Source organism: Leuciscus leuciscus (assembly GCF_965113295.1).
Source record: "Leuciscus leuciscus genome assembly, chromosome: 10".
Lineage (NCBI taxonomy): Eukaryota > Metazoa > Chordata > Actinopteri > Cypriniformes > Leuciscidae > Leuciscus > Leuciscus leuciscus.
This window is the reverse complement of record NC_138734.1, coordinates 28807337-28868284: the sequence shown is the minus strand read 5'-3', so window position 1 is coordinate 28868284 and position 60948 is coordinate 28807337. Positions and strand designations below refer to the sequence as shown.

The 60948-nt window shown below is 40.8% G+C and overlaps 3 protein-coding genes, 2 long non-coding RNA genes and 1 pseudogene across 12 annotated transcripts; 1 reads left to right on the top strand and 5 right to left on the bottom strand.

The window, feature by feature from the left end:
- Positions 1 to 14396: 14396 nt before the first annotated feature.
- On the bottom strand, positions 14397 to 20785 carry LOC309507539 (sperm-associated antigen 6-like). Of its 2 annotated transcripts, XM_082181817.1 has the most exons (11): positions 20606 to 20785; positions 20254 to 20349; positions 19798 to 19964; positions 18492 to 18675; positions 18193 to 18398; positions 16751 to 16924; positions 16274 to 16426; positions 15487 to 15678; positions 15237 to 15353; positions 14985 to 15130; positions 14397 to 14842 (listed from the first exon to the last, which is right to left on the bottom strand). In XM_082181817.1, the coding sequence occupies exons 1-11, from the start codon at positions 20628 to 20630 to the stop codon at positions 14794 to 14796; spliced, it is 1509 nt and encodes a 502-aa protein (XP_082037943.1). In that variant the 5' UTR covers positions 20631 to 20785; the 3' UTR covers positions 14397 to 14793. The 2 variants fall into 2 exon arrangements, with proteins under 2 accessions (XP_082037943.1, XP_082037942.1); XM_082181816.1 differs by lacking the exon at positions 14397 to 14842 and having other exon boundaries at positions 14853 to 15130.
- A 4496-nt stretch (positions 20786 to 25281) lies between these two features.
- LOC309507367 lies at positions 25282 to 27930 on the bottom strand. 2 transcript variants are annotated; one of them, XR_014209127.1, is made up of 5 exons: positions 27798 to 27930; positions 27605 to 27701; positions 26645 to 26793; positions 26313 to 26471; positions 25282 to 26221 (listed from the first exon to the last, which is right to left on the bottom strand). It is a non-coding gene; the product is annotated as an uncharacterized lncRNA (long non-coding RNA). The 2 variants fall into 2 exon arrangements; XR_014209128.1 differs by having other exon boundaries at positions 27605 to 27910.
- Positions 27931 to 28790: 860 nt separating this feature from the next.
- On the bottom strand, positions 28791 to 33155 carry LOC309507336 (transmembrane protein 243-like; annotated as a pseudogene). Its single transcript, XR_014211637.1, has 4 exons — positions 32969 to 33155; positions 30489 to 30539; positions 29709 to 29813; positions 28791 to 29567 (listed from the first exon to the last, which is right to left on the bottom strand). The product of XR_014211637.1 is annotated as a transmembrane protein 243-like (transcript).
- A 624-nt stretch (positions 33156 to 33779) lies between these two features.
- LOC309507552 (endosome/lysosome-associated apoptosis and autophagy regulator family member 2-like) lies at positions 33780 to 42206 on the bottom strand. Of its 3 annotated transcripts, XM_082181838.1 has the most exons (8): positions 41717 to 42206; positions 41471 to 41623; positions 40687 to 40775; positions 38900 to 39080; positions 38652 to 38780; positions 38380 to 38470; positions 38067 to 38169; positions 36908 to 37107 (listed from the first exon to the last, which is right to left on the bottom strand). In XM_082181838.1, exons 1-8 carry the CDS (start codon positions 41844 to 41846, stop codon positions 37042 to 37044), a joined length of 942 nt encoding a protein of 313 aa, XP_082037964.1. In that variant the 5' UTR covers positions 41847 to 42206; the 3' UTR covers positions 36908 to 37041. The 3 variants fall into 3 exon arrangements, with proteins under 3 accessions (XP_082037965.1, XP_082037963.1, XP_082037964.1); XM_082181839.1 differs by lacking the exons at positions 38652 to 38780; positions 38900 to 39080; positions 40687 to 40775; positions 41471 to 41623; positions 41717 to 42206 and adding an exon at positions 33780 to 35059 and having other exon boundaries at positions 36617 to 37107; positions 38380 to 38418; XM_082181837.1 differs by lacking the exons at positions 38067 to 38169; positions 38380 to 38470; positions 38652 to 38780; ... (2 more) ...; positions 41471 to 41623; positions 41717 to 42206 and adding exons at positions 33780 to 35059; positions 37178 to 37665 and having other exon boundaries at positions 36617 to 37083.
- Positions 37760 to 38038, top strand: LOC309507564. Its single transcript, XR_014209185.1, has 2 exons — positions 37760 to 37885; positions 37939 to 38038. It is a non-coding gene; the product is annotated as an uncharacterized lncRNA (long non-coding RNA).
- Positions 41711 to 55223, bottom strand: LOC309507551 (endosome/lysosome-associated apoptosis and autophagy regulator family member 2-like). Of its 3 annotated transcripts, XR_014209174.1 has the most exons (5): positions 54736 to 55217; positions 51609 to 51729; positions 50400 to 50589; positions 42231 to 42359; positions 41711 to 41822 (listed from the first exon to the last, which is right to left on the bottom strand). XR_014209174.1 is itself a non-coding variant. In XM_082181836.1 (4 exons), exons 1-4 carry the CDS (start codon positions 54901 to 54903, stop codon positions 42474 to 42476), a joined length of 549 nt encoding a protein of 182 aa, XP_082037962.1. In that variant the 5' UTR covers positions 54904 to 55216; the 3' UTR covers positions 42371 to 42473. The 3 variants fall into 3 exon arrangements, 2 of the variants coding, with proteins under 2 accessions (XP_082037962.1, XP_082037961.1); XM_082181836.1 differs by lacking the exons at positions 41711 to 41822; positions 42231 to 42359 and adding an exon at positions 42371 to 42543 and having other exon boundaries at positions 54736 to 55216; XM_082181835.1 differs by lacking the exons at positions 41711 to 41822; positions 42231 to 42359 and adding an exon at positions 48019 to 49762 and having other exon boundaries at positions 54736 to 55223.
- Between the last annotated feature and the right edge of the window lie 5725 nt (positions 55224 to 60948).

Genomic DNA, 60948 nt, shown 5'->3' with positions numbered 1-60948 from the left:
GGTGCGACTCAAGGGCCCCTCATTACTAATATGTAAAAGGCAGCTATATATTTTCATGTGTAAAAACCAAATTTATACTGTGAAAATGAATATTATATGTGAAACAGTGAAAAATATTTAGTTTGTTTTGTTACATTTGTAACATTCTTTCTACTTACAATATACGTGTGCTGTACTGTTATTTATTTTGTGTATTTTTTATTTTAATCAATGTTTTATTTATTTTATCCAATTTATTTATTCATATATATATATATATATATATATATAAATTTGGCCCCATGGGGGTCCCCGGACCCAAGTTTGAAAATCCCTGCTTAGATCTATGTGAATTTAAAGGTCTTCTCAAGTTACAATGCTTTTTGGGAAAGAGGCCATAATTCTAATTGGCTTTTTGTCTCTCCATTTAGTCTTACAATGCTTTTGGGAAACACAACCCTGCACAATGACACAGGCTCTTTTGCATGGATTAGACCTTATTAAAAAGCCTGAATCTAGGGTAATTCACGCAACACCTAAAAAAGTGTCTTAATAAGCAGGTAGCCTCAAATGGTTGCACAAAATATTACAAGCATTTAAATGACAATCAACTACTTTCAATACCCTGATAATTAAATGGAAGTGTATATACCTACTGGTTCATAATAAATCAATAGATTTTATTTTTGTATAAAACAACTACCCGGATTGATCAATGATTTTTATGAATCAAGAATACATAATAGTACATATAAAGTTAATATATAAATACTTAAAATATCTGAATTAATAATCACATCAAATAACAAACAAAATCGTGCATTTTAATGCATTTTCTTTTTATTGAAATAAGATGTTACTGTCACGGATTGGCCAGGTTCTTCCACCACAATCACCGCATCTTCCAGTCCCATGGCCCGACCAGCGTCCTACTCTGGCGGGGCGGAGGAGTGCAACGGATTTTTGCTTCAATGCTCTCTCATATTCACCATGCAGCCCACTTTATATCCAACCGACCAGTCAAAAATAGCATTCATAACATCTCTACTCACCGGTCCAACTCTCCAATGGGCCGAAACGATCTGGAAGCAAGCTGGCCCAGCCATTAGTTCCATACAAGCCTTCGTTTCCCACTTCAAAGAAGTATTCGGCCGAACGGATGGAGAGATAGCAGCCGGTGAGCAACTCTATCATTTGTCTCAAGGAAAGATGTCTACTCATGAATATGCCCTTCGCTTTCGCACTCTAGCTGCAGCCAGTGGATGGAACGAGCGGTCCTTACTGACCACCTACCGGCTTGGTCTCACACCTCAACTCCGTCTGCAGCTGGCCGCATTGGACGATAATATGGGGCTCGAAAATTTCATTCAACAATCCATCAGGTGCTCAGACCGTATACAATCTTATCAGTCCCATTCTAACTCTACTGCACTCCTCCGCCCATCTGAAACCGCCAGCCCTCCAGAACCAGAGCCCATGATAATAGAGTCTGGTAAACTTACCGCTGCTGAGCGACAGAGGAGGCTGACCCGGGGTCTTTGCATGTATTGTGGAGCCAGTGGGCATGTTCGGTTGAACTGCCCAATTCGTCCCATACGAACATCGGTGAGTGTATTCCATATTGATGAAGAAAAGATGCATCCACTCACTTCTTGTGTCCAGTTAACCACCCAAACATTCTCTGTTTCAGTTCACGCTCTCATCGACTCCGGGTCAGCAGGAAATTTCATCTCGGGAACCCTCTGTCGCCAGCTCCAGCCTGTACCGAAGCCTCGTCAAATGTTTACCAGATCCAACCCATAACCAAGTTCATCACTGCACGTCCACGTATTCACCAGAAATGTGAACCCATTACACTTCAAGTCGGAGCCCTACACAAAGAGGATATTCAGCTGCTGGTTCTGGAGGGAGCCAATGCGGATATCATACTGGGGCGTCCGTGGCTGTAGGTAATGGAGAAGCGCTCGGATAGCAGCGAGAGAGTGTTGTTGGCCCTGGGATGTCCAGTGCCCAGTGAGGTATGAATGGTGTGGATGAGATCTACCCGTTGTGTCCTAGGGATGAACTGACGATCAGGTGGACAGCCCGGCGGAGGTCGAGGATCAGGAGTGGCGACGGCTGGAGGAGCAGACCATTCGATGGGATTGATGATGATATTTTCAGGTATAATGTTGGTGGTTGTCTCGGGAGTCTCTGGAGAATCATGTAATCTGGACAAAGCATCGGCACAGACATTCTTAGGACCAGGACGGTAGGTAATGGAGAAATGGAATCTCGAGAAGAATAATGACCATCTGGCCTGACGGGGACAAAGTCGTTTAGCATCACGGAGGTACTGGAGATTTTTATGGTCAGTGATGACTTGGAATGGGTGGATGGCACCCTCCAGCCAATGTCGCCACTCCTCCAGGGCGAACTTGATGGCCAGGAGTTCACGATTGCCGATGTCGTAATTCCTCTCCGCCGGGCTGAGCTTCCGAGAGAAGTAGGCACATGGATGGAGTAATTCAGGTGTCCCATGAAGTTGAGAAAGGACGGCTCCAACTCCGGAGGTAGAGGCGTCCACCTCCACGACGAAAGGAAGCTCAGGATCTGGATGCGTCAGGAGAGGTGCTTGTGTGAAGGCAGACTTGAGGGATTGGAAGGCTGCGGCTGCTTCAGGAGTCCAGAGGAGACTTTTGGGTTTACCTTTGAGCAAGTTGGTGAGTGGAGTGGTGAATGTTGATGATGCTGTAACCTCGTATGAAACGTCTGTAAAAGTTGGCAAAACCAAGAAATCTCTGGAGTTCTTTGATCGTGGTGGGTTCTGGCCAGGTAGTTACAGCAGTGACCTTCCTCTCATCCATGCGGACCCCCTGACGGTCAATGAGGTAGCCTAAAAACTGGACTGATGGGAGATGAAAAGAACACTTCTCGGCCTTCAGGAAGAGATGATGAGCTCTGAGTGTAGACGACCACGAAGCGATGCAGGAACTCCCGGAGGACCTCATGAATGAAATTCTGAAACACGGAAGGGGCGTTGACCAGACCATAGGGCATAACCAGATATTCATAGTGGCCAGTAGGGGTCACAAAAGCGGTTTTCCATTCATCCCCTTCTCGTATTCTCACCAGGTTGTAAGCGCTGCGGAGGTCCAACTTCGTGAAGATGGTAGCTGAACGGAGTTGTTCGAGGGCCGCAGGGACGAGAGGAAGGGGATATTTGAATTTGACAGTACCTTGGTTTAGGGTCCGGTAATCAATGCATGGCCGCAGCCCTCCATCCTTTTTGGCCACAAAAAAGAAGCTGGATGCTGCGGGAGATGTAGAATGCCGAATGTACCCTTGATCGAGAGCTTCCTGAATATACTCCTCCATGGCCTTGGTCTCTGGAAGTGACAACGGGTAGATCTTACCTCTGGGCAAAGGAGCATCCGGAATCAGGTCAATGTCGCAATCCCATGGCCGATGAGGTGGTAGCTGGGAAGCTCTCTTGGGGCAGAAGATGTCTTGGAAAGAAGAGTGGATATCAGGAATCTTCGTGGACTGTTTTTCGAGTGGACTTTCGACTGATGTGACATAGACTGGAACAGGATTCAGAACAGGACGTGGAAGAACTGGAAAACATCTTGGTGAGCATTCCTTGCCCCACTTTATCACTTCCCCGGAGCCCCAAGAGATGATGGGATCATGCTTCACCAGCCACGGACGCCCCAGTATGATATCCGCATTGGCTCCCTCCAGAACCAGCAGCTGAATATCCTCTGTGTAGGGCTACGACTTGAAGTGTAATGGGTTCACATTTCCGGTGAATACGTGGACGTGCAGTGATGAACTTGGTTATGGGTTGGATCTGGTAAACATTTGACGAGGCTTCGGTACAGAGCTGGAGCTGGCGACAGAGGGTTCCCGAGATGAAATTTCCTGCTGACCCGGAGTCGATGAGAGCGTGAACTGAAACAGAGAATGTTTGGGTGGTTAACTGGACACAAGAAGTGAGTGGATGCATCTTTTCTTCATCAATATGGAATACACTCACCGATGTTCGTATGGGACAAATTGGGCAGTTCAACCGAACATGCCCACTGGCTCCACAATACATGCAAAGACCCCGGGTCAGCCTCCTGTCGCTCAGCAGCGGTAAGTTTACCAGACTCTATTATCATGGGCTCTGATTCTGGAGGGCTGGCGGTTTCAGATGGGCGGAGGACGCTGGTCGGGCCATGGGACTGGAAGATGCGGTGGTCGAAGAAGTGCTCGATGGTGATGGTGCTGGTGGTGCGGGAGGCGTGATGGTTGAAGGAGGCGTGATGGTAGGAGATAATGTTAATACCCTCTTCAGCGAATCCACCAGCTCTTGAAAGGGATCTGGAGCACTCATGCTGTCGCTGTCTCTTTTTGGTCCGGGCTAACTGTTACGGAAGCAGACGGACAACAAGGTAAGTAGTGATGTAGTGTTTATTTACAACAGCAGAGTATCAAGATGAATCAACGTGCAGTATTCGGTGAGTATCAGAGTTCAGAGGTGAAGAATTCTTGAGTGTAATTCGTGAGTGAATAATCAATGTATCTTTTGCAGGCACGGCGAGATGAGACTTCCAGAGTGGATATGATCTTCGTATGAAAAGGATGACAGGCTGACGGCACACACTCACGCACCACTTGGCAGATCAGAAGGCTTACGGCTCGCACACCACTCGAGATGAGATCTGGGCAGACTGGGACAGACTGGAAACGGCGTAGAGAACTGCTAAGTAAACACAGGTAAGTTTAGTTAGCGAAACTCGCAGAGAGAAGCACTATGAGTCGAGCCCGGACAATGAGAGGTGCGTGGTGTGTGCTTATGAAGCAGTGGTGATTGATGGGGTGCAGGTGTGTCTTGTCAGAACTCAGGTGACTGTGATCGCTGGGTGATTGTGGTGGAAGAACCTGGCCAATCCGTGACAGGTACATTCGGCATTCTACATCTCCCGCAGCATCCAGCTTCTTTTTTGTGGCCATAAAGGATGGAGGGCTGCGGCCATGCATTGATTACCGGACCCTAAACCAAGGTACTGTCAAATTCAAATATCCCCTTCCTCTCGTCCCTGCGGCCCTCGAACAACTCCGTTCAGCTACCATCTTCACGAAGTTGGACCTCTGCAGCGCTTACAACCTGGTGAGAATACGAGAAGGGGATGAATGGAAAACCGCTTTTGTGACCCCTACTGGCCACTATGAATATCTGGTTATGCCCTATGGTCTGGTCAACGCCCCTTCCGTGTTTCAGAATTTCATTCATGAGGTCCTCCAGGAGTTCCTGCATCGCTTCGTGGTCGTCTATATTGATGACATCCTCATCTATTCCCGGAGTGAAGTCGAACATCGTCATCACGTTGCGGAGGTCCTCCACACACTCAGAGCTCATCATCTCTTCCTGAAGGCCGAGAAGTGTTCTTTTCATCTCCCATCAGTCCAGTTTTTAGGCTACCTCATTGACCGTCAGGGGGTCCGCATGGATGAGAGGAAGGTCACTGCTGTAACTACCTGGCCAGAACCCACCACGATCAAAGAACTCCAGAGATTTCTTGGTTTTGCCAACTTTTACAGACGTTTCATACGAGGTTACAGCATCATCAACATTCACCACTCCACTCACCAACTTGCTCAAAGGTAAACCCAAAAGTCTCCTCTGGACTCCTGAAGCAGCCGCAGCCTTCCAATCCCTCAAGTCTGCCTTCACACAAGCACCTCTCCTGACGCATCCAGATCCTGAGCTTCCTTTCGTCGTGGAGGTGGACGCCTCTACCTCCGGAGTTGGAGCCGTCCTTTCTCAACTTCATGGGACACCTGAATTACTCCATCCATGTGCCTACTTCTCTCGGAAGCTCAGCCCGGCGGAGAGGAATTACGACATCGGCAATCGTGAACTCCTGGCCATCAAGCTCGCCCTGGAGGAGTGGCGACATTGGCTGGAGGGTGCCATCCACCCATTCCAAGTCATCACTGACCATAAAAATCTCCAGTACCTCCGTGATGCTAAACGACTTTGTCCCCGTCAGGCCAGATGGTCATTATTCTTCTCGAGATTCCATTTCTCCATTACCTACCGTCCTGGTCCTAAGAATGTCCGTGCCAATGCTTTGTCCATATTACATGATTCTCCAGAGACTCCCGAGACAACCACCAACATTATACCTGAAAATATCATCATCAATCCCATCGAATGGTCTGCTCCTCCAGCCGTCGCCACTCCCGATCCTCGACCTCCGCCGGGCTGTCCACCTGATCGTCAGTTCATCCCTAGGACACAACGGGTAGATCTCATCCACACCATTCATACCTCACTGGGCACTGGACATCCCGGGGCCAACAACACTCTCTCGCTGCTATCCGAGCGCCTCTGGTGGCCGGGTATGGCAAGGGATGTGAAAAGGTATGTACAAGGCTGTAAGGAGTATGCAATGTCCAAAAGTCCCCGCCATCTACCTGCAGGAAAGCTCCATCCCTTGCCAATTCCTAACCGCCCCTGGTCACACCTAGGAGTTGACTTCATGACCGATTTACCTTCATCGGATGGGAACACCTGCATCTTCGTCATAGTAGATCGATTCTCTAAGTTCTGCAGACTATTACCACTAAGAGGTCTTCCCACTGCCCTGAAAACCGCCGAACTTCTCTTCAATCATGTCTTTCGCTATTATGGGATCCCAGAAGACATTGTATCGGACAGGGGACCCCAATTCATTTCCCGAGTATGGAAATCGTTTTTCAAGCTCCTAGGTGTGACAGTCAGCCTCTCCTCTGGCTATCACCCTCAGACCAACGGCCAGACGGAGAGGAAGATCCAGGAAGTGGGGCGGTTTCTCAGGACCTTCTGCAACGGCCACCAGAACTCCTGGAACCAGTTTCTGGGCTGGGCGGAGTATGCCCAAAATTCACTGTGGCAACCCACGACAGGCCTCACACCATTCCAGTGTGTTCTCGGATTCCAACCTCCTCTATTTCCCTGAGATGGTGAACAATCTGAGGTCCCCGCAGTGGATTACTGGTTCCGGGAGAGCGATAGAGTCTGGGATGAAGCTCACCATCATCTGCAGAGGGCAGTTCGCAGATCCAAGACAGTCGCTGACCGGAGGAGGATTTCGGGTCCAGTCTACGTTCCAGGAGATAAGGTTTGGCTCTCCACTCGTGATATTCGTCTGCGACTGCCCTCCAAAAAACTTAGTCCCAAGTTTGTTGGCCCCTTTACCATCCTGGAACAGGTCAATCCCGTCACATACAAACTCCAGCTTCCACCACAATATAGAATTCATCCCACATTTCACATCTCACTACTCAAACCCTTTCACGAACCTCTTGTTCCCTCCACAGAACCTGGCCACGAAGAGGAACCTCCTCCCCCCTTGATGCTGGAAGAAGGGTCCATCTACTCTGTTCGTGAAATCCTGCAGTCCCGACGTCGTGGTGGTCAGTTGGAATATCTCGTCCATTGGAGAGGAGAGATCATGGATCCCAAGAGTCGACATCCTAGATCCCACGCTCATGGAAGAGTTCCATTCCAGCCATCCTCAGTACCCTGGACCTCGTGGACGAGGAAGACCACGAGGTCTCCGGCGCCGTGGTGGTCTTCCTCGTCCACGAGGTCCAGGGTACTGAGGATGGCTGGAATGGAACTCTTCCATGAGCGTGGGATCTAGGATGTCGACTCTTGGGATCCATGATCTCTCCTCTGGTCCGTATCCTTCCCAATCGACGAGATATTCCAACTGACCACCACGACGTCGGGACTGCAGGATTTCACAAACGGAGTAGATGGACCCTTCTTCCAGCATCAAGGGGGGAGGAGGTTCCTCTACGTGGCCAGGTTCTGTGGAGGGAACAAGAGGTTCGTGAAAGGGTTTGAGTAGTGAGACGTGAAATGTGGGATGAATTCTATATTGTGGTGGAAGCTGGAGTTTGTATGTGACGGGATTGACCTGTTCCAGGATGGTAAAGGGGCCAACAAACCTGGGACTAAGTTTTTGGAGGGCAGTCGCAGACGAATATCACGAGTGGAGAGCCAAACCTTATCTCCTGGAACGTAGACTGGACCCGAAATCCTCCTCCGGTCAGCGACTGTCTTGGATCTGCGAACTGCCCTCTGCAGATGATGGTGAGCTTCGTCCCAGACTCTATCGCTCTCCCGGAACCAGTAATCCACTGCGGGGACCTCAGATTGTTCACCATCTCAGGGAAATAGAGGAGGTTGGAATCCGAGAACACACTGGAATGGTGTGAGGCCTGTCGTGGGTTGCCACAGTGAATTTTGGGCATACTCCGCCCAGCCCAGAAACTGGTTCCAGGAGTTCTGGTGGCCGTTGCAGAAGGTCCTGAGAAACCGCCCCACTTCCTGGATCTTCCTCTCCGTCTGGCCGTTGGTCTGAGGGTGATAGCCAGAGGAGAGGCTGACTGTCACACCTAGGAGCTTGAAAAAACGATTTCCATACTCGGGAAATGAATTGGGGTCCCCTGTCCGATACAATGTCTTCTGGGATCCCATAATAGCGAAAGACATGATTGAAGAGAAGTTCGGCGGTTTCCAGGGCAGTGGGAAGACCTCTTAGTGGTAATAGTCTGCAGAACTTAGAGAATCGATCTACTATGACGAAGATGCAGGTGTTCCCATCCGATGAAGGTAAATCGGTCATGAAGTCAACTCCTAGGTGTGACCAGGGGCGGTTAGGAATTGGCAAGGGATGGAGCTTTCCTGCAGGTAGATGTCGGGGACTTTTGGACATTGCACACTCCTTACAGCCTTGTACATACCTTTTCACATCCCTTGCCATACCCGGCCACCAGAAGCGCTCGGATAGCAGCGAGAGAGTGTTGTTGGCCCCGGGATGTCCAGTGCCCAGTGAGGTATGAATGGTGTGGATGAGATCTACCCGTTGTGTCCTAGGGATGAACTGACGATCAGGTGGACAGCCCGGCGGAGGTCGAGGATCGGGAGTGGCGACGGCTGGAGGAGCAGACCATTCGATGGGATTGATGATGATATTTTCAGGTATAATGTTGGTGGTTGTCTCGGGAGTCTCTGGAGAATCATGTAATATGGACAAAGCATCGGCACGGACATTCTTAGGACCAGGACGGTAGGTAATGGAGAAATGGAATCTCGAGAAGAATAATGACCATCTGGCCTGACGGGGACAAAGTCGTTTAGCATCACGGAGGTACTGGAGATTTTTATGGTCAGTGATGACTTGGAATGGGTGGATGGCACCCTCCAGCCAATGTCGCCACTCCTCCAGGGCGAGCTTGATGGCCAGGAGTTCACGATTGCCGATGTCGTAATTCCTCTCCGCCGGGCTGAGCTTCCGAGAGAAGTAGGCACATGGATGGAGTAATTCAGGTGTCCCATGAAGTTGAGAAAGGACGGCTCCAACTCCGGAGGTAGAGGCGTCCACCTCCACGACGAAAGGAAGCTCAGGATCTGGATGCGTCAGGAGAGGTGCTTGTGTGAAGGCAGACTTGAGGGATTGGAAGGCTGCGGCTGCTTCAGGAGTCCAGAGGAGACTTTTGGGTTTACCTTTGAGCAAGTTGGTGAGTGGAGTGGTGATGATGCTGTAACCTCGTATGAAATGTCTGTAAAAGTTGGCAAAACCAAGAAATCTCTGGAGTTCTTTGATCGTGGTGGGTTCTGGCCAGGTAGTTACAGCAGTGACCTTCCTCTCATCCATGCGGACCCCCTGACGGTCAATGAGGTAGCCTAAAAACTGGACTGATGGGAGATGAAAAGAACACTTCTCGGCCTTCAGGAAGAGATGATGAGCTCTGAGTGTGTGGAGGACCTCCGCAACGTGATGACGATGTTCGACTTCACTCCGGGAATAGATGAGGATGTCATCAATATAGACGACCACGAAGCGATGCAGGAACTCCCGGAGGACCTCATGAATGAAATTCTGAAACACGGAAGGGGCGTTGACCAGACCATAGGGCATAACCAGATATTCATAGTGGCCAGTAGGGGTCACAAAAGCGGTTTTCCATTCATCCCCTTCTCGTATTCTCACCAGGTTGTAAGCGCTGCGGAGGTCCAACTTCGTGAAGATGGTAGCTGAACGGAGTTGTTCGAGGGCCGCAGGGACGAGAGGAAGGGGATATTTGAATTTGACAGTACCTTGGTTTAGGGTCCGGTAATCAATGCATGGCCGCAGCCCTCCATCCTTTTTGGCCACAAAAAAGAAGCTGGATGCTGCGGGAGATGTAGAATGCCGAATGTACCTGTCACGGATTGGCCAGGTTCTTCCACCACAATCACCCAGCGATCACAGTCACCTGAGTTCTGACAAGACACACCTGCACCCCATCAATCACCACTGCTTCATAAGCACACACCAAGCACCTCTCATTGTCCGGGCTCGACTCATAGTCCTTCTCTCTGCGAGTTTTGCTAACTAAACTTACCTGTGTTTACTTAGCAGTTCTCTACGCCGTTTCCAGTCTGTCCCAGTCTGCCCAGATCTCATCTCGAGTGGTGTGCGAGCCGTAAGCCTTCTGATCTGCCAAGTGGTGCGTGAGTGTGTGCCGTCAGCCTGTCATCCTTTTCATACGAAGATCATATCCACTCTGGAAGTCTCATCTCGCCGTGCCTGCAAAAGATACATTGATTATTCACTCACGAATTACACTCAAGAATTCTTCACCTCTGAACTCTGATACTCACCGAATACTGCACGTTGATTCATCTTGATACTCTGCTGTTGTAAATAAACACTACATCACTACTTACCTTGTTGTCCGTCTGCTTCCGTAACAGTTAGCCCGGACCAAAAAGAGACAGCGACAGCATGAGTGCTCCAGATCCCTTTCAAGAGCTGGTGGATTCGCTGAAGAGGGTATTAACATTATCTCCTACCATCACGCCTCCTTCAACCATCACGCCTCCCGCACCACCAGCACCATCACCATCGAGCACTTCTTCGACCACCGCATCTTCCAGTCCCATGGCCCGACCAGCGTCCTCCGCCCATCTGAAACCGCCAGCCCTCCAGAATCAGAGCCCATGATAATAGAGTCTGGTAAACTTACCGCTGCTGAGCGACAGGAGGCTGACCCGGGGTCTTTGCATTTATTGTGGAGCCAGTGGGCATGTTCGGTTGAACTGCCCAATTCGTCCCATACGAACATCGGTGAGTGTATTCCATATTGATGAAGAAAAGATGCATCCACTCACTTCTTGTGTCCAGTTAACCACCCAAACATTCTCTGTTTCAGTTCACGCTCTCATCGACTCCGGGTCAGCAAGAAATTTCATCTCGGGAACCCTCTGTCGCCAGCTCCAGCTCCGTACCGAAGCCTCGTCAAATGTTTACCAGATCCAACCCATAACCAAGTTCATCACTGCACGTCCACGTATTCACCGGAAATGTGAACCCATTACACTTCAAGTCGGAGCCCTACACAAAGAGGATATTCAGCTGCTGGTTCTGGAGGGAGCCAATGCGGATATCATACTGGGGCATCCGTGGCTGGTGAAGCATGATCCCATCATCTCTTGGGGCTCCGGGGAAGTGATAAAGTGGGGCAAGGAATGTTCACCAAGATGTTTTCCAGTTCTTCCACGTCCTGTTCTGAATCCTGTTCCAGTCTATGTCACATCAGTCGAAAGTCCACTCGAAAAACAGTCCACGAAGATTCCTGATATCTACTCTTCTTTCCAAGACATCTTCTGCCCCAAGAGAGCTTCCCAGCTACCACCTCATCGGCCATGGGACTGCGCCATTGACCTGATTCCGGATGCTCCTTTGTCCAGAGGTAAGATCTACCCGTTGTCACTTCCAGAGACCAAGGCCATGGAGGAGTATATTCAGGAAGCTCTCGATCAAGGGTACATTCGGCATTCTACATCTCCCGCAGCATCCAGCTTCTTTTTTGTGGCCAAAAAGGATGGAGGGCTGCGGCCATGCATTGATTACCGGACCCTAAACCAAGGTACTGTCAAATTCAAATATCCCCTTCCTCTCGTCCCTGCGGCCCTCGAACAACTCCGTTCAGCTACCATCTTCACGAAGTTGGACCTCCGCGGCGCTTACAACCTGGTGAGAATACGAGAAGGGGATGAATGGAAAACCAACTTTTTGCCAACTTTTACAGACGTTTCATACGAGGTTACAGCATCATCACCACTCCACTCACCAACTTGCTCAAAGGTAAACCCAAAAGTCTCCTCTGGACTCCTGAAGCAGCCGCAGCCTTCCAATCCCTCAAGTCTGCCTTCACACAAGCACCTCTCCTGACGCATCCAGATCCTGAGCTTCCTTTCGTCGTGGAGGTGGACGCCTCTACCTCCAGAGTTGGAGCCGTCCTTTCTCAACTTCATGGGACACCTGAATTACTCCATCCATGTGCCTACTTCTCTCGGAAGCTCAGCCCGGCGGAGAGGAATTACGACATCGGCAATCGTGAACAATGTCCAAAAGTCCCCGACATTTACCTGCAGGAAAGCTCCATCCCTTGCCAATTCCTAACCGCCCCTGGTCACACCTAGGAGTTGACTTCATGACCGATTTACCTTCATCGGATGGGAACACCTGCATCTTCGTCATAGTAGATCGATTCTCTAAGTTCTGCAGACTATTACCACCAAGAGGTCTTCCCACTGCCCTGGAAACCACCGAACTTCTCTTCAATCATATCTTTCGCTATTATGGGATCCCAGAAGACATTGTATCGGACAGGGGACCCCAATTCATTTCCCGAGTATGGAAATCGTTTTTCAAGCTCCTAGGTGTGACAGTCAGACCAGCAGCCAGACGGAGAGGAAGATCCAGGAAGTGGGGCGGTTTCTCAGGACCTTCTGCAACGGCCACCAGAACTCCTGGAACCAGTTTCTGGGCTGGGCGGAGTATGCCCAAAATTCACTGCGGCAACCCACGACAGGCCTCACACCATTCCAGTGTGTTCTCGGATTCCAACCTCCTCTATTTCCCTGAGATGGTGAACAATCTGAGGTCCCCGCAGTGGATTACTGGTTCCGGGAGAGCGAGAGAGTCTGGGATGAAGCTCACCATCATCTGCAGAGGGCAGTTCGCAGATCCAAGACAGTCGCTGACTGGAGGAGGATTTCGGGTCCAGTCTATGTTCCAGGAGATAAGGTTTGGCTCTCCACTCGCGATATTCGTCTGCGACTGCCCTCCAAAAAACTTAGTCCCAGGTTTGTTGGCACCTTTACCATCCTGGAACAGGTCAATCCCGTCACATACAAACTCCAGCTTCCACCACAATATAGAATTCATCCCACATTTCACGTCTCACTACTCAAACCCTTTCACGAACCTCTTGTTCCCTCCACAGAACCTGGCCACGAAGAGGAACCTCCTCCCCCCTTGATGCTGGAAGAAGGGTCCATCTACTCCGTTCGTGAAATCCTGCAGTCCCGACGTCGTGGTGGTCAGTTGGAATATCTCGTCGATTGGAGAGGAGAGATCATGGATCCCAAGAGTCGACATCCTAGATCCCACGCTCATGGAAGAGTTCCATTCCAGCCATCCTCAGTACCCTGGACCTCGTGGACGAGGAAGACCACCACGGCGCCGGAGACCTCGGCCCTCAGGAGCGGGGCCTGGGGAGGGGGGTAGTGTCACGGATTGGTCTCCGGCGCCGTGGTGGTCTTCCTTGTCCACGAGGTCCAGGGTACTGAGGATGGCTGGAATGGAACTCTTCCATGAGCGTGGGATCTAGGATGTCGACTCTTGGGATCCATGATCTCTCCTCTGATCCGTATCCTTCCCAATCGACGAGATATTCCAACTGACCACCACGATGTCGGGACTGCAGGATTTCACGAACGGAGTAGATGGACCCTTCTTCCAGCATCAAGGGGGGAGGAGGTTCCTCTTCGTGGCCAGGTTCTGTGGAGGGAACAAGAGGTTCGTGAAAGGGTTTGAGTAGTGAGACGTGAAATGTGGGATGAATTCTATATTGTGGTGGAAGCTGGAGTTTGTATGTGACGGGATTGACCTGTTCCAGGATGGTAAAGGGGCCAACAAACCTGGGACTAAGTTTTTTGGAGGGCAGTCGCAGATGAATATCGCGAGTGGAGAGCCAAACCTTATCTCCTGGAACGTAGACTGGACCCGAAATCCTCCTCCGGTCAGCGACTGTCTTGGATCTGCGAACTGCCCTCTGCAGATGATGGTGAGCTTCGTCCCAGACTCTCTCGCTCTCCCTGAACCAGTAATCCACTGCGGGGACCTCAGATTGTTCACCATCTCAGGGAAATAGAGGAGGTTGGAATCCGAGAACACACTGGAATGGTGTGAGGCCTGTCGTGGGTTGCCGCAGTGAATTTTGGGCATACTCCGCCCAGCCAAGAAACTGGTTCCAGGAGTTCTGGTGGCTGTTGCAGAAGGTCCTGAGAAACCGCCCCACTTCCTGGATCTTCCTCTCCGTCTGGCCGTTGGTCTGACTGTCACACCTAGGAGCTTGAAAAACGATTTCCATACTCGGGAAATGAATTGGGGTCCCCTGTCCGATACAATGTCTTCTGGGATCCCATAATAGCGAAAGACATGATTGAAGAGAAGTTCGGCGGTTTCCAGGGCAGTGGGAAGACCTCTTAGTGGTAATAGTCTGCAGAACTTAGAGAATCGATCTACTATGACGAAGATGCAGGTGTTCCCATCCGATGAAGGTAAATCGGTCATGAAGTCAACTCCTAGGTGTGACCAGGGGCGGTTAGGAATTGGCAAGGGATGGAGCTCTCCTGCAGGTAGATGTCAGGGACTTTTGGACATTGCACACTCCTTACAGCCTAGATGTGATCATCGCCACTTTTCACTTTTTAAAAAGTAAAACATCCATAGTGTTTCAGTTAAGAAGGTCCAGCAAGGTCTCAGAGTAACCAGGGGAATAATATCTGTGAAAGAAAGGAAGATCAGTGGAACACCAAAAACCATACAGAATATTCAATCTAAGGGTTTACAGCATTATAAAAGCATGTTTAGTGTAAAAACATTTTATCATGGTGCTGTTTATTATTCGCATAAATATTCATGAACCTGACAATCTCCTCAGGGTAGCAGCTGTTGATTGCATTGATATATTCCTGAATTGCAGAACCAGGTTCTGCTTTGATCTCCTGCACTTTCTTCAGACCACCGCCGGTAACAAGCAAGCGCCTTGCTTTACTGTCATGAGGAAGAACCTTTAAGATGGGGAGGAAATCGAAAAGCTCCTTAAACAGTTCTCAATGTCATTAACAAATGCAGCTTTCAGAAAATGTGTTAATGAAAACAGTAAGTTCCCGGTACCTTACTGAACTGGCAGATGACATGTTCAAGAATGTTGCTGGGAGCTTCATAGAGAAGAGGCTCCAGTGCTGGTAGATAAGTGCACTTTTGAAGGATGCTCTCCAATGCCTCCTTGGCCTTTTTTGAGTATGTGAACAAAGCAAAGAAGAGGCAAGAGTTACTAAAAAATTTATGATATTGGTAAAAAATTTAAAAAAATAAAAGAAAATCACAAAAGTTCCTCCACAGTTACTAATGGACCATTGGTCACCTTGACCTGCAGGTCTTCAGAACTTTCAGTGTCCAAATAGAGTTTTAGGAGTTTAGGGAACACGTTGGCCACAGCAACAACTAGTGCATGTTCGGGTGTGTGTCGGCCAATCTGGCCAAACGCCCAAGCTGTGGCTGCTTTGAGGTGGTCGTCTTGCTCCTCTTCCAGACAGATAGACAACTGTGGCACTCCCTACAGGAGTGGAGAATCAAATGTGATCATAATCAGTATTATGAGAGAAATCCACTAATGTTCAAAAGATTATGATCGGTACGATTTTTTTATATTTTTGAAAGAAGTCTCTTATGTTCACCAAGCATTTATTTGATCAAAAATACAGTGAAACATTAATATTGTGAAATATTAGTGCAATTTAAAATAACGGATTTCTATTTTAATATATTTTAAAATGTAATTTATTCATGTGATGGCAAAGCTGTATTTTCAGCATCATTACTGCAGTTTTCAGTGCCACATGATCATTCAGAAATCATTCTAATATGCTAATTTGCTGCTCAAGAAACAATTCTTCTTATTATGACAGTAACATGTTTGTGGAAACTTCATGAATTATTATTTGATGAATAGAAGATTCAAAAGAACAGCATCTACTTGAAATATATATTTTTGTAACAATGTAAAAGTCTTAATGGTCCCCTTTGATAAAAGTATTAATTTCTTTTTTCTTTTTCTTTTTTTAAATCTTACTGACCCCAAACTTTTGAACAGTATATGTAGTCAAATTTAAGTTTTACATTTAATCTTAAGGAAGGATGTTATAACTGACTTTAGATACAATAACAGCCATGGCTAAGATCTCGGAGTGTGCAGCCACATAGCCCAGCATCATGATCCCAGGCAGGCGAACATTCCCTTTGGCGTCCCCGAGGTAGTCAATCACAGCTGGTACGCCCCCCATATTCACTATTATCTGAGACAGCTGAGTAGGAAACAAACAATGCACACAAGCAAACACACAAGTCAGTGTGACATAATGATACATAATAAATAAAAGCAAAACCGTTTTGGGCAGGTGAAAAAAAAGTGGTGATGCAATGACTATGTGGTGACCAATTGTCTGTTTTCTGTGTTGCACTGGTGATAAATAACAGACCCACATTCTCCAAGGTTTACAGACTAGCTGCCTCACACCATATTATTTAAACAGGGGGTGTCAAAGAGCTGACAAAGTAGAGATTCCAAAGTTACCCAAGCATCTTGAAATCATTTAGTGGGTATGTTATGTATGTGGTACAGTACGTACTTCTGGGGTATGTTTTGTGATTTCTCGAATAAGAGTGGCGACATTCTTCCGAACAAATTCATCAGGGTCCTTTAGGCAAACCAGCGCAGCGGGGAATATCTCGGCCTCCACCACCATCTCAGCTACGTCCACGGAATGCTTGGCGATTTGACTGAGAGCTGAAAAAACCTGCCTCTGTAAAGAGTAAAAATGTAGTCTACTGTCAAATTAAATCATTAGGGCTTTTCACACTGTGCTTAACCCTGGGGTTGGCGTTGTTCTAAACTCCAGTTTTAACACCAGGTAGAGGAAAGTTACCCACTTGCAATTAGAAGCGGGGTTAACACTGCTTTTTAGGGATATAAAACCCTGCTCTGGAGCCGGGATAGCACCAGTTTAACCCTGCATTGCGGTGCCCAAGCATGTAAAGTGTTAAATTGTGATTGAATGTTTATGGCTAGATAGTTAGCAACAGACAACCAATCAGATGCATCATATTCACAAGCTTTTGATGATCATATAAACAGTGCGTGTTGTAAACAGTAGTTTCAGCATTTGAGGGGAAAATGGAGTTATTGTTGGTGTATAAACTGGAATTAAGAAGAGTTATATTGAATTGATAGTCGGCAATGTATAATATGAGGTAGCACAACGCTAGTTATGTAAACAGGTTGTGTACCGACTCATCCAATCAATGTCACTGACACCACAAATGTGCAATTACAGTAAGAACATTAACATATGGTTTAGGAATGTAAAGTGTGAACCATCAGTTTATAAATGCCCAGGATTAATTGTTAACCCCGGCTAAAACATGAGTAGTGTGAAATCCGAAACAAGATAAGGATTCTAGGATTCTGTTTTTCCTGGGTTAAGAATTACCCAGGGTTAACTATTTCAAGTGTAAAAAGCCCTATTGAGTCTGCATGTCATTGATTTCAATATCTGTACACTCTTAAAAAAATAAAGAACCTTTATTGGCATTAATGGTTCCATGAGGAACCTTTAACATCCATAGAACCTTTCAATTAGACAAAAGGTTCTGTATAGTGGAAAAAGGTTCTTTAGATTATTCAAATATTCTCTGGTCACACTTTAGATTAGGGTCTAATTCTCACTATTAACTAACTATTAACTATGACTTTTGCTTCAGTAAACTCCTAATTACTGCTTATTAATAGTTATAGGTAGTTGCTAAATTTAGGTTTTGGGTGATATTAAGTGATGTAAAATATGGTCATGCAGAACAAGGCATTAGTATGTGCTTTATAAGTACTAAAACACAGCCAATATCCAAGTAATATGCATGCTAATGAGGATCTTAACTAAAGTGTTACTTGTTCTTCACAATAAGATGGTTCTTTTAAAAAGATACTTTGAGGAACCCCAAATAGTTATTCTATGGCATTGCTGCGAAACCCCCCTTTCAGAACCTTTATTTTAAAGAGTGTAGACTGTGTCACCTTTAATTTGGCATCTGGGTTTAGGATCATCTGTGCTAGGTGGGCGATTGCCCCTGTGTCCGCCACGGTTTGAGCCAGCTCTGGGGAGTGCTTGGCTATGTCGCTCAAAGCGGAAGCAGCAGCCCTCTTCAGGGAAATTTCAGGCTCTTGGATGCATAACACAAGCAGAGGCACCACTCCGGCATCAACCACTGCCTGAGACAGCTCTGCACACCAGGAGTGAAGATGAACAAAAAAAGGAACATTGACAAATTGTAAGAAATAAATATAAAAGCAAACCCTTTTGGAAGCTAACTCACGTGCATTGGGCCTGGCAATGTAGCTAATTGCCCACGCCGCATCCTCTTTGACCCCAGGGTCAAACTCCTCCAAGGAGACCACAAGAGCGTCCAGTCCTCCACAGTCCACCACGGCCTGGGCCAGCTCAGGGGAGTGCTTAGCAACAGCCCGAAGAACGAATGCAGCTGCTTTCTTATAGAATCGCTGTGTCATTCATATCCCAGTAATCCAGAGGGAAAGGACAAAGCAATTGAACAATAAATACACTAGAATGTTCATGAATCACCAGCAAAACTGCCTTTAAAGGGATAGTTCACCCAAAAATGAAAATTCTGTCATAATTTACTCTCCCTGAAGTTGATCCAAACCTGTTAGAGTTTTTTTGTTCTGCTGAAAACAAAGAAGATATTTTGAAGAATATCGAAAACCAAACAGTTGATGGGCACCATTGACTTTCATATTATGGGGAAAAAAATACTATGGAAGTCAATGGTGCCTCACAACTGTTTGGTTACAAACATTCTTCAAAATATATTCTGAATGTTCTGATCCAATCTGACTTCTGACCTGAAATGCTGCTTGAATCATAATCATACACTGTTCGTTCGTAGGCCAGAGGAGAACTACATTAATCATTTTTTTAGAACAAAAATGAACCATCACTGAACTGACTTCAGCTGGACTATGACACTATTTTCTTCTAGATCTGCTGTACAGCCGAAACAAACTTTGTTGCATTATTTTCCTGTTATCACTGTAAAGCTGCTTTGAAAAAATCTCTATTGTAAAAAGCACTATATAAATAAAGGGGACTTGACTTGACTTTGTGTTCAGCAGAAGAAAGACATTTATACAGGTTTGGAACAACTTGAGGGTGAGTTTTCATTTCTTGGGTGAACTATCCCTTTAACAAACAGTAAGTCCATATATCACATTCTATACGATTCAATTAGATAAAAAATAACTTTGGTGGAGTGTATACTCTACTCCTAATGAAGCCTCTCTGACAGTGTAACAGTAGTCTAACCGAAAGTTTTGGAGTAAAAGCTTTGGGTCACCACTTTTTAGTTTTTTTTTTTTTTTTTTTGCTGGGTTATTATTTGCTTTGCCTTTATGCTTATCACAACACATTTAAAAGCAAGTATTAAATGAGAATAGCGCAAAAATATATTAATTAAACTGGAAATTGCAAAAACATGGTTTGCCTGGCTGACATTGCCAAGTTTTTGCATTGTGCAAAAGCAAATTTAATCATGAAAGTCTGACGCCTTAAGGCAAACCTATTTATTTCAATGAAAGCTGAACGGCTCAACTAAAGAAACTCACGTTTTGCTCAGCCAGGGAGTGCACAAGCTGAGGAAGAATGTCTCCCTTTACTACAGCCTCAGCCAGGTCTTCGTTATAGTTGGCAAGCCTTCCGAGAGCCAGGGCTGCTGTCTGCTGAATAGTTGGGACTGCATCCAAAAGGAGAGGCCTCAAAAAGGACATTACACCTAAGCCAGAGAGAGTGAGCACATTTGTGCAGGGGAGAAAACAGGAGTGAAAAGACACTTAAGAGCAGATGAGGGGAGGATATACTTTCAAAGGTTCAAATCATATAATAAAATATATCTATAAAATGATGAGCTACTGTATGCGTTCCTTATTAGTTAAAAATGTAACTTGTTAACTATTTTGTAAGATATTTCACCCAGAAACATTCATTGTACTGTGCAGTGTTTTGGTGAAACATATTGATTTAGATCCTGTTTTTTTCACAAAATAAATATTTCAGACACTCACCAGCATTTTGAAGTGTTTCAGTATTGTGTGGTCTTGATGCAAGATCTGCTACAGTTTGCACAAATTGTGTTCTTGCCTTCTGGTACTGCTCAAACACTGCATAATAATAATAATAATTCATATTATTATAATAATCTCGTTTTACAACTTTGGGTTTGCTGATAGGGCAAATTACTGACAGTAGTTTAAGTTAAACATAGACCGGCATAATAAGACGAGTCAGTGCCAAAAATTATGTCAACAAACTGCGAAAGTAAGAAAAGTAAGAAACCCCAGTGGTTTTAATGATCTGAGTGAGTTTATCATTGCATTAACATTTTTAATCATCATTCAACGGATCTGACTTCCTCACCTTGTAAAACCTGCCGTTGACTCATTGTTTTATCAGTAAGTTATCCCAAATCGGAGTAAAAACGACAAAAAGCTGCGTGGATGCGACAAACTGTGCGTTTAAACTTCGGAAACAGCGTTTGTTGTGACTTTGAGAGCAGGCGTGCAACTGTTGTCTTGGCAACAAACCGGAAGTGATGGGCATCTCGTTCGTTCGGTGAGCTTGCTGTCAATGTTCTTCTAATGTTTCGAGCTGACATCTTTTCAATTCAGGATAAGTGCCGAATTCAGGTGATGTCCAGATGTAATAGCAGGTTAATTAATCTGTAAATAGTTTGGGGTATTAAACAGGATTCAAGAACGGTGTCAAATCGGCACAGAGCAGCTGCGAGGGCGAACAGCTGCCCTCACATTCGTGAGCCCTATTCGCACGGGATAAGTATTACCTGGTGACCTCTAGTAATTTGTAATAATCGCGGAGATTGTCTGTGATCTTAATCCCGTGCGAATCGGCCATGTCTGTAATTTGTAAAGTAAAAATTCCCCCGCAAATGACCTACCATATTTCGCCGAACACCGAGGTCCTGTGATAATATTAGTCCCGTGCGAATCGGCATCTCTGTGATTTGGCGAGTCATTTATAATTTTGTCAATGTTTTTTTTTTTTTTTGTCCGCTTTTTTATCCATCTTTCGCGAAGAATGGAGATTGCGTTGGAGTGTTTTGATAGTATTTGGGTGCGGGGTCATGGCTAGCCTACACTAGGGCTGCACGATATTGAAAAAAAAAAAACATTGCAATATTTAGAACATATTTCTGTAAGAATTTGGTGAACGTTCTACGCAATACAACGTGGCGGCGCTCTTAATATATTTGTTTGTTCATTAGGCTATAATTCCTAAAAATAAGTAAATGAAATCTCTCTCTCTCTCTCTCTCTCTCTCTCTCTCTCTGGTGCTGATGCAGTGACGCGTTCATGTAAACGGCACCTAAAAGCTGTCACTAAGAACCAGCAAAAGTAATGATTCTGAATATGTAAACTATTGCAATGAAACATTTTAATTGTTTATTAATAAACAAGTGTTTTCTGTGTCGGCTGCAAAGATGACGATAGGCTACTGACTCACGATCTTCGCAGTATCCTAGTGAACGCGCTGGAGAGAAATGCAGAGATGGAGAGATTTCTGTAGATAATATATATATATAGGCCTATATATATATATATATATATATTTTTTACACGTGTGTGAGGAGAGTAGGCTATACGCTGAGTTTCGGTTCATGGATGATAGCGCTGTTCAGTTGAGGCGCTGGCGCCCTCCGTGTCTTGAATGGCTACTTACCACTAGCGGCGCCAGGATTTTGATTGTAGGTGGGCCTCCAGAAAACTGGATGGGCCAGTTAAAACAAGGGCAAAAAAAAATAAAAAAAATAAACGGGTTCCCCTTCATCTCCGTTTCAGCGCTTTTCTGGGCACTGAGGACAGCGACTCAGTAGCCTAACAGTTACCTGAATTTAATGCGTAATTATCATAGGTAAAAAAAAGAAAAGAAAACTTAAACAGGAATTTTTTGTTGCTTTTTTAATACAATTACAATTTCATTTAATTCATTGTTTAGTAAAATTATAGGCCTATTATTTTTAGTTTATTAACAGCAACAACAGCTGTAAAGATGAAGTTGACGATCGCCATATCTCCGTAGTGAACGCGCCTATAGAGAGAAATGCACATCATGGATTACATCTCTGATTATGTAGCATTTCTTTTCGTTTTAAATTGTTAAAAAGACATTTCAAGCTTTCTTAAGATATATTTCATGTCTGTGAGGCCTACGCTGAGTTTCGTTAAGTTAGGATGAGAATGAGATGCGCTCCAGTTCACAAGCGGACGCCTCCATGATTAGGCCTATATCGTCTAATTTGCTTCTTGGTTCCAGGAAATTGGTTGATAATTTTTTTAATTAAAATTAAGATACAATTTATACAAAACGAAATTCACTTAAAAAAAAGTCTTTCTACAAAACAAAACTTTAAGTGGTCAAAATCATGTCTGACCCACGCCATGTCTCTCGATATATTGCGCATCCTATCTTACTCGTGCGGTTCACTTTTCATAATCAACATAGATGAAAAAATAACATTATAATATTTTAACAAATATGAAACTAAATGAGCTTATTTAATGGCTACAACACGTATAGTAGACCTGCAGACTCTCTATTTGTACAAATTGCTGCATTCATTTTATTCTGAATTTTGCACACATAAGTTGAAAGTCATTTGTTTGTGCATAGCAAAACATATCTGCAACATTTATCAAGTTCACTGATAATTATGCGTGCATTTATTAATTATTATCTTAATGAATAATGAAACAAGGACGAAGCATGTAAACTGCGTTGTTTGTTTAGAATGGAATGGATCGCAAATAGATCCGAACGAAGAAACGTACAAAACCATAGTAGAAAATGGGTGGGCCCAGACCTAAAATGGGTGGGCCCAGGCCCACCCGGGCCCAATGGTAGCGCCGCGGCTGCTACTTACTTATTAAATCCAGGAAATTGGATAATAAAACACTGATTAAAATTAAGATACAATTAGTACAAAACGAAATTCGTTTTGAAGAAAGGCTTTGTGCTTTCTGTTTTAGGTATCTGTGAAAGTTTTAATAAAGCAGTCTTTTAGTGCTGCGTTCAGAGCGGTCGCGAGTCCGTTATGAAGAACGGTCACGTTTTCCTCATAAATGCGAACACGAAAAATAAAAGACAAAATACTTTTTAAAAAAGACAACCATCCACAACTTTATAACACTGCAGTTAAAGTAGGCTACCTCTTTTTGTAGCCGAAATAGCTATAGGCTATCGTAGCTATAGGATTGCCAGTGAATGTTGGCTGTGAGCGGTGAGCAGCGGCACTGTTCCATGTTCCTTACAGACATGTATAGCAGCATGCGGTAAGGAACATTCTTCTGTTTATGTTATATCATACAGCTAGACCTATAATAACGACAAGATATTTCCAAGCAATAGCCAGTTGACATCATATCCGGGAGATATGTCAGTAATTTCGAGTAAAATCACAGGCTTCGTTTATCCCGTGCGAATGCGCCACACGAAATTCAGATGTGGGTGGGTAATTTCTCGAATGCCTTTAATAATTGCTTGTTGTCGACTGTATAGCTGTAGCCTATCTGCTGCATTTCACGCACTCTGTGCCCTGTAACATGGCTGCATTAAACAAAAAAATGTCCAACCCTTTTTAAGTAGCCTATAGGCTACACATTGCATAGCCTATTAGAAAATATTTTGTATATAGTTAGCCTATATAGGCCTAAAATAGTAAAAAAATCTAAGCTTGTCATTTAGGTTGTTATCTGGACCATTAGTGGAGAAAGGCTATCTGCCTTTATGAAAAACCCTGACAAATCGGGCCTTTATACGCCAGCTCAAGGCTGAAGAGTTTATGCATTAACTTTAATGTAATTTCTGACACAGATATGCTCTCATAAAGCAATACTTAGATACTTTTGAATTTAAAATAACAAGTAGGCTAGGCCTATATTTATTTTTTACGGGTTCACCATGACATCAGCCAAGGCAAGGCAAAGCGAGCACAGATGATTATAGCCTATTGAATAAACTTTTTTTAAACAATGACAGCTTATTTGGAAGGTCCACTTGGCTTTGCTCATGTCCACCTCTAAATTCACTCCTAACAAATAATTTCAGTCAACAACATCATTTGTAGGGATTTTTTAAAGGTGTCTTGATTTTTCGACTTCATCAATGTATTGCCTTGTTACGTCAAAAGTACAAGTTTTAGGGGTTACACTTTATTTTAAGGTGTCCGTCCGTGTTACAGTGTAATTATACATTTAAGTGTAATAATAATTAAGATTGTACTTACTATAGGGTTGGCTGCATGTAATTAAACACTATTTATAGTAATTACTAACTATGTATCGTGTGTGTGACAAAGACTGAAACATTTTTTTTTTTACCTATGAAAAAAGTTGTAACTGTGGATTGGCCAAAATTAAAATTAAAAGCCATAATCCTGTTCCAAACGTTAACCTTGACAGAATTAAATCTCTTAGAAGTCCTAACATGCACGGAATAAGACCAGACCGACCAGATTATAACTGACCTGTCAACTAAAATATAAATCTGTAATAGATGAACCACATACCCCGTTAAAATATATAGCTTTCATTACCTCAGTGTAAGTGCAAATAATTCAGTGCAAACTGTCGAGACAGTGTTTCCCTCACGTCACGGAGAGATTCACCGACAGACTTTCCGTTTCTAACGACTAGGTATGACTATAGGTAAATACACAGGCTATTATAAGCTGTTTAAGCCACAACTGGAGAAGTTTGTAGCACCTGCCTCTCAATACCTTCGTCACAACAGACTTTGAAACCGGTGAAATGGATTTAGTCATAAGTTTACCAGATGTATATCGCACGAGCATTTAATAGTGTTCATCATTTGCTCTATGCAAAAAAGAAATAAACGGCTGTTCTGTAGGCCTACTACACCACCATTATCACCACTTTGATAGTTATTTCTTGAAGCTTATTGTCAACTTTAAAAGTTTAGCACCATAATAGGCCTAGGTTGTTAAAGTAATGCATGAATACTTTTGGTATTTGTAGATTTCTCTTTATTTCAAAGCAGCATTAAAACACAAGGCGATGTGAAAGTGTAAAATGTTTATTTAGATGTTTTATACTGTGCAACAGTCACAATACAATAGCTGTCAATAGTCTACAATCGACCAATAAGACAATGAACACTGAAGACATCAAAATCTTGTCCAGAAGGAGAAGTTGGGGGTAGGCTATAACAGTGGCTGTTTGTCTAATGACAAATTCATGTATGTAATAGCTTGAAAAGCAGTCTGAAAGATATGTGTGCATGCTTTACAGGACTTGAGCATGACCTCGAGACCAACCTGACGGCCCGAACCGGCACAGTGGAGCATATCGTACAATAACTGCAGAAAACTAAACTTGAAGAACTTCTAATAAAAATGATTAAGCCAAGTAGAACTTAAAAGTTTCATTTCTTTATCCCTTTGAACACGCAGTTCTAATATAGTCTTTTGTCATTTAAATTTGAACTATATAGGCCTATGCCTTTCTTTGATATATTAAAGGCAAGAATATAACAGGAATGTTCAGTAGCCTAACTACCCCAGAAAAGGCAAACTAAAATCAAAAGTAAATGTTTTTTTGTTTTTTAATCATGCTTTTAAAGAACATTATAATACACATGTAAAATACAAGCAACAGATAACGCAATTTGTTTAGGGAAAATGTAGTGTCCGAAAAAATCCAAACAGCTGGAAAAAACATAACACATTCAAAGCAGAAAAATATAAAATAGTGTTGATAGGTTTGTATAACGGAGTAGCTTTTCTTTATGAATGGACCTCGCTTGTGACTGTCTGTGGGTTTGGTTGAGGCTTTATCCTGCTGCTTGTCCTCTGTGTCTGTGGGCAGAGGGGCACAGGACGGGATATCCCGACCTCTCTCGGACAACATGAGATTCAAGTAGCCTACTCAGTCCCAGAGGGACATGCTCTAATCTGCCAGCTGGTAGAATGAGTATAGATACTGTTCGTTATGGTCACATCTAAAAACACAAAGACATATGGTGATCACAAAATCTTATTCTGTTTCATTCTTCCCATATTTGTAGCTATAGTACTGTCCAGTAAACATACTTAAATGGTACACTCCAGCAGCAGGTAATATTGCATCTATGTAGCAGGTGAAGTATCCATTGGCCATAAGAGACATATTATGCAAGCCCTGAGGACCAGGGTTCCCACTAAATGTAATGAAAACCATGGAAATGTTTTCTTTGCTCAGATCTGGTATGACTGGAAATATAATCAAATATACAAGGGATTACATTGCATTGCTTAGATGATTTTTGAGAAAATAATATTGTATCTTGTGTCCAATTCAATTTAAATCAATTTAATTAAAAGCACAATTGAATTACAAGCAACTTAAATTGCACAAGGGTTGCTATGACAAGGCTGACAATAACCTGAGACTTCCATGAGGAGGGGCTTTCCAATCTGCACCCTGTCAATCAAAGCAGCTACAGTGGCATCACGAACAGAAGGCCCTCTGCTGCTGTACACTGCCAACCAGCCCGTCTCATTCCCATAAGGGACAAACTCAGAGGAGAAGCATCTGTAGGCAAATCAAAGCCAGACATGCTTCTCAATACAAAACACTGAAACTCACAATCAAAATAATGTATATCTAGATGCTGACTTTTTTCTTGGATGGTCTGAACTAGACACATTGTGTAAGTGAGGGGCTCTGAAAACTGATACAATACAGTGAAAGAATACAGCATCACAGAGATTACAGACTTCTGATTATAGTTTTGTCTTATTGTTTTGCCCACATGTTATTTCACTGTTGTTTAACAATAAAAGACACATTGCTCAACACAACATTTCAAGCAAGTATCTTTACAATAAATACAAGTGAATAAAATCCAATCAAAATGCAACTTTGCATATACTTTTTTTTTATTGTTGCATAAAGCAGAACATTTTAGGCTAATTCTTAAAATCTTTCCTATATTCCTAAATCTTTCAAATTAATTTAATAATGCATTGTATTTTAAGGAGTATAACATTGTAGATTTTTTTTGTTTAGTTTTTTTTAATATATATTTGCATTTTATTATATTTTTATGTTGTAACTGTTTGTGTTAATTAATTGAATAAAAAAATTAATTGTATTGTGCTGTTATATTGCCTACACTTCCATTTTTGTCAAGCGTTCATGTAGGCTATGTAACTTAATATGTTTTTATAGCCTTGTTCAATTTTTTTTTAGTTAAATAAAATCAATGTGGATATTATCATATTTAGATTTATACTAGTTCATTATTCATATTTTAAGTTACCTGACAAAACATTTTACAGTGCAATTCACTTAGTGAATAATGTAGGCTAGATAAAGTGTAGTTTTAAAAAAGGACTCTTACCCTTCACTGAAACATGGCTTGGAACATAGTGGACGCTTCGATTCTTGATGGTTTTCCAATGAGCTACAGTTGTTAAATCCAAGGTACAATTGAACAGCTGTAAAAAGTGTCATTTGATATTATAAACAAATCTTCGTGTAAGAGTTTCATCAAGGCCTTATTTGTCACGTGCAATTTCAGAGTTGCTACATACCATATCCCGAGTTTCCCTTAACATGCATGAGAGCAAAAATAAGTAAACAAAATACGGTCCTACAGAACAGAAACATCTTATCAAATGAAATGTCTCTCGCCGCTATCGCGAACGATTTCTTTGTCTCGTTTAACGGATGATGTGAATCAGTGGCGTCATGCCCATTCAAAGTGAGCTGGCACGTGCCCCCTCAGATTTTTCCTCCCTGATAATTTTTTTGTCACAACTTTATTCCTATTATGCTCCATAATATACCAGAGCCTATAACGACTCAAATGTATTCTTCTGGATGTGTAATAAATCGGTCAGCAATGCATCAGCCCGCCCCTTTTTCCTAATATGGTGTCTGTGTATATCAAATTTAGAGCGCTACGCGCATAGCGCTCTAGAATCTTTGCTGTGTATGTTCAAGCAACTCACTCGTCTCGCACGTTGAGCTGGCAATGTTTTACAGATGGTCTTGAAGTGGTAAGTGGGCAAAGCAACAAATCGGCATCGAATTAGTTATCGGATGATATTAAAAGGTAGTGGGATTATTTGTGGTTGACCTGGAAATTTTAACTTGATCAAAAAGTTATGGATTTGATATTAGCTGCGAATTCAGAGCATTAGGCCTAACTTAAGTTGTGTCAGTGTAACGTTATCGATAGCTAGCCTAGTCTAACCGTAAACTAGTTGGCTAACGTTACTGCCATACAAAGCCATAGTAACGTTATCTGATCGGTTTTGATTACTTTTTTACATTTCTGTCAAATATTAACCATTTTCAAATAAACGGGGTAGTGTTAACCTTATTCAGCACTGAAATCTGTCAAACTTCTTTCAAAGTCCTTCATCACATATTAATATTAAAATAACTTAATTTCAGAGCACCACAAAGTCAGACCTCAGCACCTTTATGTAGCCTACCTTTAATGTAAGATCGTTCTTAGGGCACATACCAATTATCATAACATAAAAACTGCAATTTAAAATCATGTGTAGTAGGCCTAAGTGTACAGTAAGTGTGTGTGTAAACATGCTTTAATGAAGTAGACTTCAAAAGCTTTTGAATTTGAGCTTACAGTTCTTTTATCAACCTGTCTTTTACATAAACTTACAAAATAGATACTTTAACTTAGTCCTCAGATAGAGGAGGGTTGCTGCTAGCTCCGTTAAGGTATTTCTGTCCCTCCCAAACTGCATTGAAATGGTATGTTTAGCAGCCAGAATTAAAAAAATTTCAGGGGGAGAAACCCCCTGACCCCTCCTAACATGATCCATATCACCCGTCAGAAAACAATTGCAACGTCTCAGATTGTGCAGTATTTTATTCATTGTCAGGGCTCCGTCCTTTAGTACCAGCATTGTTCACAGAACAAAACAAAAAAATCACAATATTTTATACAAGTAACTCTACTGAAATACTGCAGCCTTAAGCATGACTCTTGACAGCAATAGAAAATAATGAACACAAATATTCAGCATAAAAAACACAAGTTACACTGTTCAAATAAACTGATATGTTTGAACAATCATCTGATCACCGATGTACACAATCAAAACTATCCCTTCTGACAGATAAACTACCTTTTATATTCATTTTACAACTTTTGTGCTTGAGAGAATTAAGAAGGTGCTCAGTATGAGTGGTGTGCCTGAATCATGTCATCTTCCAACATCATGGAAGTACAGATTGGCACACAGACAGAGGATGATAACGAGACCAATGGAATAATAAATCAGACCACGGAACTTTGCATCCAGATCACCTTGACGATACCAGAAAATCTGCAACAAACAGAAACTTATTTTTAAGAAATGATATACACATTCATTTGTACTACAGTATGTGCTGTAGTGTGTGTATACACACACACACACACACACACACACACACACACACATACATACATACATGTATAAACTTACCAGCACCAATACAGAGGAACAGATCATGAGGATGCAGACAACAAAAAATATATTTAATGCTGTTGGAGGAGGAGTAGGGAAGACAAATGAACTGATGACAGTTACCTGAAAAAGAGGATAAAATAGAGTACAGCTTGCAGTTTGCGGTTGGATGCAGTGATCAGTAATCAGTCATTGCAGATATATGTAGGGCCAACACCATAAAAACTTCTTTTTTTATTTTTATAAAAGGATCCTTCAATTCATTATGTAAGATTTAGATAGCCAAAACACTACTGCAAATACTTTGTGTGTGTGTGTGTGTGTGTGTGTGTGTGTGTGTGTGTGTGTGTGTGTGTGTGTGTGTGTGTGTGTGTGTGTGTGTGTGTGTGTGTGTGTGTGTGTGTGTGTGTGTGTGTGTGTGTGTGTGTGTGTGTGTGTGTGTGTGTGTTAAACCCTACGTTGTGGAGACAAAATGTACTGGACATTTTTTGGTCCCCACAAAGAAAACAGCTTATAAAAATGCAGAACGTTTTCTGTGATGGGGCAGGGATATGGTTAGGAGATTGAATACAGTTTGTATAAAAACCATTAAGTCTATGGAAAGTCCACATAAAAGAGTGTGAGTGTTTGGCCGGTCTGACACCACTTTAAAGCGCTAGTTTTAGGGTTAAGGATAGAATTAGGGTTAGGCACTAGTTGTTAAGGTTAAGGCTAGGGATTGCATGAATGTCCTCACAAAGATAGCCATACAAACGCATGTGCATGTGTGTGTGTCTGTGTGTAGTCACCAATACTCACTAGGAGTAAGAGAGATGCGAGTCCACCTAAAGCCAGGTTAAGAACTGTGTGCTTAAAGAAAACAGAAGTTGGCATGAACAAATACAGGCGCTTAAGTTGTCAATTTAACTAGTTATTTTTACTAGTCAAGTCAAGTCAAGTTTATTTGTATAGCGCTTTTCACAATACAGATTGTATCAAAGCAGCTTCACAGTATTAAATTTAAATAATACAACAAAGTTTACTTCAAGAGGAATTCACTGACCGACAAAATCAAATCAAATATCCCCAAAATATCCCCAACTGAGCAAGCCAAAGGCAACAGTGGCAAGGAACCGAAAAACTCCATCAAGTGACCTAATGGTGTCCTAAAACTCCATCAGGTGACCTAATGGAGAAAAAAAAAACCTTGGGAGAACCCAGGCTCAGTCGGGGGCCAGTTCTCCTCTGGCATTTATGAGCTAGAGGCCGGATTGTAGTTTGAACTGTGGGATTATATGAATGCCTGGCTGAAGAGATGCGACTTTAATCTAGTTTTAAACTGGGAGAGCGAGTCTGAGCAACGAACAGTATCAGGAAGACTATTCCAGAGTTTTGGAGCCAAATGTGAAAATGCTCTCCCTCCTTTGGTGGTTCTGAATATCCTAGGTATGACCAAAAGCCTTGAATTTAGTGATCTTAAAGAGCGCGATGGATTATAGGGCGATAGAAGATCCGTTAAATAGACTGGAGCTAAGCCGTTTAGGGCTTTATAAGTCAGTAGCAATACCTTGTAATTAATACGGAACTTTATAGGTAACCAATGCAGTGATGATAAAATCGGTGTTATATGATCATATTTTCTTGATCTCGTAAGAACTCTAGCGGCGGCATTTTGGACTAACTGTAGCTTGTTTATTGAGGATGCAGGACAACCAGCTAATAAGGCATTACAGTAATCCAGTCTCGAGGTCATGAATGCATGAACTAACTTTTCTGCATCAGAAACTGATAGCATATTACGTAGCTTAGCAATGTTTCTAAGGTGGAAAAAGGCTGTTTTTGTAACATATGAAATATGATTTTCAAAAGACAGGTTGCAATCGAGTATAACACCCAGGTCTTTTACTGTAGCGGATAAAGTAACAGGACATCCTATGATGTTAAAGTTGTATTGTGCGAGGTTTTGTGGGCGGTTTTTTGAACCGATAAGTATTACCCCTGTCTTGTCTGGATCTAATAAAAGAAAATTACGCGTCATCCAATCTTTTATATCTTTAACACACTCTGTCAATTTGGAAAATTTAGCGTTTTCATCCGGCCTTGATGAAATATATATTTGAGTGTCATCAGCATAACAATGGAAACTAATTCCATGTTTCCTTATAATATTTCCAAGTGGCATCATATATATTAAAAATAACAGAGGGCCTAATACAGATCCCTGCGGCACTCCATAGTTTACTGGAGTTATGATCGATTTTTCTCCATTTAAATAGACAAAATGGTAGCGGTCAGATAGGTATGATTTGAACCAGCTTAGTGCTTGTCCTTGAACACCAGTATAATTTTGTAGTCGATCTAAGAGTATTGTGTGATCTATAGTATCGAACGCAGCACTAAGATCAAGTAAAACTAGTATTGAGATACAGCCTTGGTCAGAAGCTAAAAGTAAATCATTTGTGATTTTAACGAGCGCAGTTTCAGTGCTATGATGCGGTCTGAATCCAGACTGAAACTTTTCATAGATATCATTTTGTTGCAAGAAAGAGCCCAGTTGAGCGGACACCACTTTTTCTAATATTTTAGACATAAATGGAAGATTTGAAATGGGTCTATAATTTGCTAGATTATTATGATCTAATTGCGGTTTCTTAATGAGAGGTTTTATAACTGCCAGTTTAAATGTTCTTGGAACATGACCTAGAGATAAAGACGAGTTAATAATATTGAGGAGAGGCTCTTCCACTACAGGTAACACTTCTTTCAGTAGTTTAGTTGGTATAGGATCTAATAAACATGTTGTTGTTTTAGATGAAGTGATAAGTTTCCACATCTTTCCGCCAGCAACATGGAGGACTTCAGCACACGCACCGATGGTGCGGACAACACGCTGTTTGGAGAGACTTTAACGCGGGTGAGAGAGGCAGCTTTACAATATTTAAAGTTCTGGTTGGCATGTTTTATTTGCATGCTGAAGTCCTCCATGTTGCTGGCGGGACTGAGAGGGATTCTGGTCATGAGGAGCGGATCATCTCCACATCTTACTACATCTTTCCATATAGGCCTATCCAAGTTCAGATTGTGCATACTCATTTATCCCTTTAATTCTGCTTCATAATGTAACACCTGCTCATGTGATTGTCTGACTTAAGCAAGTAAGCAATTAAAACCTATCTTTAAAAAAAATCATGTTTCTTCACCGCTGCTACTTAAACACTTAAAACTACTTTCTTTACTGGAATATAAAAAATAAAACATGCCAACCAGAACTTTAAATATTGTAAAGCTGCCTCTCTCACCCGCGTTAAAGTCTCTCCAAACAGCGTGTTGTCCGCACCATCGGTGCGTGTGCTGAAGTCCTCCATGTTGCTGGCGGGACTGAGAGGGATTCTGGTCATGAGGAGCGGATCATCTCTGAACCACACAACCTTCTGCACTCATGATCAGGCCTGAAAGGCCTTTCTCATTTCTCCACAAGCATAACATTCACTCATGCCTCTGGCCGAAGCAGCACAAAGGGAGTTATTTTATATTTGATCTTTTAATGGGACATAGGAAAACATTGTTAGAGGAAATGGTCATGAGGTTATTTTGTTATGGGAAATTACAGGAAATAATTTGATGGGTAACTTGCAAATCTTACATTTCAATTTATAAAGTGAAAATGGCAATTATTATGAATGAAACGGACGGGGCTTAGTGGCCCAGATGGGTTCTCTGATTTATGAGTGTCCAAACTTGGTCCTGGAGGGTCACTGTCCTGCAGAGTTTAGCTCCAACATGCCTCAACACACCTGAGACCTTGATTAAGGTTCAGGTGTGTTTAATTGGGGTTGGAGCTGAATTCCAGGAGCAGGATTGGACACCCCTGCTCTAACTCAGGTTAGATGGGTCGAAATTATCATAATAATCATCGCTTCAATGCCATTCATAAATCCTCTCCCATTGAGTCATGGGATAGTAGAGTCTCCATCATATGCACACTTCATGAACTCCCCGGATTGAGTACTGTGAATTACTGTGTAACTCTTGTCACATCCTGTTTTTCAGCTATACTGTAACCTTTTGTGAGACTTCTACACTAAACAAACAAACAAACAAAAAAACACATTATTAATCAGAATGATTTATTTATTTGATTTTAAACCAAAAAGTAAAAACCTTCATTATTGCACTGATAAACAAGGTGAATACAGGTAAGTAGGACATTTTGACATGGACATTGCTTTAAAATATGCCAAATGGCTAAGGCCTGCGCACAATATAATTTTAAATAGATACATATCTCCATTACATAATACAGTGTAAAAGTACAGAAATATGTAACACAAAAACCTAAGTGTCCGACTTTACTTGTATTCACCGTATTTCCAGTTTAGGTACCTGAACACAACCTTTATATTATTCACGTGTCTTTGCTAGAAAAACAACAATGCATAGGTTTACCAGGATTGTGTCAAATGGTATATTATACATTTAATTCAGATTTGTTATAGCTAGTAGCAAATTGTATATAGCTAGGTCATTTCTTCATTTGAAAACAAATAATTAGTCAAAGAAAACTGAAAGCAATCCCTTTGAAGCAAACAGATCAATGGTCCAAGATGGACAGTCAGTGCATTCAAATGAACATACTATAGATGTTAAAAGTTAAGTCAAGTTGTCATATAAGCTACGACTCATTACATGCAAAAGGTCTCTTAAACCTTTTACTGTAAATCTCAAATATCTACAGCAAAATAATGATATACAGTTGTGTATTTCAAGATAGCCATTTTGAGGTCCGAAGTACAGGAGCTTCACATTGTATTGCAACAAACCAAATCGGTTACATATCAACAGATTGTATGTAGTATTACACATCCTCAACACGCCAGTGGTATGGTCTTCATTAAATGTAGTCACATAAATATTTCAACAGACTAAAGAGGTTTGAGAAACAATCAAATTTTGCGACCTAGAACAGTCAAACCAGGCACTTCAGGCAATTTCTAATGTTTGATGAGACAGGTGATGGCCGTTCAGAGTTCACATTTTGGCCTTTAGAGGCACCATGTTGAGAGACATCACAAAGTTCTCTAGGGTGGCCAGGTATTCCTGAGGATGTGTGCGCAGATGACCTGCATGAACAGACTCTTTCCACTTCTTGATCTCGACAGATAGGCCTCGATTCCTCCATAACTCCACCATCTTCTCCACGCTCTTGTAATCGCACATTGCATCGTTCTCAGAGTAAAAGAAGAGAGCAGGTGCCATCACAGGAGTGTTCCAGAAAATGTTGATCGCCGAGTTAAAGTAGTCAACCGTCTGGTGTTTAAAGACACGGAAGTACAGAAGGCCAGCCGTTCTCACAAGACCCTCCATCCGGGGAAATATGGTTTTACCCAGACCTGGAAAACAAACCCAAAATAATCAAAGCAAAAGATTTCAGGGACAACTAATTCTAGTTCATCAGGATAAATTTATCTCTGAAGTTTTTTAGGCCTTGTGTAGTTTGAATACTTGAGGCGTTTGAAAAGAAATTGGATGTTTGAAAGCTACATGGTTGCAAGTGTTGCTATGTGGTAGGCAGATAAATATACAGACACAGACATACAAATACCGTTCAAAAGTTTGGGGTCACATTAAATTGATCAAAAGTGACAGTAAAGACATTTATTTTGTTAAAAAAGATTTATATTTCAAATAAATGCTGTTCTCTCTACTCATCATAGAATCCTGAAAAAAAATGTATCACCATTTCCACAGCAAAATGTTTTTTCAACATTGATAATAGTAACAAATGTTTTAATCAGCATATTAGAATGATTTCTGAAGGATCATGTGACACTGAAGACTGGAGTAATGCTATAATAAAACTAATATTATAATAAAATATTTATTTTAAATTGTAAGAATTTTTCACAATATTACAGGTTTTTTTTACCAAAGTTTTGTAGCCTTGGTGAGTATAAGAGGCTTCTTTCAATCAAATTAAAAAATTCGTACCAACTTTACATTTTTAAAAAGTAGTATTAATCTCCAGATTGAGTCAAAATGTTTTAAGGTTTTTACAAGCAGAAGTGTTATGCACTGCAATTTACATAAACAATTATGTACATTGTATTTTATTTTTGATGAGGTAGTACCAAACTTTTATTTTACAAGCATGATATTTCTACATCCTAACTTTAGGGATATATAAAGTTTTATTTATATGAGAAGGTATATTGCTTTTAATTAAGTTTGAAATCAAACCTGACAATAAAACATGATACTGTCTGAGTAATCATGTACCCTATAATTACTAGCAGAGGCTGACTGATTTATATAGTCCATGACCCCACATTTGGTCATAGTGCCAACTTCAAGTCTCCAGTACGTTAGTTAACCATCTGTTATGGGGGTTGCTCTACTACAGGAACAACACTCCTACACAGACATATTAAATCACAAACACATTTACAGTGTGAATTTACTTTAATCAGCTTATTTGAATGCAGTATTAGAATGATTTTTGAAGGATCATGTGACACTGAAGACTGGAGTAATGATGCTGAAAATTCAGCTTTACAATCACAGAAATAAATTACATTTTAAAATGAATTAAAATAGAAAATAGTTATTTTAATTTGTAATACATTTGTAATATTGTAGTAGATACCATGAATTTATGTAGCTATTATGTCATTTATTATACATGAAAAAAAATGTGTAATGTGAATGTGAAAATGCAGATCAGGATGTAAGCCAAAACAAGTCAAAAAGTGAAAGATTTGTTTGTACAACTGTAGAGTTTGAATGTTTAACATTATCACTTGAATTTACAGCACAAATAATATACATAATATAAAAATAGTCATAACATGATGCAAGATTCTGATCACACCATCCACCCCAAAGTGTTAGCAGTGCAGACTGAAAGGATTATATATGAACATACTTTACATTGCAATCTCTGTACATACCGTTGGCCATATGGTCCAGTGATCCCATGACCAGGCTGTCGTAGATATGACCCCTGATCCTGTTTGTCAGGCCTTGGTAACGCTGGGTATCTTTGGCCACATGAACAAGCACCTGAGTAAACGTATATCCCCCTATGGAGAAAGCATGGACCAGTAGGGGGCGCTGTGAGAAGCGCTCGCTTTCTAATAATTCCAGCACACGGCCACCGTACTCCAACCCCCAACGGGGCCACAAGAACTCGCTCACTTCGCTTTCCTCTACGAGCACATCAAAGCCTGTGCGAAAGTAAATCTCACAGTACTTGGCAATGGCTTGCGGTCTGGAGCCCAGCCACGGCAGTAACAGCAATATAGGTTTAGGGGGACCAGGTGAAAAGCTAGCCGTAGGAGTCCCATCGACGTCACTGGCGAAGAAGGTGATGCGTTTACTGATCTTGTGCGCAGTGACCCCAGCCATGGGGACCGCTCTGGAACACATGACACCAGGTGAGCTAAAGAAAGAGCACAGTGGAAACAACAGCAGTTAATTTTTACAAAACTTCACAGCTGGCTCCAACTTACTCACGTATCCTCGGCCGCCACAGAAATCTGCCCAAAGACACCTGAATTCTAGAAATCTGCCGCTTCAGGAAAAATCTAATCTTCTGGATGAACGACATGCTGTATTGCCTGAATCCTTGCATTTGTCTGAATCAGTTAAAACAGTGCGTTTCAAAGCCCCGCTCCTCTTAATAAATGCTGTAGAAGTATTGTTCATTGTTTGTTAATGTATTGTAGACTAATGTAGTTAAGTAATGTTAACAAAAGTATTTTTTTATCCTTTTTTTGCATACACTTTAAACATATTCTAGCCAGATTCGTGAGAAATTGTAATCAATTGTACATAATTATTTATAGCAAAATAGCAATAATTCATCTATGCTGATACAATTTGAACCTAAACCTAATTTTATGTATATTTTACCTACTTATTTTGGCAAAAAGGGGAAATGTGTGAGGGGAAATACAATTTTGTTACAGATTAAGCTTTTTGTAAGCTTTCCTTGTTCTAGCTTGTACTATTCAGGGCAATTTTTTAAACTTTGTATTATTAGCACTTCTCGTGATTATTGCCCCTTTAAGATCACTTGTTGCAATTCTCGTTTGTAAGTCACCTTAGGATAAAAATGTATGCTAAATAAATAAATTAAATGTAAGTGTAATAGGCAATAATACATTTAAATGCAATAAAAATTAAATAAAAATAAATTAAGGTTTTGTTTGATTCAGGTTGTACAACATCATTTGACTTCATTTCATACCAAGTATTACAAAACACCAAGAAAGTGTGTAGATGTCAAAATTACCATTCTTTAGATGTAAATTGTTTTAAATGCACATTTAAAAGCAGATTAAAATGGTCTATCAAAAAAAAAAAAAAAAGATCACAAACACATATTAACACACTTACCGTCATAAAGTAAAACTCACAGTCAGCTGAACAGCTAGTTTCAAACTCAAAAGTGATCCGTCCGTACTCACTGCCAGATGTTCCTTGAACAGACATGGGCAACCTGATAGGAACAATACAGACTCATTATTACACAGAGAGCAGAGGTTATGTAAGGAAATACTTGTAATATCAACTCACACAGCAGAGGTACACTGTTTAACCATGCTAGCCACAAGTTTTTAATGAGCTATAATGAACGTAACATGCTGTGGGCGGCACTTGAATAGTGTGGCTACGAGTAGGAGGACAAGTAGCCTACTTGAAGACTCACTTGAATCCAGGCACTCTGAGAGTTAATATGAGATAATCATTATCCGAACGACCTGATCCTGATTGTAAGTGATCACCCGCTACCTCCCAACCTAAAAGACACAAAATGTAGAAAAAAAGATATGAAGGTATCATGCACAAATGTGAAGAACATGTAGAATGTACAGAAAAGTCCATTTGTAATTAGTGACGCAACAGCGACATCTAGCAGCAAAAATAAGCATTACAACCATATGCTGTAAAATACCACAGCATTCTTGTGTAATCTCTCACCATTCAAGCCATCGCAATTGTTGTTGGCCACGTTGAAGCATGATGACTTCATGTTGGCAGGCAGCACGTTCCACCACTTGTACTCAAACCCGAGGACAGGCTCCGTGCCAGCTGGACAAGACTGGCATGCTACAGATGCCACACAATCCATGTTTAATATCTTTGGCTATGTAATTAAAATGATGTGCATGCTTCTGAAATGATCATGTTTCATATGCCCTTCTTAAGATGTTTGGACGATTTATCACCTTTGACTCCATCAGAGTAAGTCCCGGGTGGGCAGGGAGAACAGGTGGCAGTGTGGTTGTTATAGAAACCGGGATTACAGGGTGGACACGGCTTAAGCTGACCAGAAGGTGGCAGTTTTACTGCACCTGCAGCATCCTCCAAACAAATCCGAGGCTCTAGCCACTTATACACGACCCGAGTCTATGAGAGAGACAGCAGCATTTATCTATTCAATTAGTTACTTAAAATATTAATAAAAGAATCATTTCAATTTATTACACTGATAGTTGTTTTGTGCGTGTATATATATATATGGTACAACGAGGCTAAAGGCACACCTTAAGGAAAATAATAGTGTAAGATTGCAGGAAAAAAAAAAAAAGGAAGAAAAAAATTGAAATAACATCAAATGTGTGAGGTGGGCCTTTTACCCCACACACGGGGTAAAAGACACACCTGCATGGGGCAAAAGGCAAAGTATATTTACACATATGCTTTAGCTAAAATAATGTGTTTTTAATAATGTCTTAGTTAACACTTGTTCAAAAACAATCACTTTAGCAAAGTTTGTACTATTTTCGGTTTATTTAGATAAATAAATGAATTCATTTAATAAAGCTTTACAGTAGTAACAATAAATATTATATTTTATTATATGATATGATTAATATCATATTTTTAATGATGGCTTCATCATAAATGGTGATTATCTCTAAGGTGGACACCCAACTTGATATGATATTTTCCATTTGCCGACATGAGTTAGACGGTTAGATTCAGATGATAAAGAGCTATTTATTATCATGTTAATTATTGTGCCTTTCACCCCAACAGCAGGGGTGCCTTTTACCCCAAAAACCATACTTTTACATATTCTTCTGTTATTGAAAAACTGTTGCTTTAAAGGGATAGTTCACTTTGAAATTAAATTTTGGTATGTTTTAGCTTACCTCAAGGGCATCCAAGATGTAGGTGTCTTTTTTTCCGCAGTAGTTTCAATTTTGATATTTTTAGGTCAAACCGTTCTTGTCTGTCAGTCATATAATGCGACATCTAGTGTATATATCTATACCCGCCCGCGCTCTCAGATCATTTGGACGCAGCTGTGTTCAAGAGGTAAAAACGATATAAATACTGTTCGTTTTCTCACACAAACCGCTCGTTTCGGGTGTTTGGTGTTTTATGCCCCCAATGGTGCCTTCCAGGCAGCGAGGGGATGGGAAGGTTTAAGGTTGAGGGTAGGGTTAGCTGCCTCTAAGGAGCCATTGGGGGCTTAAAACACCATCGAGCCTCGTTTCGTGTCTTGGGCCATCAATGTGTACTTACGATGGGGAATTGTTTAATTTGGACGATGGGGAATTGTTTTAATTTGGACTCTGTGCATGCTCTTTGAGACAGTGACCATCGACCTGCATTATATGACTGACAGACAGGAACGGTTTTACCTAAAAATATCAAAATTGAAACTACTGCGGAAAAAAAGACACCTACATCTTGGATGCCCTTGAGGTAAGCTAAAACATACCAAAATTTTATTTCAAAGTGAACTATCCCTTTAATCACCTTGAACAAAACTGAAAATCATTAACAAGACCTTAGTCTCAAAATAGTCAATTTTATCGATTCTCATTTGCTACATAAAAAAACCCCATTAAATATTAGATCAAATTAGCGCACAATCAACTTTGCATTGCTATCCGCGATCAAGGCAAGGATCAGCCAAATTCCCAAAAGCATCATCAAAAACGGTTGAGAGTCAAATGCGCCTTTTACCCCAGTACGCCTGTGTGTGTGTGTGTACGTGTACCTTTCCATCCTTATCACAGGTACTGTAGGTCTGGATGTAGTCTTTCTTTGAGCATGGAGGTTTACTTTTGCACATGGCAGAACCTTCTACTGTTAAAATTACAGAAGAATCATATCTCACATTACACCAAGGACAATAACTATAAAGATAATAAATATATAGTTCTAGACATAAAAGAATAGTCCAAACCACAACTATAATGATAACGGCACAGAGAAACAATATCGTTGGCACAACTTTCAGAAGGTTTTTTTTTTTTTTTTTTTTTAGCTCGAGCATTTAAAGCGGCAGACAACAAAGCTGCAATGCACGCTTAGAATAAACATAATATTGCCCGCTGGTGTGGATACTAGTTATCCTTATTAGTGTGAATGGGCAAAACCATTCAAAGTTAATATGATGTGTGAGAGAGAGCATGTTTGAGGATGCCATAAGTGTGGAGGAAGATGTTATACTGGACTGATTATGTTTAAGAGTTTTTCCTAATTGCGGGGTTATTATTACTCAGTCCACATTAGCTATGTGAATCTTTGGGTTGATAGCTAACATATTCGATTTACAATTCATTTAGGTTCAATTCAAAAGTGATTTTTGGAAATTCAGAATTTAAATTAAAAAAAGAATTTAAAAAACAAATTAAAATAAATAATAATTATTTGAATATACAGTGTATAACACACACACTCATATATATACACGTGTTTTTTTTAAAGTCCTACTACAACCACATCTGCATTTTTTAGAAAACAGCCTATATGGTATTTAAATGCCTGTATGAACTTACAGGCGTAGTGCGTTTTTGTGTTGCAAGTTGTGCAGGAGCTGGCCCCTCGGCCAGAGTATGTGTCCCGTGGACAGGGTGCACAGGAGGAGGAGCCTGGGGTGCGACTGAAAGTCCCAGGCTTACATGGAAAACACTCTGAGGTGTACGCCACACCTGAGAAAGAAAAATTACGTCATAATCTTTCAATGAGGAGCATTTTTTTTATTAAAATGGAAAAACATGCACTCCTAGGAAGCGCACCCTCACCTTCTATCTGTATGTTCTTCAGGAGAATTGGTTTGACTGCTTTAGAGCCGAGAGTGACTCCAGTAGTTCTCCAGTACAGGATATTAGTGCCAGAATTCAGGTTAACCTGATCATATGAGAAAGATTTCATATAGATATTACTTGAATACAGTAAAGATGACTTATTTGGGCACTGAGTGTTTTTGAGCAATGATAAACAATTGCAAACTGAAAATTACTACTGTATGTACAATAACAAACTTTTTATTTAGAAATTCACACTTATTCAGCAAGGATACATTAAATTGATTCCATTTCAAATACATTCAGTTCTTTTAAACTTTCTATTCATCCAAAAATTATTAAACAATTCAATACAGTTTTAACAAAATATGTATATTGATAATATTAATAATAAATATGTCTTGAGCAACAAATCAGGATTTTAGAATGCTTTCTGAAAGATCATGTGACACTGAAGACTGGAGTAATGATGCTGAAAATTCTGCTTTGTGTATATTGCATATACACTCACCTAAAGGATTATTAGGAACACCTGTTCAATTTCTCATTAATGCAATTATCTAATCAACCAATCACATGGCAGTTGCTTCAATGCATTTAGGGGTGTGGTCCTGGTCAAGACAATCTCCTGAACTCCAAACTGAATGTCAGAATGGGAAAGAAAGGTGATTTAAGCAATTTTGAGCGTGGCATGGTTGTTGGTGCCAGACGGGCCGGTCTGAGTATTTCACAATCTGCTCAGTTACTGGGATTTTCACATCAGAGACACAGTACACTCATCCCTGTTGGACTCCAGATACGAGCCCTGAGCAACCCACTTTGCACTAAAAGCATACAAATACACAAGGCACACACACTATGGTGACTATAGTCTTGAGATGCATAACAGGATACATTTTAAAAAAAAAAGATTGTTTAATACTTGAATTGTTTCATCTCTCTGGAAGTGTGTGCATGCCTGCACGAATAGGTCTTAGTGCATGCTTTAATCTGAACGTGTTCTGATTTAATATCAAATAAATAAAATAAAGGGATACAAATAAAGGGGCAAAAATCAAGTGCTTTGATGAGAACCAAAAAATGAGAACTTTGATTGGGAACAGTCATTTTGGATACATCTGACTAGCTATGAGTACAACTGAAAATGATATGCACATTCTACATTATGTATGTGCATTAGGATTTTAGTATTACTCTATTTAGTGTTCCACCAATTTTAGTGTTCCACCAATGAAGATAATGAATTCTTCTCAATACCTTTTAAACACCAAATATAGAAAGCAAAAATGGTATACAGTGGGAAGAACAAGTATTTGACACACTGCCGATTTTGCAGGTTTTCCCACTTACAAAGCATGTAGAGGTCTGTAATTTTTATCATAGGTACTTTTCAACTGTGAGAGACGGAATCTAAAACAAAAATCCAGAAAATCACATTGTATGATTTTTAAATAATTAATTTGCATTTTATTGCATGACATAACCAGTAAGAATTCCGGCTCTCACAGACCTGTTAGTTTTTCTTTAAGAAAAGAGAAAAAGAGAGCCTCCTGCTCTCCACTCATTACCTGTATTAACTGCACCTGTTTGAACTCGTTACCTGTATAAAAGACACCTGTCCACACACTCAATCATACAGACTCCAACCTCTCAACAATGGCCAAGACCAGAGAGCTGTGCAAGGACATCAGGGATAAAATTGTAGACCTGCACAAGGCTGGGATGGGCTACAGGACAATAGGCAAGCAGCTTGGTGAGAAGGCAACAACTGTTGGCGCATTTATTAGAAAATGGAAGAAGTTCAAGATGACGGTCAATCTCCCTCGGTCTGGGGCACCATGCAAGATCTCACCTCGTGGGGCATCAGTGATCATGAGGAAGGTGAGGGATCAGCCCAGGGGCTCGTTCTTCGTACGTTGCTTATTACATCCGAGATCAAATGACACATCCAAGATGATATCATCGTGCTAATCATGATCTGGCTAACTCGGTTCTTCGAACACACTTGCCGGATATGATTAGTATCGCTGGATTGAGTTATCTGAGATAATTGCGCGTTCATGCGCTGGTTGAAAAGGGGATATGTATCGATAGTAGAAACATTGATCAGCAACGCTGCTATTGGCTGCTCAGCGTGGCCAAAGAGCGCGCTCAGTTTTTCTCCTCAGCAGAGCAAGAACTAATAGTCGAAGTTTATTCGGAATTTTAATGTTTAATCAAAACGCCAGGGAACACCTCAAAGTCTGCAAAAGCCAGGAGAGAGGGCTGGCAAAAAGTAGCAGACAATTTAAATCCGTTAAAAGTGTTTTTATCACTTATTAGCCTATATTTTTGTATTTTAATAATTGCATAATTACTTTGTTCATTGTAATGTCAGTCACCACAATAGAACATGGGAACAAACAAAAGTGAAGTACAAAAATATTCTACATAATGGTAATTATTAATTATATTATAGTCTCTTTTATAAAAGACACTGTTAAATAAATGGTTGTCTGTTTATAAACGCAACCAAGAAAAAGGCTGAGAAAAAAGAAAGAAAAGATCTTAGTAGCCTACACTGTAAAATAATTTTTGCTGCATTAAATTAAGGCTGTATAGTCATTTCAACTGTTAAGTCTTGAGTAATGATGAATTGCTTTGACTTGTGAAAGTGAAAACTGATAAACTTATGTTAATGTAAAAATATTTTTCCCGAGTGTAGTTCATTGTAATGACATTGTGTTTTCCTCTTTTGTGCACTTTTACATAATACACCAACACTTGTATCTGTTCCCAAGAAAGTGGTGGCTGAAATATGTGCAGTAAGTGGACATTTTCTAACTTTCCAAAGGAAAGAAAGTATAAGACTTAGTAATGTCCATTTGTTTCCATTGTATTGGACAGTGAATAAACCCTCTCAGATAACTGTCATGGAGGAACTAGCCTACCTGCAAGTGCATAAAGAACTTTACTTAATTTATACTTGTATGCTTTATGGCTGCAATATAAGTTGCAGGATTTCACATCTACAGAAAGGCCTACAGAAGAGTCTGCACAGACAGAGGAGACATAGGCCTACAGGTGGGCAGTGTATAGCCAACTTTTCCTTTTTATTTGTTGCATGAGGCATGTGTCTAATATCTCTTGTTGCAGGCACTTGACCACTGGCTTTTCTTTACAAAGAACAATTGAAATAAAACTCAAGGAACTAAGCATATTTGTCTTTTATTAAACATTTAATGAAAAGATTTTTATTTTTTTTGCAATGTTGTGTAATATGGCACATGCAACAATGTCACAGGCCCTGTCAGGTGTGCAACCCTCAGACTTATCAGACACTGAAATCTTCCCTTTAGTTAGCCAAAGTTCATTTCATTGTGTGCCCTTGTCCTGGCTAGAGCTGCATTGTAACTTGTTTGGGTCAGGGAATGGGGTCATAAAACACCTGTCTGCAGGCAGGAACATGTCATAATCACCTATGAAGAAATGCAGTTCTGTTAGGATCAGCATAAGTGTATGTAATACAGTGAGCTTGATATTTAATTGTGGAACTTTCCTTACCACTTTCAAATAATGTGCATAAATGTGAATTTCTGAAAATTCTTAAGTCATGCACAGTTCCTATGGAGGTATTTTTGGTGCAAAACTACTGAACGCCTGTGACAGTGAAATTTGTAGTTGTAGAGAATAGCCACACATGTGTATCAGTAAATTTGAAGTCACAGAGAGAAATGTTTTAAGAGTTGCAAACTTGTAGACTTTTTTTTATCTTTCACAAACACAACACAACAGTTACACCTTCTCAAATTCTTCATTGCAGGTGCACAAATCCTATTCTACAAATCACAAATTAAGAAACTCATACACTCACATTTTTGCTACAGTTGCTGCAGTGAATATGGTGCAAAACGCATTTAAACACCTGCATCAAAAAATGTGAAGTCACGGAGAAATTTTGCTCATCTGCAAATCAGTATATGAATTCATCCAATGAGAGTTGCACACTTGTAGAATATTTTCTCACAAATGTCTTGTATATTTTTCTAGCACAAACACAAGTACATAACTACAGCTGCTTGAATCTGCTGCGACGAATCTCAAACATTGTTTTTCGCTTTCAAGTGACAAGTTTCGCCCGCTCTCCCTTTTGCACCAAGTGCACCTCGAAATGTGGGGCAAAAGTGAGTTGTGCATCTGTAGAGGCAGTGGGCGGAGCCTACATGAATATTCATGAGTTTCCCGGGCATGTGCGTGGAACTGCTCATTCTAGTTCACGCTCCTCGTTTCTCAGCAGGTTTAATGGATTATTTCAAAAAAGGTAAATATAGTTTCAGCGCGAACTTAAACTACAATTGTGTATCGTTTTGTTAAACTCATAATGTTTTTATTAATTCGTCACTGACTGAATGATTGCTACAATTCACTTCGTGTAGGCCTATATACAGTAGCTACAGCAAACTTCAACTCGTCGTATAAATTGCACCTGGCAAAGCTTTAAAACTGTGGCTTTTACTAATTGTTATCATTTGTTGATTGCAATAAACAAAAAAAAACCTCATAAATGTATCTGTGGGCTAACACTTTTTAAAATATATATAATATATCCTGGTGTGATTGTTCTTAAATTCTTGTTCGTTTAAATAAGCCAAATCATTTAAGACCAAACTCAAGCATGAATGTGTTGCTTTAATACATACGTACAATTTGGATTAAACAAAATTGTATGGACAAAAGTGGATAAATTACATTTGATACAACTAGGTTACTGTAAATGAGAAATAAAAAAAAACACTTAGAATTATTTTACGGAATATAATAAGCCACCAATTTGATGTTCTAAAAAAATATTTACAAACATACTGGCAAAATAATGTAACAATATTATTTTTTAATGTTTTGATTGCAAGGTGTACTTGTGCTGGTTTTAATAATATATATACTGTTTAAAAGTTTGGTATTAGTAAGGTTCTAAGGTAAGGTACCTCTAAGGTACCAAGACTACATTTATCTGAGTTTATCATTTAACAGTAATATTGTGAAATATTTTTATCAACTGTTTTCTATTTTAATGTTGTGATGGCAGAGCTAATTTTACTCTAGATTTCAGTGTCACATGACCCTTCAGTCATTCTAATACTGATTTGCTGCTCAAGAAACATTTCTGATTATTATCACAGTTGAAAATGGTTGTGCTGCTTAATGAAGTGTGGAAATTGACCTTGCCTGCTTTAAAAGTATAACATTTCTTAAATCATAGTGATTCCAAACTTTTGTCATGCAAATCTTAAATGTTTATTTGGACATTGATATGGTTGTGGAGTTATTTCCCAGAGATTATTGCCAGAGATGACACAGTTGTAAAGCTTCATAAGGTAAGTTATCAGAAGAGCTTAGCAATAAATAAATTAAATGGTAATGGTTCATGTATTTAGAAATATTCTGCTCTTCTGTTGGAAATAAGTGCTGTAATCATTCAGGTGTTCTGGAATTTTTGGTTTTATGGTAAAAGTGGGACGTATTATTATAATTTTTTTTTTTGCAGTGACATTCAACAAATTATAACAAAAGACAGTTTAAAGCATTGCAATGTACAGAGGAAAAGCACAACGAAATGAACGAGTTGAAGTTTGCTGTGCTTTATATAGGCCTACACGAAGTGAATGCCAGCAATCATTCAGTCAGTGACGAATTAATAAAAACATTATGAATTTAACAAAACGATACACAATTGTAGTTTAAGATCGCGCTGAAACTATATTTACCTTTTTTGAAATAATCCATTAAACCTGCTGAGAAACGAGGAGCGTGAACTAGAATGAGCAGTTCCACGCACATGCCCGGGAAACTCATGAATATTCATGTAGGCTCCGCCCACTGCCTCTACAGATGCACAACTCACTTTTGCCCCACATTTCGAGGTGCACTTGGTGCAAAAGGGAGAGCGCGCGAAACTTGTCACCTGAAAGAGAAAAACAGTGTTTGAGATTCGTCGCAGCAGATTCAAGCAGCTGTAGTTATGTACTTGTGTTTGTGCTAGAAAAATATACAAGACATTTGTGAGAAAATATTCTACAAGTGTGCAACTCTCATTGGATGAATTCATATACTGATTTGCAGATGAGCAAAATTTCTCCGTGACTTCACATTTTTTGATGCAGGTGTTTAAATGCGTTTTGCACCATATTCACTGCAGCAACTGTAGCAAAAATGTGAGTGTATGAGTTTCTTAATTTGTGATTTGTAGAATAGGATTTGTGCAGCTGCAATGAAGAATTTGAGAAGGTGTAACTGTTGTGTTGTGTTTGTGAAAGATAAAAAAAAGTCTACAAGTTTGCAACTCTTAAAACATTTCTCTCTGTGACTTCAAATTTACTGATACACATGTGTGGCTATTCTCTACAACTACAAATTTCACTGTCACAGGCGTTCAGTAGTTTTGCACCAAAAATACCTCCATAGTTCCTGGCCATTTTGCTTTCACATTTGTGATATGGAAGATTTTAGTCAACTGCCTTTTTTAAATTTGATATAATATTATTAATCTGGAATATTAAGAATTCCAATAGTAACTGGGCTTCACATTTACATTGTGAACCCCCTTTCTGTTCACATAATCCCCTTCATTGAGGCCTTGATGGCAGTCTATGGTAGCCTATAGTCTATGGTACCAATCACGTTAGTGAAGCCTGAGTGACATATACTGTAATCGGCATGGTCATGATGGCATGATCTTCATAAAAAATTATGATAGCCAAAAAAAAAAAAAAAAAAACTGCTTTAAAAAAAACTGCTTTACAACATTGGGTCTTAAGTGGCTTGGAAATGCCACAAAAAAACCTAAAACTGTTTTTTAAACCTAAAAGCGCCAGGTAAACTGTGTGGTAAACGAATGACACGACAGACAGCACTTAACATCAAGTTCTCCGCATCTCCAATAGTGTAAAGGAAAGAGCCACTCGCAAATAATCTTAGGCCAATGCTAACAGTTTGTGCTGTAGTTAAAGCCAGACTCCGACAAGTCGAAAATAAATGTGCGTTTCCAACAATTTTATAATGTAAACGACAATCTCACGAGTCACGAAAAAAAATATACATCTCAGAAAGTGCGCTATCGCGCTGCGCTGGACTTCCCCATGGACTTCCCATATCAGCTCCGCTTATGAAGCCGCAGTCTAATCCTGTTTACATGAAATAAGCCTGCTCCCGAGCAGGTTCAAGTTTGCGCACCTGTTGCTATAACAGCAAGTCCAGGATGAGCGTCGAAGAACCAAACAATCCAAGATCATGCCAAATCGTCAACAATCAAATCCAGCTAACTGAGTTAGCGACGTACGAAGAACGAGCCCCAGAACTACACGGCAGCACCTGGTCAATGACCTGAAGAGAGCTGGGACCACAGTCTCAAAGAAAACCATTAGTAACACACTACGCCGTCATGGATTAAAATCCTGCAGCGCACACAAGGTCCCCCTGCTCAAGCCAGAGCATGTCCAGGCCCGTCTGAAGTTTGCCAATGACCACCTGGATGATCCAGAGGAGGAATGGGAGAAGGTCATGTGGTCTGATGAGACAAAAATAGAGCTTTTTGGTACGAACTCCACTCGCCGTGTTTGGAGGAAGAAGAAGGATGAGTACAACCCCAAGAACACCATCCCAACCGTGAAGCATGGAGGTGGAAACATCATTCTTTGGGGATGCTTTTCTGCAAAGGGGAAGGGACGACTGCACCGTATTGAGGGGAGGATGGATGGGGCCATGTATCGCGAGATCTTGGCCAACAACCTCCTTCCCTCACTAAGAGCATTGAAGATGGGTCGTGGCTGGGTCTTCCAGCATGACAACGACCCGAAACACACAGCCAGGGCAACTAAGGAGTGGCTCCGTAAGAAGCATCTCAAGGTCCTGGAGTGGCCTAGCCAGTCTCCAGACCTGAACCCAATAGAAAATCTTTGGAGGAAGCTGAAAGTCCGTATTGCCCAGCGACAGCCCCGAAACCTGAAGGATCTGGAGAAGGTCTGTATGGAGGAGTGGGCCAAAATCCCTGCTGCAGTGTGTGCAAACCTGGTCAAGAACGACAGGAAACGTATGATCTCTGTAATTGCAAACAAAGGTTTCTGTACCAAATATTAAGTTCTGCTTTTCTGATGGATCAAATACTTATGTCATGCAATAAAATGCAAATTAATTACTTAAATCAAACAATGTGATTTTCAGGATTTTTGTTCAAAGTTGAAGAGTACCTATGATAAAAATTAGACTTCTACATGCTTTGTAAGTGGGAAAACCTGCAAAATAGGCAGTGTATCAAATACTTGTTCTCCCCACTGTATCTCCTTTTTATTATTTCTTTAACTTAGAATTAACCTTGTTCTGTGTCTGTTTGCTCCATGGTCCTTTTTATTTACAAGAGAGATGGAATTCTTATACTTAAGGACTATACATAAATGTGATATTTCAAAGGTATCTGAAATTGTGTGATGTATTTTGTTGAAAGAAAGAAAGAAAGAAAGAAAGAAAGAAAGAAAGAAAGAAAGAAAGAAAGAAAGAAAGAAAGAAAGAAAGAAAGAAAAAAAGCATTTCAATATGTTCCACTCCGAATTTCCGCTTCAATAAGAAATATACTACAACGAAAAGAAAAACAAATTGGAGAAGTCATTCATTTATAAAAGATTGTTTTGAAGACCCCAAAGTAACTCACCTCTTGCAGGTGGATGCATGCTGTCGGTTGGGTGAGTCATTAGGGGAGGTTGCTAGGCTGCTGAATCCAAGAGGGATTTTGTCCCACTCATCGAAACGTAGGCCGCTGCCCAGGGAGTAAGTGCCAGCCGCACACTTTATGCACTCCTGAGCAGACATCTCTAGAAACTCCCCCGCCTTGCAGGAGAATGCTGACAGACAAGGATGTAAACAAATGTACAATACAGTTTAATGAGATGTCATTGGAAAAATAAATTGACCAGAGCGATCACCAAATCCAAGTACTGGGTAGGGCAAGTGTACCATGGCAATTAATTTAGATCTAAAATCCAATAAAAATATCCAGACATTTGATAAAAGCAATAAAATATAAAACAAAACAAATAAGTAAATAAAATCAGCTTGGTTTTTTTACATCCGTGGGAGATTCTTTGGCTATTGAAACAAAGTTTGCTTCTTTTTTTTTTTACGATGCCAGCATCTTTGGCTATGTTAAACAAACAAACAAAAATAAAGAAAAAATAAGAAAAAAAATTAACAAAAATAAATAAATTTACCACCATGCCACCTTCTTTGGCTATTTTAAACAAACAAATTTTACTCTGGAAAATTAACTAATATCATGTAGATGCATATCAACAGCAGAGCAATTATCAATTTACAATAAATTACCTTTCATTTAATACAAAATCTGTTACAGACAACATTAAACCCAAGCTTTTAATTTCCATAATCCGATGCATTTCCAATTGAGAAAGAATATTCAGCAAGAAATAAAGTAGTGGGCGAGATGCATTTTTTTAATTGTTTGTGTCATTGAAAATTGTGACAGTTTTTATTGATTATATTTATTAATAAAGTAAAAGGGGTCCATTTTGATTTCAGAATGCCTTTTGCTGCGTTCTTCCAAACTACACGACTAAAACTGAATACATTGGCCTAGGACTTTGTAAAGTTTGGGGAATCATTATTCCGGGCCAATGGACATTCTATCTAAGAGGAAATTCCTCTGGGCTGATAAGGGGTGACAAAAACGGTTTAAACGCACACACTCATGCCATTCAAAATGCATTGAATCACATTAGTGTTTACACATTCAAGTATGAACATCCAAATAAACACAAAATGTCCATTTCCCAAAGACCCATCTCAGTCAAAACCCTCCCATAAATTAAACTTCCTCTCTGACTAACAGACTATGTGAACTTACTGCAGTCGGTGCCCTTCACAGGGTCTGGCAGTCCTGTACACTCTCCTGGATTCAGAGGGATGGCCACCCTCCATCTAGACCCGGTGCTGTTACACTCCGTGTACTGAAAGTAGTAGTCCGTCTGTGAAAAACAACACGTCTAAATTTAACAAGGATCTTGACAATGCTTGTGTTTGTGGATGTGTGAAGTTAGACTGTAAAAGAGTAAAGCACATGGACGCTTGAGTATTGTGTGGACTCAATGCAGAGGATATTAAAACAGGTCGTAACATGAGTCCTCTGTCCTGAGTCTAATGTGGCTGCACCCTTTCCTTTCCACAAATCAGCATCACTGGCGTTTAATTCGTGAATTAATATTTTAAGAAAAGAAATTGAAAGGGTTTGAACAAATTCTCATCACATCTACAATATCCAATGACTTCCAGAACAAGTATTTGATCACACAGACTGAATTAAACTCAAACAACATAAGAGAAAAATATTTTTCATGACAAAACTGCAACATATCACTTTCATGAACAAACTGGGACAATATCTTGTTGCTGAATGAACTGGACAAGCTGCGACTTCTCGTTTCTGAACAAACCGGGACGTTTGTTCAGCCAAACCAATGAATCATCTCGTTACCACCACATTCCTACAGGTCCTCCAGCACCGAGTGAGTGATTAGGAAGGAAAGGCTGCCATCAGGAGGAAGCTGATAATAAAACCCAGAATGCCCTGTGGGTCAACAAACATTAGTGCAGACACAGCTGAAAACCGGATCTAGTCTCTGATATTCCACACAAAACACTAGTACAAGCCGGTTAGTACTAGTATTAGTACAAGCCGGTTAGTACTACAAGCCGATTAGTACTAGTAGTAGTAGTACAAGCCGGTTAGTACTAGTAGTAGTAGTACAAGCCGGTTAGTACTACTAGTAGTAGTAGTACAAACCAGTTTAGTACTACTAGTAGTAGTAGTACAAACCAGTTTAGTACTAGTAGTAGTAGTACAAGCCGGTTAGTACTAGTAGTACAAGCTGGTTAGTACTAGTAGTAGTAGTAGTAGTAGTAGTAGTAGTACAAGCCGGTTAGTACTAGTAGTAGTAGTACAAGCCGGTTAGTACTAGTAGTAGTAGTAGTAGTAGTAGTAGCACAAGCCGGTTTAGTACTAGTAGCACAAGCCGGTTAGTACTAGTAGTAGTAGTACAAGCCGGTTAGTACTAGTAGTAGTAGTACAAGCCGGTTAGTACTAGTAGTAGTAGTACAAGCCGGTTAGTACTAGTAGTACTACTACAAGCCGGTTAGTACTAGTAGTAGTAGTACAAGCCGGTTAGTACTAGTAGTAGTAGTAGTAGTACAAGCCGGTTAGTACTAGTAGTAGTAGTACAAGCCGGTTAGTACTAGTAGTAGTAGTACAAGCCGGTTTAGTACTAGTAGTACAAGCCGGTTAGTACTAGTAGTACTACTACAAGCCGGTTAGTAATAGTAGTACTACTACAAGCCGGTTAGTACTAGTAGTAGTACTACTACAAGCCGGTTAGTACTAGTAGTACTACTAGATGGATAGATGGATAGATGGATAGATGGATGGATAGATGGATAGATGGATAGATAGATAGATAGATAGATAGATAGATAGATAGATAGATAGATAGATAGATAGATAGATAGATAGATAGATAGATTTTTTTTTCGTATTCATAGACAAGAACTGCAGTCAATCTTTTGGTTTATGGGACACAATGATCTAACAGTCATTTTTCCATGCACAAAGGCCAGAGGAGTTGCTGAGCTCTCGGTGAAAGCGGTTTGAGTGAAGCTATTCTTAGCATCATATCACCAGGCTCTTGAGATGGGCACGCAGGGCTAATCATCTTAGCACTCCACTGGAACATTGTTCATCCATCAGCATAACGCTTTATCATAAGAAATAAAACACATACTCTGGCTAGATTCTTCTAACACATTATTTCAAAGATGAGATGCATTTAAAATGGGATGCCCATGCCAAAATAAGCAATCTGACACCAATCAATATACCTAGACAAAAAGCATATCAGCTTCTAAATCAATATTTAAGCTGAAAAGTTCACGTAAACATACATTAGTAGGCTATCAAACATACAAAAGACATAAGAATAAACAGATTGAGAGCTTAAATTACTCTAATCTGACTGTAAACATTTATGGCAATGCAGTTTGTTCACCACTGCAAAAACAAACAACATTAAAACCCAACAATTAGGCCTAGGCCTAACAGGAAACAGTGAAAAATCACCATAGCTACATTATGAGGTACCAAAGAGCCAATAATTACAAATAAACCAATATTAAGCATGCACATTTTGTATTTTTAAAAGATATGCAGCAAAACCAAATTAAGAAATTCTGCTTCAAATAAAACCAAGTATTATTAAAAAATTAAATAAACCAAACATTGACTACAAAACAGTCCTCATTTGGGTTATATATCCTCTGCAGAAAATGACCAGAATACACCAAAAGAGTCACACAAATAAGTTGTTGATTTGTAACACCAACATACACATGGATATAGATTTGGATATGGCTATGGGTTAATGAGAAACCAACAGTGAAGATTCAACTTAAAGCTCCAATATATCAAAAAAGCTTCGCTGAGAGATCTAAAAATGCCTCAAATATCTAATATGAAGGAAGGAACTTCAAAAGCCCTTTCTCTCGGGTTATGAGAGGAACCATTCCAAGAACTTCTAAAGACATTATTTAAGGCTCTGCCTGTCAGTGTGACTTTTCCATGATAAAGATGAAATTGAATTAAACTACTACCAGTGAACATTTAAATGTTTCTTAACCTATTTTTTCCTTTTTCATACATATGTAAACAAAACAGCCTAATTCTCATTGACTACGGCCATTCAATCTGTGTGTATCTGATGCACCTGTTACTTTGGTTATAACAAGGTGTGATAATACAACATCTTGCTGCACATAGGCTATCAAAGAGACTGATCCCAAAAGTACAAATAAATGTATGCCAAACAACCACGAATGCTTTAAAAAACCCACAGACGTGCAAAAACAGATACATGAACTGGACAAATGGATAAAACGCAATGTACGCCGGTAAGTATCGCAAAAACATGAGTAGAATGGTCTCTCACCTCTATACACTGACGCTGTTGAACGGAAGACCCCGTGCACGCACTCAGGATGAAAACACAACATATCCATGCTGTACAACTCAGTTTAAAACGCCTTCGGTGGTGAACGCTGTTTTTCCTCGTGCACTCCATCGTTTGCTGAACGGAATGATGGGACCGTCCCATCATATCAGATAGCGACGTCAATAGAGAACGTCATCTGACGGAGCCGGTTTTAAGTCTAAGAAATGACGTCACAAAAACGAGTAGCCTACAAATAGTAGGCTACATTTAAATACTCACCTGTTGTAGCTACATTGTTAGTGACCCACAACAGAACGACAAGTGCTGACCAAACCAACGGCTACATCCCCCTGAGAAAACAGAGCCTGCCACTTCACGTGTCCATGTTCCACAGTGATGAATGAGAGCTGAAGTGGACCATTGACGGCAGGGTCATTGACGCCCAAGGGCACAATGGATGACAGGGGTGAATAAAACTAGCTTCCACCGAGAGTAGTCTTTCGTGCTTTAGACAATAACACATTCAATAAGATGTGTTTTTTGCTTTTTGGGTGTGTGGGTGAATCGCGCCCCCTTGTGTGTTAGGCTACTTGTGTAACCTATCCGGCAAACAAATCGACAATAGCCTGAGCACATTTCTTATGAACTTATCTTTTGTTGTTTCAAATAATTTCCTATTAGAAAACCCTCCCAGTCGATGATATGTGTTCAACAGTCATATTAATGTATAAAAGTAGACTAATTCAAAATGTTTATAGGCCATATGCGTCAGCCACTACTTAAAAGGCCTAGGCCTATAAGACGATCAATTCATATTTTGATATTTATAGGCTTAATATTTTATATAAATTAATATTTTGAAATTTGATATTTAATTTAAAAAAAGATAAATAAATAAAACTAAATAAAACATAAATGAAAACTAAATGCAATAAAACAAACATTTATTAAATATTATAATAGGCTACGTTTTTTTTTTTTTTTTAAAGAAAGTAAAATAAAACATGGTATAACTGTTTCAACAATTAGCCTAAAAATCTAACAAAAAATATTACAAAATAACAGTTCACTCCGTGTACAAAGAGAATTGGGACAGATTTTAATGGAAAATAATTTAGCTACAAGAAAGCAAAGACATGAGAATGTTTCATGCAGATTAAGCCCCAAAATGTTTATAAATGACGTTGGCCGAGGAAAATATTTGTTTGACAATTAACTTTAATTAGACTAATATTAACTTTATTAACGGGTGTGAATGTTCGTTGAAGTCGTTATCATCGTTTCAAGGGGTACAAGAAGACATATAGGCCTAAGACATAAGAGCTGGATCATTTTGAATGATTGGGTAGACTATTAAACACTGTTTAGTCAAGAAAGTATATTAAAAATAATAATCTGAGTACATCCTCATGTCATATTGTCTCAAATGGAAGAGGCATAGACAAACTTGCAGTGTCGGTTTTGCACTGAATCTACAGCTTGCAGTCTGGTGCACACGAAGGTTTGTGGGTAGCCTTCGCATTTAAAAGCCTCAAGCGTATATGGCTTAATTATTTCAAGGCTTCTTCCGTTTCTTGTGCATGTGTTAGTGGCTGAAAGAACGATGCCACAACTGATACGTGTGTTCCAACCTTACGGTAATGCAGGCAAGTCAGATTTAATTTAGTAAGTAAATAACTGTACGTACTACCTCAGAGAATAGGAAAATTATAATACTTCTATTATATTTCAGTTGAAAGTCCTACTAACCATTTCAGACTAAATCAAAATCAAAATAGGCCCTAGGCCTAAACTAAAAACTTTAGTTTTTTTCTGCCATTCTGATTTCATAATCAAGGGCAAAGCTGTGGGATGGAGACAATACATGACAAAACAGTGTCAAATGAAAAAGTAATCTTATTGACATCAGAAGAGGAACAATAAACAAAGCATGGGCTGCCATATGTTTAACAGCTGTTCTTTAATCTGTACAGTTATGAAATCAGACAGCAGGGGGCGATAACGAGTGAATTCATAATTACCAATGGAAATTATTTCTCATGGGGGCCCAGTTTCTCTATAATGACAGATAGCGTTTCCGATATAACGAACGTTTGTTTCTTTTAACATGGGTGTTTCCTAAAAAAATATTGAACAACGCGCAAAAGGCCTACGTGAATTTTATAGCCTATTGCGTTGTCTGTTCAGGACGTGTTAAAATTTCAATCGCTCGTTATTAGGGCCTCTTTTTATTATCTTACAAATTCCTAGTTATCAATGAAATTATAATTGTGTGAGTCGTTTGTTCAGAACGTTTACACAACAGCTGATCTGTTCATCTGATGTCCTTTTGCAATCTTGTATTTTCACAAATTCAAGGGGTGTGCAATGCAAGCTTCAAGGGCCAGCCCAGTGGAGACATGGAGGCAACGTTTACTGTTTTGTGGCTCTGTGTGTGAGTGATCCTGCTAATGACAAAGGGTAGCCTATTAAATCTAACGAACGAGGTCCATTGTGTTGCCAGTAGGCTACTGCCGAGTGAAATTGAGCGGTCTGCTCTTTGCTCCCTAAAGCGATAACGCAACGCTTCACGACCTTGTGGTGCGCTGGGTTCGAGGAAGGCGGAGGAAGAGTGGGTTGTAGAAGTGGATGAAAAGGCTTTGGCCGGGAGAAGAAATTCGGCTCCTGTTCTCATGAACGACATGATATTCTCTTCATTGATATGTTTACGCCCCTATCTAAAGTAGCCTCTTTTATTGGACCATCTTCTGAATTGCCTTCACTTGCCTGAAACAATAATGTCACCTCTTTTTTGTGCAAACTACGTGGTTACAAATCATCCCACTTTTTTGATTTAAATAAAGGCATAAAATAAAGTATCCTGACATTAAAGGAAAAAGCAAAAAGAGTGAGTAATAACTGTAGCCTACTGTTAAACTTAGGTGTAGTTTTGCGGTTGTCCTGCAGGTGATTCTGTAGCGATGCGTTTAGCACTCTACGAATATTTTAATTTAGATGATGGGTTTTCAATCTTTTAGATGCCATGGACCCTCAAATATGATCATCCTGGTGCGACTCAAGGGCCCCTCATTACTAATATGTAAAAGGCAGCTATATATTTTCATGTGTAAAAACCAAATTTATACTGTGAAAATGAATATTATATGTGAAACAGTGAAAAATATTTAGTTTGTTTTGTTACATTTGTAACATTCTTTCTACTTACAATATACGTGTGCTGTACTGTTATTTATTTTGTGTATTTTTTATTTTAATCAATGTTTTATTTATTTTATCCAATTTATTTATTCATATATATATATATATATATATAAAAATTTGGCCCCATGGGGGTCCCCGGACCCAAGTTTGAAAATCCCTGCTTAGATCTATGTGAATTTAAAGGTCTTCTCAAGTTACAATGCTTTTTGGGAAAGAGCCCATAATTCTAATTGGCTTTTTGTCTCTCCATTTAGTCTTACAATGCTTTTGGGAAACACAACCCTGCACAATGACACAGGCTCTTTTGCATGGATTAGACCTTATTAAAAAGCCTGAATCTAGGGTAATTCACGCAACACCTAAAAAAGTGTCTTAATAAGCAGGTAGCCTCAAATGGTTGCACAAAATATTACAAGCATTTAAATGACAATCAACTACTTTCAATACCCTGATAATTAAATGGAAGTGTATATACCTACTGGTTCATAATAAATCAATCGATTTTATTTTTGTATAAAACAACTACCCGGATTGATCAATGATTTTTATGAATCAAGAATACATAATAGTACATATAAAGTTAATATATAAATACTTAAAATATCTGAATTAATAATCACATCAAATAACAAACAAAATCGTGCATTTTAATGCATTTTCTTTTTATTGAAATAAGATGTTACTGTCACGGATTGGCCAGGTTCTTCCACCACAATCACCGCATCTTCCAGTCCCATGGCCCGACCAGCGTCCTACTCTGGCGGGGCGGAGGAGTGCAACGGATTTTTGCTTCAATGCTCTCTCATATTCACCATGCAGCCCACTTTATATCCAACCGACCAGTCAAAAATAGCATTCATAACATCTCTACTCACCGGTCCAGCTCTCCAATGGGCCGAAACGATCTGGAAGCAAGCTGGCCCAGCCATTAGTTCCATACAAGCCTTCGTTTCCCACTTCAAAGAAGTATTCGGCCGAACGGATGGAGAGATGGCAGCCGGTGAGCAACTCTATCATTTGTCTCAAGGAAAGATGTCTACTCATGAATATGCCCTTCGCTTTCGCACTCTAGCTGCAGCCAGTGGATGGAACGAGCGGTCCTTACTGACCACCTACCGGCTTGGTCTCACACCTCAACTCCGTCTGCAGCTGGCCGCATTGGACGATAATATGGGGCTTGAAAATTTCATTCAACAATCCATCAGGTGCTCAGACCGTATACAATCTTATCAGTCCCATTCTAACTCTACTGCACTCCTCCGCCCATCTGAAACCGCCAGCCCTCCAGAACCAGAGCCCATGATAATAGAGTCTGGTAAACTTACCGCTGCTGAGCGACAGAGGAGGCTGACCCGGGGTCTTTGCATGTATTGTGGAGCCAGTGGGCATGTTCGGTTGAACTGCCCAATTCGTCCCATACGAACATCGGTGAGTGTATTCCATATTGATGAAGAAAAGATGCATCCACTCACTTCTTGTGTCCAGTTAACCACCCAAACATTCTCTGTTTCAGTTCACGCTCTCATCGACTCCGGGTCAGCAGGAAATTTCATCTCGGGAACCCTCTGTCGCCAGCTCCAGCCTGTACCGAAGCCTCGTCAAATGTTTACCAGATCCAACCCATAACCAAGTTCATCACTGCACGTCCACGTATTCACCAGAAATGTGAACCCATTACACTTCAAGTCGGAGGCCTACACAAAGAGGATATTCAGCTGCTGGTTCTGGAGGGAGCCAATGCGGATATCATACTGGGGCGTCCGTGGCTGTAGGTAATGGAGAAGCGCTCGGATAGCAGCGAGAGAGTGTTGTTGGCCCTGGGATGTCCAGTGCCCAGTGAGGTATGAATGGTGTGGATGAGATCTACCCGTTGTGTCCTAGGGATGAACTGACGATCAGGTGGACAGCCCGGCGGAGGTCGAGGATCAGGAGTGGCGACGGCTGGAGGAGCAGACCATTTGATGGGATTGATGATGATATTTTCAGGTATAATGTTGGTGGTTGTCTCGGGAGTCTCTGGAGAATCATGTAATCTGGACAAAGCATCGGCACGGACATTCTTAGGACCAGGACGGTAGGTAATGGAGAAATGGAATCTCGAGAAGAATAATGACCATCTGGCCTGACGGGGACAAAGTCGTTTAGCATCACGGAGGTACTGGAGATTTTTATGGTCAGTGATGACTTGGAATGGGTGGATGGCACCCTCCAGCCAATGTCGCCACTCCTCCAGGGCGAGCTTGATGGCCAGGAGTTCACGATTGCCGATGTCGTAATTCCTCTCCGCCGGGCTGAGCTTCCGAGAGAAGTAGGCACATGGATGGAGTAATTCAGGTGTCCCATGAAGTTGAGAAAGGACGGCTCCAACTCCGGAGGTAGAGGCGTCCACCTCCACGACGAAAGGAAGCTCAGGATCTGGATGCGTCAGGAGAGGTGCTTGTGTGAAGGCAGACTTGAGGGATTGGAAGGCTGCGGCTGCTTCAGGAGTCCAGAGGAGACTTTTGGGTTTACCTTTGAGCAAGTTGGTGAGTGGAGTGGTGAATGTTGATGATGCTGTAACCTCGTATGAAACGTCTGTAAAAGTTGGCAAAACCAAGAAATCTCTGGAGTTCTTTGATCGTGGTGGGTTCTGGCCAGGTAGTTACAGCAGTGACCTTCCTCTCATCCATGCGGACCCCCTGACGGTCAATGAGGTAGCCTAAAAACTGGACTGATGGGAGATGAAAAGAACACTTCTCGGCCTTCAGGAAGAGATGATGAGCTCTGAGTGTAGACGACCACGAAGCGATGCAGGAACTCCCGGAGGACCTCATGAATGAAATTCTGAAACACGGAAGGGGCGTTGACCAGACCATAGGGCATAACCAGATATTCATAGTGGCCAGTAGGGGTCACAAAAGCGGTTTTCCATTCATCCCCTTCTCGTATTCTCACCAGGTTGTAAGCGCTGCGGAGGTCCAACTTCGTGAAGATGGTAGCTGAACGGAGTTGTTCGAGGGCCGCAGGGAC

What these genes read in the sequence shown, in the direction of transcription:
- LOC309507552 (XM_082181837.1), bottom strand. Translation starts at nt 37,299, where the DNA reads ATGCAAGGATTCAGGCAATACAGCATGTCGTTCATCCAGAAGATTAGA. An exon ending in TGGCGGCCGAGGATACGTGA is followed by an intron (nt 37,084 to 37,177) that starts GTAAGTTGGAGC and finishes CATGTGTTCCAG; the next exon opens with AGCGGTCCCCATGGCTGGGG. An exon ending in ACTGGACCATATGGCCAACG is followed by an intron (nt 35,060 to 36,616) that starts GTATGTACAGAG and finishes TTTGTTTTCCAG; the next exon opens with GTCTGGGTAAAACCATATTT.
- LOC309507551 (XM_082181835.1), bottom strand. Translation starts at nt 54,903, where the DNA reads ATGATGGGACGGTCCCATCATTCCGTTCAGCAAACGATGGAGTGCACG. An exon ending in TGTGAAGGGCACCGACTGCA is followed by an intron (nt 50,590 to 51,608) that starts GTAAGTTCACAT and finishes CTTGTCTGTCAG; the next exon opens with CATTCTCCTGCAAGGCGGGG. An exon ending in CATGCATCCACCTGCAAGAG is followed by an intron (nt 49,763 to 50,399) that starts GTGAGTTACTTT and finishes GTTCTTGACCAG; the next exon opens with GTTTGCACACACTGCAGCAG.
- LOC309507539 (XM_082181816.1), bottom strand. Translation starts at nt 20,630, where the DNA reads ATGAGTCAACGGCAGGTTTTACAAG. An exon ending in TGAAACACTTCAAAATGCTG is followed by an intron (nt 19,965 to 20,253) that starts GTGAGTGTCTGA and finishes TCTCTGGCTTAG; the next exon opens with GTGTAATGTCCTTTTTGAGG. An exon ending in TCATCTGCCAGTTCAGTAAG is followed by an intron (nt 15,131 to 15,236) that starts GTACCGGGAACT and finishes CCCATCTTAAAG; the next exon opens with GTTCTTCCTCATGACAGTAA.